The following is a 72089-nucleotide window of genomic DNA, read 5'->3' as shown; positions in this document are numbered from 1 at the left end:
CCCTTGTGCTGGGCGATGGGCGATGCTGCCTTGCTATCGCAAGCACACGCACATGCATGCGTGGTGTTGCTACCTTGCCATCGTAGGCGCACGCACATGCATGCGTGGTGCAGCTGCCTTGCTGTCGCAGGCACACGCACATGTATGCGAGGCTATCGTATAGCCAGCACAGCCAGGCCAGCATACGCATGGCCCCCGGCCCGCGAGCACCACTCGCCCATGCTTGCACAACTACGCGCATCCAGGCCAGCACGCACTAGCGCTGTGCTTGGTGCGTGGCCTGCGATGGTGCCTAGCACACACGTAAGGCCAGCGCGGCCTGCCAGCTAGCTGTGCTTGGTGTGTGGCCTGCGGTGGTGCCTAGCACACACGCAAGGCCAGTGCAACCTGCCAGCTTGCTGTGATATGGTGCACACGCACACGCACACACGCATGAGCCTAGCACAGCGATGGTGTTGTGCGTAGTGCTAGGGGGCTGCGATGGTGCTCACACTTATGCACACACACATGGGTGTTGTGCTTGGTGCGATAGGGCTGCGATGGTTCCTAGCATCATGCTAGGGCTGCAATAGCGCCTAGGCATGATGCTAGGGCTGCGATAGTGCCTAGCACACCATGGTGCGCCTAGCACACACATGGTGCGCCTAGGCTTGCGATGAGCTAGCCTAGCCTAGCTACGGCTACGCTCATACTTGTTGCTTGTGATTTTGCGACGCTCGGTCTCGACGCCCTAGGCTCGATTTTCGACGTGTGTATTTGTAAAACACTTCTGACTCATTAAATCCTTTCGGATTAATTCGTCGTCTCAGATCGGTGATTCGATTGGGTTCGACCCGAAGGGTTCAGTTAAGATTAAGATGTAACATCAATTGTACATTGATATTACTGATCGGAAGCGACCTCCACCTAGGCATTCCGATCACTTGACCTTACTGAAGAATTAGCTCTGTAATAATTTTGAACCCTCTATCGGAAGAATACACTTGTTGGAAGGACACCATTCCTTTCACAGCTAGCCAGGCAGGCGCTTCAGCTGGAGCGGGACGAGGCGGTTGCAAATGCCTCTCAATGAAAGGAGGGCTTTGAAGACTCCGAGAAATTGAAGAATGAGTTGACCTCGTCCCAAGAAGCTCTTCAGACGGCCCTGGATCAAGTAGACTCCCTCAAACTTGAGGTTGAGCTCTTGAACAAGTTCATTGCAGACTTGTGCGAGCAGTTAAGGCCCCTCGGGCGATAGATCCCATGGAGGTCATCCGTATAGAGCATAGGGCCGAGGAAAAGGTGAAGAGCCGCTTCTACGAGGCCTTCTCCCTGATGGTCGAGGAGGGCACGGCGGCCTACTATGAGGAGCGCTTCACTAAGCGCCTAAACTACGTCTGCCTCAGGGAGGAGGCCGAGGCTGTCGGGCAACCCCCTCCCGTTCTTAATGAGACCTCCTCTGACTCTAAAGTCGAGGATAATGATGATGAGGAGGAGTACGAGCCAACTGGTGAGGAGGAGCCGGCCGAAGAGAAGCCCTCTGATGCTACATCCGGCGATGAGAAGCCGATCGAGGAGGAGCCTGCCAAAGATGATAAGTCATATGAGTGAAGAGCTCAGGTCCTCCAGCAGCTGTTTTGAAGCTTTCTGAACTTCAATTTTATTTTCTTGTTTTTAAACAATCTTATTTCCGGCCGCCTGTTTTGAGCGGTCTTGTAATATACTCACTTTTTATTTTTGCCGTCTGTTTGAACGGCTTTAATTTATGAAACTTTCTTATTTCATTCATACTTGACATTTTTTGAGCAATTTTTCATGCCTTATATTTCTACTTTTGCGTACGAATGCTTTTACTGGGGGTATACCCCTTTATTCGGCATTTCGCCAAGTCCATACTCAAGAAGGTTTGATTAATTTAGTATATTTTATACCTTAAAGGGTATGATGACTAGTAAGTTTATCAAATCATAATAATGATTGCCCTAGGACTAGGTGAATGCCGAATTAATTTCAGTTAGTAGGCCGCTTTATTGGCTTGTACTAGGCTGTCCTTTGATACTATCTCTCGGACGCACTCAGGAATTTTCAAGTATTATCTCAACTTAATTATTTCTAAGTATTTATTAGGCTCGGACGCCTAGGTGTGCCCTGGCTTTTGGGTAAAAGTACCTTAGGCAATTTTCCGGTTACCTTATGTTTCATCCGTCCGACCGTTCTAGGGCCGGATGGAGTGATTGGCCATTTTTGCTTTTATATCCGAGTTACGTAATTGGGATGCTTGCGAGGCATTTTTCTCAGCCATCTGATCATGCCCTTTCATTGGTCGAGCTGCTATATTGTAAGCAGCTTCGATTCTCTTTTCAGGCGGCTTATATTGTTGCTATATTACTTATTCAGCGTTGCCCTCTTCATGGGCCGAGCTGCTATCTTGCAAGCCACCCTTGTTTTTGTTTTTAGTCGACATCTCTGTTTAAAAATAAGTAAACGTACAACGTAAACGGCAAAAATAACAATGTTTGATATTTTCATTAATATTGTCAAAATTACATTGTCTTTGGCTCTATGGCTTGAATTACATTGCTCAGCCATTTAGGCCTAGTTGTATATACAACTTTTGGCTAAGTACAAAAATTTATACATAATATTTTTTCAGATTGTTCGTATACCACGTACGAGGAATAGGACAGTTATCCAAGGCTTCGAGACGGTATGTACCATCTCAGACTTCTTCCCTGATCCGGTAAGGCCCTTCCCAGTTTGGGGTTAACTTTCCATCCTCATTCGCCCGGCCTACCGCTTCCATCTTTCTTAAGACCAAGTCACCAATCTTAAGCGGCTTCATTGACACTTTACGATTATATGCCTCGTCATCCTTAGACAATAAATTTCGTGTCTAAGCACCGCATTGCCCCTAGCTTCTTGAAGGAAGTCTAGGGAGGTCTTCATGGCCTTCTAATTGGCCGATTCATCATATAGCATTACTCGGAGAGTGGGCTCATACATCTCAATTGGGAGCACGACCTCAGCGCAATAGACTAGAAAAAATTGGGACTCCCCTGTTGAACTTTTTGTTGTCGTACGAATGGACCATAACACATTGACCAATTCATCAGCCTATAGGCCGCATTCTTTATCAAGCTTGCGCTTGATTCCATTGGAGATCAACTTGTTTTATGCTTCAACTCTAGATGAAGGCAGATACATCTCTCTAATTGATCCCTCGGACGGCCTCAGCTTCGACCCACTTTGTGAAGTAGTCAACAGCTACTAACACATACCGCCTTTGTCCGGATGCTGGAGTATACGGCCCCAAGATGTCCATGCCCCATTTTGCAAAGAGAAGTGGACTACTTATGGCCGACAAGCTATTTGCCAGGCGATGAATGAGGGTTGCAAATATTTGGCACTTTTCACATTTTTTCACCATTGTCGTGGCAGCTCAATTCATACCCGGCCAGTAATACCCCAGATGCGTAACTTCTTTAGCTAAAGCTCGTTCGCCTATGTGTGATCCGCAATGCCCCTGGTGAATGTCGTCCAACACCTCATGCCCCGTCTCGGGCGTAATACATTTCAAGTAGGGCTTCACAAAGGCTTTTTTGAACAAGTCCTCCCCCTTCATCATAAACCATGCCGCCTTTTTCTTCATCAGCCATCTCTCTTTAGGGTCATCCGGAAGAACTCCGTCCTTGAGATAGGAGATAATTCCGTCCATCCATGTGGAGCTTCTGTCAATGATTTGCACAAGCTCGGCATCGATACTCCTATTTTCCTTGACTTGCCAAAACACATATCTTGGAGTACCACATGATGCCGAGGAAGGTAGCTTGGAAAGGGCGTCTGCCAGATGATTCTCGGACCGGGGAACTTATTGCAGCGTGAAGTGCTCTAACCTCTCAGCCTCATCCTTCACCATCTGAAAATACCTCATCATGGCCAGCTCCCTGGCCTCATAGTCACCATACACTTGGCTAACTATCAGCTAAGAGTCCGAGCTAGCATCAATTTTTTATTTCTCGGCCGCCTTACAAATTCTAAGGCTGGTCAGGAGGGCTTCATACTCGGCCTCGTTATTAGAGGCTTGAAACTGAAATCTCAACGCTTATCCAAACTTGTCTCCTTCCGGAGTTGACATATGATACCAGCGACACACCCGGTCGATGTTGCACTTTCTTCCACAAAAACTTTCTAGATCTGATCGCATGCCGGCTGTAAATATGGCCGTGTCATTTTGGCTAAGAAATCTGCAAAGGCTAAGCCCTTAATTGCTTTTTTAGGTTCGAATGTGATATCAAATCCTCTCAATTCTAAGGCCCATTTAAGCATTCGGTCACTGGCCTCCAATGTTGTGAACGACATCTTCAACTGTTGGTCCGTGTAGACCACAATCGAGTGAGCAAGAAAGTAGGGCCTTAGCTTCTTTGATTCCATGAACAATGCCAAGCCGAACTTTTCAATGGGTGGATACCTAAGCTCGGTATTGTGCACAACGTGGCTGATGATATACACAGGGATCTGATGGTCGCCCTTTTCAGCAAGTAGGATGTCACTTAAGGAATGATCTGTAATTGCAAGATACATATATAGCTTCTCGTCTTTGAGTAGACTGACGAGCCGAGGAAAGGTATGCAAATGAATTTTCAACTGTACAAAGGCTTCCTCAGCCTCCTCTGTCCACTCGAATATTGCTTTCTTCTTGATAGTCTAGAAAAAATAATGGCACTTATCCCCTGATCTTGATAGAAATCGTCCGAGTGCAGCTAAACAGTCGGTCAGCCTTTGAACTTCATTTATGGTTCTGGGCGATTTCATGTTTAAGACCGCCTGGATCTTCTCAGGGTTAGCCTCAATGCCGCGCTGATCGATTAAAAATCCGGGAAATTTGCTGAACTCAACACCAAATACACACTTCTTTGAATTTAAGATCATCTTATGCTACCTGAGTTCGGTAAATGTTTCTCAGAGGTCCTTCAGATAGTCGGTCGGCCTCTTTGATTTAACAATCATATCATCAATATCGTCTTTGAGGGCATTCCTCGTTGAGGTCGGTGTAGTCTACGCACATTCTCGAAGTTCTATTCGGCTCTAAACAACAACTACATTTACTACCCAATCAGGATAGTGACATTGCCGAATGAAACCGGCGTCCAGCAGCTCTTTAACTTCAGTTGCGACCGCTTGATTCCTTTCTTCACCATTGTTTCTCTTTTTCTATCGAATAGGCTTTACAGCCGATTCACAACCAGCTTGTGAATAGCTAAGTCTAGGATGATACCTGGCATCTCATGAAGTCTAGGATGATACATTGCCGATTCACACCAAGTCATCTCCAAGTAAGCCCATGGCCATAGTGCCTACTTTGACCGTCTGATTAAGCTGGTAGGGTCAAGCACTATATCCGTATGATCGCCGGTCGGCTTGACCTTAACTCTTCTAGCCAGCCGACGGTCATTAGTTGCTATGCTTGCTCTTTCTTGATCGACTTGCGCTTCTGGCCGACCTGGTATGCTTGGTGTGACCCTTCTTCGGAATTTCGCTCGGATGCTTTCCCATGTTCGTGCGTTGTTGGCTTCACGACCAGGTGATTGCATTCTTTTTCCATTGTCTGATTTCCCTGAATGGAACCTATCTTTCCGTTCGACCGGTAAAACTTCATCATCATTAAATGAGGGACAATTACTGCCTTAACTGATGTCAAAGTTGGGCGGCCGATGATAACATTATAGCCCGTAAGCTCTTTAACAACTAGGAAGCGGACGACCATGTCCCTTCCCTCTTTCTTTTCCCCAAATCGGACGAGCAGGTCTATCCGTCCGACCAGATGAATGATACTCCCATCGAACCCAACCAACGGGTGGAAGATATCTTTCAGGGCGTCCTCTTAAAAATTCAAATTCTTCAGACAAGCTAAACTAATTATGTCGAACGAGCTGCCTGTGTCTATTAGCACTCGTCCAGCCTTCACATTGGCGACTTTTAAGATGAACACTATAGGGTCATTGTGAAGGGCTTTGATGTTGCCTCAGTCCGTCTCGCAGATCGTTACTTCTCGAAAGGGCTCGGCCTTTACCCCCTTAGTGTGCATTACATTTTTAAAATTCCAAGCATCCTGCTTGATTCCCTTCATGGTAGGGCTGCCTACAGCAAAGCCGCCTGATATGACGACCACAAACCCTGAGTCTGTGCTGTTTCCATCATCTTCTTTTTCTTTGTTTTTCTTCGTCTCGAATTTGTTGTCTGTCCGAGAGTAGGTGAACTTGGACTTTAGAACGTACGAGTTGAGCATGCCCTTCTCGGCCAATTTATCCAACAAACTCTTGAAATTGTTGCAGTCGTACGTGTCATGCCCCACATCTTTGTGGTAATGACAATACTTGTTCTTGTTTTTGTACGGGTCCGCGCCTCTCAAAGGCTGAGGCTTCTCGAATTCAATCTTGTCTTTGATCTCTATCAATATTGAATAGCAATCCTTATTGTACTCATACTGGGGCTCGTACGTCTTGGCTTTCTTTGATTTCGTTTGTTGGCAGTTGGCCACCCAGACTTCTTTCCTCCTCCTTCTTTTTGCCGGCCGAGTCTTGCCGAGAAGGTTGTTTCTTCTCAGCCCCCTTGGCCGGCTCTTTTGATTTCGTAAGAGAACAAAAATCAGCTGCCACTATATATGATTCGGTCTCCCGCAAAACACTTGCGTATGTCCTAATCTTTTTCCTAACGAATTCAAACTTGAAAGCATTATGCCTTAAACCTTGAAGGAACTCCGAGTAGGCCATCTCATCTAGCAGATTCTGAATTTGAGCTTTCTCGTGATTGAACCTCTAGACGTACGAGCGCAACCCCTCTTTCTTTCCCTGGACGATGGTCGCCAAGTTAAGACTAGTCTTCCGGGTTTAGAATATTATAGGAGAAGTTTCCAACAAATAATGGACTGAGAGTTGTAAAACAGTTGATGCACCCGGCCGGCAGGCTGTTGAACCAGTCTTGTGCCACACCCTTGAGGGTCGCCGTAAAGCATTTGCACCAAGTGGCATCATCCATACTTTGCAGGTACATCAGGTTACTATACGAGGTGACGTGCTCTTCTGGGTTGCCCGTACCATCATATGCACCCACAAGTACACTCTTCACTTTTTCTGGTTGGGGGGAGTTTTCTTGAGAAAATGGAGGCGGCTTGTCACCAAAATTCAACAAGTGCATTTGCCAATCAATGGCCTGAGGTTGTGAGGCAGGTCTACCCAGGTAAGCTGCCTGGTCATACGGCTGGCCATATTGCCCAAACTGTCCGAAGACAAGGGAAGTAGGCAGCAGAATTGTACCATAGTTCTGGGGCACCTGGTATTGGAGTGGTTGAGTTAGAGGAACTGGAGTTGGAGTACGATGAGCTTGACTTTTGCTGGTCCTGGCCGAGATGGTATGCGTGGAGAGGGTGTGGTTTGAGAAACCATCCAGCATGGTAGGAGTGGAGGCAGTGTCCGAGTAGTTTGCCCGCTCCTGCCGCTTATACCAAAGATAATCCCTCGCATCCTTCCAGCGTTGGGACGGCTCGGTTAGCTGCCTTAGAGGCTGCCTGATCTGCACCCCAACCGACTGCATTTTATCAAGGATCCTAGACAAGTTCGTCCGGGGCACCCTTGGTGACCTTACACGTCGGAATGGGGTATTCCCAGCATCTTCAGCATTGACCGCCTTGCTTTGAGTTTTCGTTTGAGCACCTTCTCTTTCCCTTTAGACTACCTAGAAGAAGAAGGGATCTTACATTCAAGCTCCCTTCGGAGCTTGCTCAAAGCGGCCTTCACGGAACCAGCAGCCATCGGAGGATCCTCGGCCCCATGGAACGAAGCGGTCAGAGGATTGTTGGTGTTGATTGTAGCAATGAGATTATGTATATGTCCGACCTCACCAGGACCGGGTTCTTGACCATCTTTAGCCATTTCAAACGAGTATCCCCACAGATAGCGCCAAATGTTTCAAGGTTTTTTGGAATCCCTCGGGATATTGGTCTTGAACACGGCCGGATGGACGCGGACACCTGAAAAATAACGAATATTCCGTTAGACTGAATATTCGCCTCCGACGTTCAAGTTAGTGACCAGAAACGGAATAAATGTAGAGAGAGAAAGTAGAGAGAAGTTCGAGCTTTTAGTGCTCTTAGAATGATATGTCTTAATCCACCCTCCCATCATAAATGATTGGGGTATTTATAGGGGTGGGAAAGTGTGCCCTATAGGGTTTGATAACTTAGGATGGCGTGCTCTGATTGGCGGCGCAATCATGTGAAGGTACATGTCCATATGGGGCGCTGTTTTACGGCTTTCTCTGGATTTGGACCTCCTGATGTAAGGAGGCCCTTTTCTCTCATTAAAGGTGCTCTTTATGCTTGACACGTGTCATCTTCCTATAGGGACACGTGTCGCCCTTTAATTGGGCCACGTGTCTGTTGGGTTTCGTGATGTCCAACATCACGCGGAAGGAAACCCGCCCAAAATCCACATACAAATTAGAGTAACAAAGCGTGTATTAAAAGCATAATCTCATAATTAACAAGAAGAGAAAGAAAGAATCATTACCTTTGACGCATGCTTTACTCTCACTAGAGCTCGGGCTTAAAAGTGTAGAGTCCCGCAAATGCATGAACCTCTGACGGCTTACACCCTCGCTCCCCGAACCGACCCGGCCCATACCATGAAGCTTAGTCGGGGCTAGGCCAAAAATAACTTAGAGTATTAGAACAAAGGTTTTCTCTTCTTGGAGATCCCTTCAAGTTCACAACTCAAATGCTCCTTCCCAATGCCAAATGATTGGTATTCTTAGGGAAATGAGCCCTTAAAATCTCATCTCCCATTAATGTGGGAGAGTTGGAAAAAATGCAAAATGGAATTTAATTTAATTCTAAAATAAATTAAATATCCAAATGGATCACCAAATGAAAAGTGGCAAGGGAAGAGCAAGTGGTTAGGTGAGGACCACATGGGGGGACCATCCACCCCTTTCTCCTTAAGCAATCCTCACAACCGGTCCTCACACACGCAATGCACCACTCATGGTGCACCAGCTAGGTGTGGCCTGCCTTGGGCACCAACGTTGCCTCCCTGGCGGCTTGGCCCCCTTGGCTGGGCCTGCCAGCTGGTCGCGTGTGCTGGCAGCCCAGCAAGCACACCACGCATGCATGCGGGCTACTACTGGGCATGCTGACGCTGCTATCGCAAGCTCTTGCGAGCTTGCTGCTGCGCTGCTAATGCTAGCATTGCCTGGCTAGCTGCTGCTATCACTCGCAAGGCCCAGCTAGCATATGCGTATTGCTGGCCTTGTTTGCAATGGTGCGGCTGGTGCTAGAACGCTAGCATGCGCGCCAGCAATGCTGCCCATGCTGCGCCAGCTAGCTTCAGGCGTATCAACCAAGTCCTAGACTTGATTTTCAAACATGGAGTCCATCTCGGATTTCATGGCTTCTTGCCATTTTGCAGAGTCGGGGCTTGTCATAGCTTTTTTGTATGTCGCTGGCTCATCTCCATCCACAACTAAGATGTCTTGATCTTTGGTTAAGACAACACCGAGGTATATGTCTAGTTGAGATCTTGGCCTTTATGACCTACCCAGGGTAATAGGTTGAGCATTTGCATTGTCATTTTGAATTTGCACATTGTCGATTTGACTCTGACCAATGTCAACAGCTGCTTCTAAAGCACTTTGATTGTCAGTTTTGTCAGGTTGACTTTGTTGCTCATCCTCTCGGATTTCATCAAGTTCGATTTTCCTCCCACTTGTCATTTTGGAAAGATACTCCTTTTTCTAAAAAGACACCGTCGCGAGAAACAAATATCTTGTTCTCAGACTGGTTGTAGAAGTAATACCCCTTGGTTTCTTTTGGATAGCCCACAAAGAAACACTTGTCAGATTTTGGGTGAAGTTTGTTGGAAATTAATCTTTTGACGTATGCTTCGCAACCCTAAATCTTAAGTTTCTTCGTCCATAATTCATATGGAGTCTTTTCGACAGCTTTTGACGGAGCGCGGTTCAGAGTGAGTGCCGCGGTTAAAAGTGCGTGTCCCTAGAAAGAGATAGGAAGATTGCTAAGGCCCATCATTGATCGAACCATGTCAACAAAGTTTGATTTCTCCTTTCGGACACTACATTCCATTATGGAGTTCCAGGAGGTGTCAATTCTGAGAGAATTCCATGTTCTTTCAGATCATCGTCGAATTCATAGTTGAAATACTCGCCACCTCGATCCGATCGAAGTACTTTGATTTTCTTGCCTAGCTGATTTTCCACTTAACTTTGAAACTCTTTAAATTTCTCAAAAGATTCAGATTTGTGCGACATAAGGTAGAAATAGCCATAGCTACTAAATTCGTTCGTGAAAGTGATAAAATAGAGATAACCATTTCTTGCGGTTGTTCCCATTGGTCCTCATACATCCGTGTGTATAAGACCCAATAAGTCACTAGCCCTTTCTCTCAATTTGGAGAATGGTTGCTTTATCATCTTGCCTAGTAAGCATCCTTCGCTGTTTTCAAACGACTCTAAGTCGAATGAATCAAGAATCCCTTCATGAAGAAGTTTCTTGATGCGTTTGATGTTAATGTGGCCAAGGCGACAATGCCACAAGAAGGTTTGATTCCACTCAATGGTCTTAGCTCTTTTTGTTGGTATAATTAACATTTGTCTAGTCACATATAGAAGGTGTGATCTTATAAAACATATAAGCAAGACATTCAAAAACAACCATTGTTATAGTCTTGTGATCAAATAACCCGGCGTCCAACGCCATAGATCAAAATATGTTCAAAACATAATAAAACGAGAATTAGTTCTATTACAAGCCAAAGACAAATGATGTGCCTACAAGCATGACGGAAAGACCATCTTCATTGTCTGCTCAAGGTTGCACATCCACTTGTGAAGCCCTCTCACTTGGTCCCTGAAATTGGGAGCATAAAGTGAGTCATACATGGTATCCAATACCTATGAATAGCTTATACACAAGTGTTGATGAAGATACCTGAGGTAGATGAAACATTCCTTTTCTCCTCATCCTTTTGGAAGATCTTGCATTCCCTCTTGTAGTGGCCTTGCCCACCACAATAAAAGCATCGCATCTTCGGTTTGTTCTTGAACTCCTTCTTATTTGCTCTCAAGGGCATTTTGGTTGCTCCATAGGAGTTGGCCTTGCGAAGTAGCTGCACCACATCTCTCAATGAGTGTGACTCCTTTTCCGCAGCCATATGCATCTTGAGTGCACCATAGCCTGAGTAAAGTGAGGCAAGCAAGATATGACCCGCCATCTCATCCTCTAATGGGATTCTGAGAAGCTCAATGTTCTTGAAGAGCCTAGTCATTCTAAGCACATAAGGTTTGAGGGGCATATTGAGTCTCAATTTGGTATTGTAGACCTTCGATCAAAGCTGGTACCTCTCCTTAGCAAGGCAACCCTCTTCCGGTGGCTTTATCTTCATGTTTGAGAGTGACCTAGTCACATCAAACACAAGTCCATCATAGTTGCCATTGAGATTCTTAGTGACTCTAACATTGACAATGTCCTCAAGTGCTTTGAGGAACATGTCCGGAAATAGGAGGAGAACTTTTCCTTCTATTCTTCCGGGATGGAATTAGCCATTAGTTGTGAGACTTTCTTGCAATTAGAAGACCATGCATCATGAGCTTCATCACTCATGATTCCCTTCGAGAGGAAGCTTGGAATAGGAGTATCAAGAATGTACTCCATGGAACAATTCCGAAGACGTTTCCGGAGTTTCACTTCCCATTCCTTGAAGTTGACCAAGTTTAGGCTAAAAGCCAACTTGTCGGGGAGTTCAGGGCACATTAAGTTGTTGTTGTTATTAGTTGCAGACACTATTCTACAATTGAAAGAATTTGCAATGAAAAACCATTCATAAAACTAATAAGTTTGAAATTTAAAGCATACATGCAAAATTTTTTCAATCTTATTGAGCGTTTTTTCCACACATTTAAAATTGTCCCATTTAGACGAGAATAAAACGATTCCAAAACCCCAAAAATCAAAAAGTGATTAAGCTTGCTTTGGCTTGTCTTAACACTAAATATTTTAAGGTAAGCAATCCAATTGCTAATAGCTCTAAGCTACTCATGGTTCAATAACGTTGCATCTAATGCTTTCTTGACGTCTTATCTCCATTGCCACGACATCTAAGGACTCCTTACTAATATCGTTGAGTCTAACAAAAACTAACGTGTATGCGATGCCTTACTTTGGCAAGCGCACCAACATACCTTACTTTCCTAGGAAAGTAGTAATGATGTACTTTGGCACAACCCATTACTCTTCTTATTAGTTCCGTAAGTGTCATTTTGGAATGGCAAATTTAACTCAATTTTCTTTAGGACATAGGGTTTCTATTAGAGGTGGGCATGGACCGTGTCGAGCCTTCTTCTTGGCGTGTTGTGCCGTGCCGAGCCACCATTTGGCACACCCCAGCCCAGGACACGGCACGGCCCACGTGCCTGGCGTGCCGTGCCGTTCCGGGCAGCAGGTCGCCCACTTTTTTTTTTTTTAATCGATATATTTTAATATTTTATTAATTTATGTTTTTTTATAATTATATTATTATTGTTCTTTTTACTTTTCTTATTTTTATTATTTTAGTTCTTTTAATTATTTATGTTATTTTTATTATTAATATATTATAATTAATTTTAACTTTTTATTATCATACATCTTTATTATTATTTAGCAAAAAACAACAATGCATATAATTTAAAAATGGACTACTGGGATAACACAAGAATTGATAAATAACTTATTTTATTATACGCCGGTACGATAAATCCATAATACAATAATTGATAATGATAAAAATCGTACAATAATTGATGAATAACTTAACTTTATTGCTTATTTTATTATACAGGGTTCGATAATACAAATAATAGCTGTAATTAATAGTATGTAATCTAATTATTCTTCTTGTTCGTCTTCATCTTCTTCTTCTTGTTCAAGTTCATCGGCCAATTGAATTGATTGGTGTTTAGGGTAAAAATTACCGATGACAAATGGACCAATCCGGACCTGCCACGTGTCCACCACGTGGGTCAATCAGCGTCCGCCACTTGTCACCCTAAGAGGTCCAACATGGACTAATCAGGCCACGCCACGTGGCCTCCCATATGCCAAATAGGCAAAATGGCCACCAAGGCCCAAAGTCCGAGAGAAGCCCAATTTGCCCCGGTTAACCTAAACCTAAAATTGGCACGCTTCTCAAGACTATAAATACTTAATTAATCCTCATTAAAGGGGATTCAGCAATTAATGACTCTCACCTAGAGAAAACCAAAACACATTGATCACTCCTCACCTAGAGGAACCAGATCTTCCAACCTTTACTTTTCCGCACTATTCACTCCTCAAGCAAGTACTAACTTGATCGTCGGAGGCGGAGCTCCTACCACAAGGAGTCTCAGTTTGTTTTGCAGGTACAGGCGCACGGATCCAGTCTCGAAATTGTAACTCTCCCGCAGGACATCAGAAAACCCCGAAACATCTTGGCGCCGTCTGTGGGGAGAGTACTTTTGGGATGGAACCACAGTCTGTACCGACTCAAAGTGAGAAGCGTCCCATGGACGACCCTCGGGTCTACACTGACCAAGATACTGACAATGAGGTCGAGGTCGAGACTCACACGGCCTCTGACTGGACCCTAAGGGCCCGACGCACCCGTTCTACCGAAAGGAGGGAACGAGAGGCTGGTCCCGGTCGGCCAGCCGACCCACCGCCTGAGACTCAGCAGGCGGCCGAAGGATCTGCTCCTATTACTAGGACAAAACTCATGACTCTCATGAGTACTTTCAAGGGAAAGATCCAAGAGCTTGTCAATAAAAAGGCGATTTCTCCACCAAAGGAACAGTCGGCCAGATCAAACCACTCCTAGTTGAAGTTACATGCGCCTCGCATGAAACTACTGGGTACAACCGGCAATATACCAGCCTCCGAGCATCCGGCCAGGCGGCCAACTACTGTAGGCGTCATACGGCCGAATGCAAAGAGTCAGACGGTCAAGCTTGTAAGCTATTTATTATTATCATATCATTATTATGATGGTAAAAAAAATAAAAAAAAATAAAGATAAAAGAGGCTGTTAATCACCATCTTTATAATTATTATATGATGCATGTTTTTGTTAGCCGTATAACCACAAAGCATTATTAATATTTCCTTTGCATGCAAGCTACACTAATCTCTTAAGGAGATTAGGCCACGCATGTCTACTCCTATTTTTCCGAGTCTTGGCCAGCTAACTCACTAAAGCTAATTCACTAAAGCATGCAGCTTTACTCAAGTATACATTATACAATATATTTAGTAAATATAATATATTGTTTTGGGAAGAACCGCCATCCCTCTTTTGAAATCACAAGTGAGCTCAATCTGAGAGTATGAAGCTCCATGCAAACAAGCGGCATCATGACTCAATGAGCAGCCAGCACTATACAAGCCCCAAGCAGTCGGCCTTGTGTACTAAGCGCAGGAAAAAGGGGGCTAGTGATGTGTGGGAGTCGTATGTATTTAATCATCATATGCTAATAAACAAAGCTCACCCTAAAACAGCCGGCTTATCATTATGTTACCCAATGCCGATCAAGTAAAGTTTGTTCTTGTTTGATAAATATCATGAGTCTATTGCAATATCGAGGCACAAATGGCATTATCATGCGAGACAAAGGCAGCGTAAGCAAAACGTGTGTGTGTTGATATGCATGGCTGAACGCAAGGTGTAATAGGCGGCCACAAGTGCTCTTCAAGACGGCAGCCGGCCCCATCCCAGTCACAAAAACAGGCAGCCATGTGCGGCACTTAACGCAGCAAGCCACCATCAAAACAGCAGGCACTCGGTTGAAAGAACATAAGCTAATGTGGGTCTTCATGCTTTTGTAATGGGGGCCGAGTATTCTGATCATTTTGGTCTAAATAATGCCCAGCACGATCAGAAAAACATTAATACAAGCGGCAATTATGTGCCAAGCTAACTCTGAAATACACGGCCAAATGCCGAGTTCGAGGCGAAAAGGTTTCAACTCCATGAAAACTGAGCAATCTTCGAATTTTGTTAGACAATGCATAATAAGCAAGTCAACTGGTACTATGTTGATAGCTCAGACGGCCATCTCTATGCATTTGGAGATACATTCGGCTACAAGCCATCACCATGCATTTCACTAAAAGGCTAAAATCGACTGGTATTGTTGATGGCTGCCCCTTGTATGTATCCGAAGCAACACACTTCTCGCTGTTTGCGTTTCGTATTTGGATGGCCAAATGCTTTGATGAAGGAGCAGGCGGCATCTAGATGCAGAGAGCTCGATTTGAGAGTATGCAGCTCCCAGTATACAAGCGGCCATCTATATAAGCGCTAAGCATTCGGCTCTTCGCTGTTAACCCTTGCAAACAAGAGCTTAATGGCTCCTACTTCAGAACGCATACAAGCATCCAAAATCAACACTCGGTTGGTTCAATACAATCGGCTTTAAAATCATTCAACGAAAGCCGAGAGAATTATTGCTTATCTCATACTATCAGCTAGCCTACAAGAAGGATACCGGCCATTAAAACCATTCGCAAAGAACGAAGCGACATTCGCAACCATTGATTATTAAAATCATAGCTAAGCTCAAGTTCTTGTAACCATGAAAGCAGCCGACCTGCTCCTCATGTAAGTTCAGGCTATGAGATTCTTGAATTTCGAAGGGTCCTGGTCGAGTAAATTCAGGCTATGTAAGTTCAGGCTACGAGTTTTGTGCTTGGACTGAGCAGGGGCTTGAGTAGGCGGCCCCAGCCCAGTCCCAACTTGACGCACCAGCTTGCTTAAAACAGCCGGCTACCTGATCATTCGGCCATTTAACGTCGAACTTGGAATTTCTTGTTAAGTCCAAAAGGGATACATCCAACATCCTCATGTATTACAAGCCGATTATGGGAGTGTGTATCAACAAGATGCCCAGCTAGCAACATCATAGCCAGCATGCTCCACATGTAAGCTAAAGATAAGTGCTTCTTGAAATTTCGAAGTATCATGGGCAAACAGCAGTGAATCAAGCGACACCATGTTGGCTCCAAGCATCTAGGCTTGATTGTTTGTAAAAGAAACAGCCGCATGGTTACAGCCAACGATGTCAACTCTCTTAAAACAGCCGGCCACCTAGCAAATTAGCCTGACCATATTGTGTGAAGCTTTGCGCTTTAACCATATGCTGCTGCCCATAATCCAGTTAAACGCATGTGTCACGCTTATCAAACCTCTTAAACAGTCGGCCAACATAACAGGAGGACTTAAGTGGTCGGATGCTCTACATGTTAAGCATTGTTAAAGTCGAGTAATATATGGCTTTGCAAATTGTGTATATGTCGACAAAATTCAGGATAAATTTGCAAGCCATGGAGGGTCGGATCATAGCTACTCGGCTTGGTTATTATTGAACTCCTTATAAGGGCAATATGAACTCACCTCCCTCCTAGCATGTAACAATGTATGACCGTACAAAATAAATGGACGGTTGACTAAAGCTAGTTGTCCGAGTTGCCCTCACTTGAAGCTCCATGTTTCAAATTAAATACGGACAAGATAAGCTGGCCGAATAAAAATGAAAAGCAAACGTCCTCCATGTGCAAAGCTCAAACACCAACAGCAAGCAACTCTAAATGCCGAGTTCGTGTGTATAAAACAGGCGGCATGCCGAATGTCTGGTTCTATGGTTTGCGTGGTTTCATAGCCTTGTTAAAGCTACCTCAATCATTATTATGATTATCCCAGTAGTGTGATCACTTGTCATTCTCATTTAAAGAATATTGCCTAAGTCTATCAAGCAAGAGAGGCGGCATGAATAGTAGTCGGCTCCCTATACGACGAAGTCTCGTAGCTATGAAAGCAGTCGACCCTCATTAATTTCACTAAGGGGCTAAAGACCGGCGGAAAATGTGTGGGCCGAACAGCATGGTCGCAAGCCACATTAAAACAAGTTTAGCATGACCACCTGTCTCCATTTGAAGAAAGTAGAGTCATCAATCCTCCATGGAAGGGAGCTAAGTGATCTATCTACTATAACACTTGAAATTATTTCAGTACTTGATACTAATTCAGAGGGGCATGCCGCCTGTACCTTTATAGTCGGCTACTCTCCATTGAGTATTTCACTCTATGATCAGAGGGGCATGCCGCAGTACCTCTATAGTCGGCTACTCTCTGCTTTGATTATTTTACTCTATCACCATAAGGGCATGCCGTCTGGACATACAATCGGCTACTCTCCATAGAAGACGGCCGACTGGTTCCAAAACAAACGGCCACCCTCCTATACTTAGCTAAAAAATGATCAGGGCCTGGCCGACCCTGTGCCTAAACAGGCGGCTACCCTCCTCTTACTTAGCACCTACGTTCACCAAGAACTATCCAAGGCCACAAGCCGAATGATCAGTCCAGGCGCCAAGCCAACTGATCTAATCTTTAAACTAATACGACCTGTCCCAACATCATAGCAGGCGTCCGACGGCATCCCTCCGGATGAAATTCGTCGCAGAGAGCAGCTCCCTTTTGGGTGGAACATTGCTCTATAAACTAATTACACGTCACCTATACGACTGTCCCCAAGGACAACCACGTAGCCGTTTTTGAGACAAGGATAACTCTATCACTAACCAAACCAGTGGTAGCAGTTGACATCTGAGTCGGATGACCCCCTGTATTACTTGGGATAAATGCAGGGAGTACCTCTTGAGTTAATAGCCAACAAACATTGGCGAATCAAGGGGATCAGCCGGCCTCTGCCGCCTGGTACCTCTACTGCTCAAGATAGAGTGTGACGGAGACTGAGTAAACTCCCACGTTAACTCGTAGTCACTCTCTCAAACTTAGTATGGAGCCTAAAAGGTATGAATCGCCCGCCTGTTTTTAGCAAACAGGGGCTCTCAACCACTACTCCTGCTAGGTTAACAACCTTTGAGTTAATAGCCAAGCAAAACTTGGCGAATCAAGGGGACCATGTATCCGGCTTCCGCCGCCTGGTTTCCCTACTACTTAAACAAAATAGGCAGTGATTGACTAACCTCAAGGTTAACCAGTCGCCCTCCTTAGTACAGGACCTAAAAGGTATGAGAGATCCGCCTGTTTTTTGTCAAACAAGGGCTCTCGACCACTATTCCTACTAGATCTGACAAAAGCTACCGCCCAGGCATAGCTACTCTGGCCAGGCGTCCCGTTCACAAAAACAGACGACCTGTCCCCATCAAACTTGGTGAAATTCACCAAATATTATGAAACTATGCCAAAACATTTTGGCACCACTATTCTTACTAGGTTGGCTATACTTAAAGTTGTCGTCTATAACCTAACAGGTGTAGCTACTTCAGTTGGACGTCCCGTCTGACGCCTGCTTCTATGCAGCCACCAAAGCAAACGACCAGCCATCCCCCAACGAAATAAACTAAGTACCGAACTTAGTATATTGAATCAAAAAAGGCCAATGGCCGAATAATGCTAAACGCTTACCCCTTATGAAATAGTTGACAGTCCACCTGATCAGGGGCTATCTGCATAGTGGGGCAAAGAATCGACATCTGTCTAGTTCGGCGGCAATCATTATTATGATTGATTAACTTTGAAAATGTCATACCGCCCAAGGTATCAAAATTTTCTAAGTTAATCAAGTCCATCTCCCATTAGAACTAGACAAGATGCCTACCTAGTAAAGCTTCGAGGGTCTAACTTTCGAAAGGAGCAATCCCTCTTGGAAAGAGAAATTACTCCTTCCGAGGGGCAAATGTTTAGGGTAAAAATTACCCATGACAAATGGACCAATCCGGACCTGCCACGTGTCCACCACGTGGGCCAATCAGCGTCCACCACTTGTCACCCTAAGAGGTCCAACATGGACTAATCAGGCCACGCCACGTGGCCTCCCATATGCCAAATAGGCAAAATGGCCACCAAGGCCCAAAGTCCGAGAGAAGCCCAATTTGCCCCGGTTAACCTAAACCTAAAATTGGCACGCTTCTCAAGACTATAAATACTTAATTAATCCTCATTAAAGGGGATTCAGCAATTAATGACTCTCACCTAGAGAAAACCAAAACACATTGATCACTCCTCACCTAGAGGAACCAGATCTTCCAACCTTTACTTTTCCGCACTATTCACTCCTCAAGCAAGTACTAACTTGATCGTCAGAGGCGGAGCTCCTATCACAAGGAGTCTCCGTTTGTTTTGCAGGTACAGGCGCACGGATCCAGTCTCGAAATTGTAACTCTCCCGCAGGACATCAGAAAACCCCGAAACAATTGGGAACTAGTAGAACTCGACGTTCCTTCATCATCGTCGTTTTGTGCATAAGTACGATCTTGGGAACGAATTTCGGCATCCAACCAATCCTGGAAACAAACACACATTTCAAGTGTTTTCGGGTTTTAAACTTGTTCTTCTATCGTCTAAAACCCTTCCTAACGTACTAAAAGCTCTTTCGGAGGCAACGGAGGAGACTTAGATACAAAAATATCACGAGCCATTGCCGCCAGAATTGGATGTTTCGTGCTTTGTGATTTCCACCAATCAAGGATGTCGAGGCCGTACTTCTCTTTGTCTCGTCCATGACTTTCATGAAGTCGTAACTTAAGTACATTTGAAACTCTGAAACATCACTTTGTGTTCTCCTAGATGATGATTCGCTACCTGGAAACTTAGACATCATGTTAGTAGCGTGTGAAAATAAACCTTTGGCCTTTTTACTTACATTTTTGGATGATTGAGATGGAGAAAATCGAGACACGGTTCCATATTTACATTCATAAACTCTATATAAGGCAAAAAATTGATTGGTCACATTAGTTTTATAAGATTCAACATCATCTTCAAATTTCATGCATTGAAAATAAATATCAATTAATAAAAATGTGCCATCATACTTTTGCCTTAGATCTAATATAGAAGAAAAAATATTAATCATAGGAAGAGTAGTGTAATATTTACGCCATTTTTCCTCCATTGATGGAAGATATCCATCATAATCGTGATGTGATCGGTGTTCATCAAAAAGTTGTGCAAGTAAACATGCATTGCTAAGAAAAGAATGAGCACAAGGATTATAAAAAGAAGAAAAACAATGTATCATACTATATAATAATTGTAAAAACTGCATATATTTTTCACAGTTAGACCAATCATCATCTAATAAAGCAAATTGTGGAAATTTTTTATTATAAAAAATTGTTAATGGACCCTTGTACTTGATTGCCATACTCAACATTTCATAGGTGGAGTTCCACCTAGTTGCACAATCCATTTTGATTTTAATACCCTTTATCCTTTGTTGCCCGCAAAAAGCTTTCCATTCCAGAAATCTCATGTTAGAGATGTTAATAGACATAATAGCATTTCTAATTTTGTGATAACATGGACCAATTGCTTGTGTTCCATCCTTCACACACAAGTTAAGAACATGACAAATGCATCTAATATGAAGTGCATCTCCATCTAATATTACATCGATCAATTGTGCTTTAACTAAATTTTCACAAAAAATGCCATAGAAGTTGCATTATCAAAAGTCATAGACATGATTTTTGGCCTAAGATTATATGCATCAATAGCTTGCATTAAATGATGAGAAATATTAAGACCGGTGTGGGGGGTATTCAAGCATTTTAAAATGGATAATGCGTTTTGTAATACCAATCAGTATCCAACCAATGACAAGTCACACACAAATAGTGATATCCGTAACCACTATCCCATGCATCAGCATCAAAGAAACTCTACTAGTAAGATTAGTTAATTCATCATATAACTTCAATTTGTACTCTAGAAAAGATTTCATGGCAGCCGAACGGACAATTTTTCTAGAGATTTTTTTGTGTTGGGGTTGTAGTGCTTGGTTAATGTAATTGTTAAAAGGATCATTTTCGGAAAAAAGAAAAGGTTGTTCGGCATGTACTAACATTCTCCCAAGTTCATCTTTATCTCTCTCATAATTGTAAGTGAAGCCATGTGGATGGAATTGAGAAATTTTGGGTTGAGTTGGATCACTAGATGGACCACCACATTGTTTTACATGTCTACTAAGGTGTCCCGTCCCTCCCTTGGTTTCGGCCGAATAAATTTTGTTACATGTCTTACACTTGGCTTTGGTTCCATCTCTACTTAATTGAAAATATGCCCAAACATTACTCTTTCGATTGGTATTGACAAGTTCCTCTTCGGTACACCATTCTAATGTGTTTAGAATATGGGTGCTTGGAATTTGGGTGTTTGGAATTTGGGTGGATTGTTAACTCGACCCGGCGGCATGTGTTTGGCTACCTTGACTAGTAGGATAAGAAAATTCATGTTGTGAGCCGTATAAATGAGGTGAGAATTGGTTTAGTTGAAATCCCGAACAAGACATAGTCCAAGGAGACATATTGTCAAATTGTTCGAATCCTCCCATGGTTTGGGGATGAAAGAAGGGGGTGGAAGTGTTTGGAATGGGCAAGGGAATTGAAGTGTTTGAATGTGGTAATTTCCTATTTGACTTGATTTTCCCAGAGGAGGAAGGGTTCGGGTTTGATGTCATGATTAATAATAATAACAATAATAATACCAACAACAATAATAATAATAATAATACAAATAATAATAACAATAACAATAATAACAACAACAATAATAATAATACAAATAATAATAACAATAACAATAATAATAACAACAATAATAATAACAATAACAATAATAATAGTGACAAGAACAATAATTATAACATTAATAATAATAATAATAATAATAATAATAATAATAATAATAATAATAATAATAATAATAATAATAATAATAATAATAATAATAATAATAATAATAATAATAATAATAATAATAATAATAATAATAATAATAATAACGTTGAGTTAGATCTTACAACGACGCTTCGATTGCTTTACGCTAATTAATTTCCCGAACTTATAATTTATTTTTTTTAATTTTTATAATTGAGAGAATTAGAGAACTAAAGATTATATGAGATTTTTTTTTTTTTTTTTTTGAGAAGTAGAGAATCAGAGAGTAAGAATTAGAGAATAAGAGACTTAGAGAATAAGAGATTTGAGAATACATGAGTTGATGAATTGTGGAAAAAAATGGAGGAAGAAGTGAAGTATTTATAGGAAAATGATGAATTAGCTGTTAGAGTGGTTGTTGGAATATAGCCGTTAATACGGCTGTTACAATATAGTCGTTTATGGCTGTTGGAAGCTGTAGAAAGCCGGAAAGTAGCCGTTATGCACAGGCCGTGCCTGGTGGGCCGCATGTCGTGCTGGGCCGGCCTGTGGGCCGGACAACCGTGCCGCCCACCATGCCTGTGCCGTGCTCGTGCCAATTTATCAAAATTTTGTTCACGGCACGGCCCAATGCTGGGCCACCGTGCCGTGCCGTGCTCGTGCCGCCCGCGGGCTGGCACGGCCCATGCCCACCTCTAGTTTCTATGTTGAATGATTTAAGTGAACTAAACTAATCATCACAACATTCGAAATCCTAAACATGCATCAAACATCGCAATTCTATAAGCAAAATATAAAGCATAATTAAAGATGCATTTGGCAACTAGCATGACCCCTTGAACTTGAGCCTTCAATTCTTCAAGGGCCTTCGATGCATCCTCTTGGCCCGTCTTCTTAGAAACGTCGTCTTCAAGACATGTCCACCAACTGTGCAACTACTAGTAAGACTAGGATTAATCTAAATATTAAGGTACAAAAATACGGAACGGTACGCAGACCGTATTTAGATTTACAAAAATATAAAACGGAACGCATTCCGTATTTACTATCCTAGTCGGGCCCCACTAGTTGCCATTTTGTAAAACCTACATTAGAATATCTATTCCATTCATCCATTCACTAACGTGAATGGCCCATGTATTTTACAATTAATTCAAGCAATAATGCAAAACATGCGCAAACTAGTAACTAACTTAGGTGGTTAATCCAATTAATGCGCCTAATTAAAATAGTCAAAGTTGTTAACCGATTATGTGATTAAACGCAATAAAATTAGCTCAAATAATTAATGAAGCTCCCGCTAAATTTCGCATCCAACTTAATTAAAATTAATCCAATTAATTTAATTAAGCCAGTTTACCCAAATTTTGCCAAAATTTTTTTGCAAGTGTCGGGAAAAACCCGAGGCCTAGTCTCATTTTAAAAATTAAATAAAATAATTAAAACGACAAAAATCACAAAATCGCATAGCCTTCGATCCCCGAGTGCCTAGCACCAAGTAACGAGGCTTGGTTTGCTTGGCCCGAGGCTCGGCTGCCTTGCGTGGCTACTACCCCTGCACAGCCACTTGTTGCGCCAAGCAACTTTCTTGTGGCTGACAGCATCGCACTATGTGCGTCATGCTGGCCTTAGTAGCGCGCTTGCAACGCCAGCAAGCGAGGGCCTCAAAGGCCTGTTGTTGTGCGAGATAGTGTCGGCCCAAGCCACACATCGCAGCCCACGCACGCACCAATGCAGCACCAAGCAGCGCACCAAGATCGCACACGCACTTACGCATCTATCGATGCACCAGCAGCCCGCACAACCTTGGCAGCCACATGCGGGCTACGCAAGCAACCCAGCTGGCCGAGAGATGTGCTCGGGGCTTCGTGCCTCGATTTGCGTGCTTGTGCCTCGGGATTTTATCTCGATTTTTGCGTGATATAAAATTAATTCTACATTATTTTTAGAACCAATATTGAGCAAAATGAAAATAAAACAAGTCCAACTTAAATAAAATTCAAATTTTAGTGCACAAACCAAAATTAATTCAAGAACCATTCTTTAAATATTTTTTTTTTTTTTGGCTCAACTTGATGCTACAAAAATTGAGGGCTATTCTCACAATTAATTTAACCAAACATAGATTAATAATGAGATTTGACAAAATGAAAGGAGATGGAAAAATTAAACACAATCATTCAATGAAAATTTTCCAACTCCTACTTGTGTAAACTTGAAAAATTACATCCTTCCAATATGAAGAGTAATCAAATTTCAATCACAAGTTTGAACTTTTAAGATTTTGATCAATTCAAAAATGATTAAAATCAAAAATTAGTTCAACATGGAATTTAGAAAGTTAAGTTCCAAATTAAAGATTGGATCTTTAACATTTTAGGGGCTTCAAAAATACAAATTCACCATAAACATTCACACTTGAAACAATAAATTTGCAATAATGTCAAATTACAAGTTTATGTGAAAAATGAACTCACCAAATTAAGCACCAATTATGACTTTATAAATATGCTTAATAAGGGTTATTATTGCAGTAGATTAATGGTGTAACCATACACATAATCTAACATTAACATGCCATAATCACTAGTAGAAAAATTGAAAAAGGCACCCCCCTTTTGCCACCGGTTCTTGAAAACCGGTGGGAAAAGTTTTGTTTTATAAAAAAAAAATAGAAAAAAAAAGAGGGAAAATGGATTTGCCACCGGTTCTAACCAAACCGGTGGGAAAAGTATGTTTCTCGCACCGGTTCTAACAAAACCGGTGGGAAAAGTGTTATGAAATAAAAAAAAACCGCTTATATTCTTCTTTCTTTCTTCTTCAATTCCTCAATCTTTCCTCCTCTCTCGTCTGCGCTACCTCTCTCTCCTCTCCCTCTCCTCCATTAAAACGAACCTCTCTGTACTCCTTCCATTCTCTGTACTCCTTCATATCTTTCTCGTCGTACTCCTTCCTCTCTCCCTCGTCCATTTAAGTGTTTCTCGCTGTACTCTTTCCTCCCTCTCTCCTCCATTTAAGCGTACTCGAAATTCTCCATTGAAGGGGCTTTTGAGCTTTCTCTCCTCCATTGAAGCAGTCTCTAAGGTTAGATGCTTATTTTTCTTTAATCATCTAATATTAATTTTGACAATCTAGTGTTAATCATGTATTTAATTGTTAGTATATACTCAATTTAGGGTTATTCGAAGTTGGAAAATTGAACTATTGGTTATACAAAGTCGAAGAATTTAACGTAATTTTTGGAGTCTAGTTTGATAATTGAGTCAATTTTTGTTTCTAATTTGTGAATTTTAGTTTATTTATTTTATTTTATAGGAAAAACACATATTCACAAATTCTGGGGGTGGGGGAATGGTTTCAGGGGTACAGTTTCGAGTCTACGGCGGTTTTGGGTCAGGGAAAGGGGTGGGAGTTTCTGATGGGAAAAGGGATGAGAGTTAGGGTGGTTTCGGGTTAAGGAAATCAAGTTTTGGGCGGTTTCGTTCGTGGGGCTGGGGAGGGGGGTCTATTGCGCTTATGTGGCTTTGGAAGGAGGGTGGTTTTGGTGGTGGTGCAGGGGGAGGGGGTGGCTGTCGGGGCTGGGTTGGGGAGTGGTTGTTGGGCTGAAACGCAGTCAAGAGATAGACAGGAGAATAGGGTTTTGGGAGGGTTGAAGGTGAAGAATGTTGTTAGTGGGGAGGTTAAGGATGTGCAGGTTTCTTATTTTTCGGTGTTTATAGAGACATAAAGAGCAATGATATAAATCGAAATGATGACCGGATTACGGAATTCACATTGTGGATTTGTGGTACAATCGTATAAGTGTTGTGATATGTTTTGTTGATGATGTTATCAAGGAGATGATTTGTGTGTTAGCTGCTACTACATTGACAGTGAGCTCAATGCTTATGCCATATCTTCTGCTCAGGTCAACTGCTTAGCTTGCTTATCTATTTTTATACAACTATTGTACGAATACACAAAGGAAGTACGAAATTATGTTGAGTACGTTTGATAATTCGGTTCCATGGAAAGTCGAAAAACCTTTAAACTGTTGCCATGCTTCGGTGATTGTAAGTTGTAATTGCTCTGTGTAAATGGATCATTTGGTAAAAAAAAAAAAAAAAAAAAAAAAAAAAAAAAGTTGTTTGGATGAACTATTTTAATGTTAATTTGTTTTATGGAATGAGCGTTACCCTTGGCCCTGAATCTCCAAGACGATACAGAAAAAGTGTCAGTGGGATGTCTTTGTGGCTTGACGGCTTTAAGAGAAGTAATGTTGTTTCTGCATCTGGTATACTTGAGTTTGCTTACAGGTTTGCTTTCCGAAATTTATTTAAGTTTTTAGTGACAATGTTAAAATTATTCCGTTGAGACATTAAAAATAAGGAATTGGCAATCCTCTTTATGTGATCATAGGGACAAAACCGAATTGGGTAGTGAAGATGAGAAATCTTATCAGTCCGATTAGTGCCATTTTTATAGATTGATCAATGGATTTTGTAAATGTTGCTAACAAATCAATTATGTTTCATAACTTGATGCTTGAATCTTGGTGTTAGATTTTATTACATATATGCTGCTGTTTTGATTCTTTGTAATTTACGTGAGAATCGTAAAAGGAGGTATTAATTGCTTTCTTATGGTAATAAATAATTGTCGTAGCAGACCTCATTACAGCTTATAATGTCATATTACTGTGTTTAGCTGGTGTCATTGCTTTGCTAAGAATGTATAATTCAAGTATAATTTACATCTTAATATGATTTTTGGTCTCAGTATCTCAAGTGCTCTCTTTCTCCACCCTCTTTGTCAATCTATCCTTGTTGGAGAGTAATTTCTTGTAGATTCAAATCATGGTGAAACTACTGATATGAACAGAACTCTGATTGCACTTTACTTGATGACTATAAGAGTATAAGCTGGCTACTTCTTTTCCAGGGATTTGCAGAAGGCGACTCAGAATTTCACAACATTGGTTGGCCAAGGTGCATATGGTCCTGTGTACAAAGCTCATATGTCAACTGGTGAAATAGTTGCTGTGAAGGTGCTGGCAACTGATTCAAAGCAAGGGGAGCGAGAATTTGAAACAGAGGTAATGCCATATTTTAATCAGTGCAGCTTCTTAGCGGCAATATAATCTATACCAAGGTTCATCCTTAGATGCCTTGTGTGGTAGACAAGTTGTTGTCTCTTTTTATGCTGTATTTATTGTGCTGATTGATTCTTGATCTCACCTTCTTTTATTGCATGCTCTTGTTTCTCAGGTTAAGCTGTTAGGAAGGTTGCATCACAGGAACCTCTTGAATTTTCTTGGATATTGTACAGAGAAGGGAAAAAACATGCTTATATATGCGTATATGAGCAATGGCAACCTAGCTTCCCATTTATACAGTAAGTGAACAAATTATATCTTCAGCATTTATGCGAGCCTAGGTTAATGTATAAATAAGAGTGTTCTATCCCTTCTAGGTGTCATTGCAATGATATGAAATAATCAGATTTAACCAACTTTTTTTCCAGGAAAATTAATTACTGTGCATGTAAATGGATACATTGAGATATGTTGAAAAGTTACGATATTTGATATTCATCTGTGGATTGACTGACGAACATCAATGATTAAACTACCTTGCAAGCCTAGTTTTGTGAACCTTTCTTACGTTGGAGCCTGCAAATTGACAAGTTTCCTCCATTTTCAGCTTAAGTGATCCCATTGCAAGGATAATTGCCATTGGGGCTTCCATGCATGCAACTATGCAAGCTTAATTAGGAAGAGGTTCTTATGAGAAAAGTGGCTCTATAGGAAGTTCTTGTCGCTTGAACTTCTTGTTCAGCATCCCTAATTGGTATCCTCCTGTTCAGACCAGTGACACCAGTCCCATTAACAAAATCTATAGTTGTCTGAATAAGATTTTGTTTCCCTTATCATCTATTAATCAAACTTTGATTTTTCCTTTTCTCATGATCTTCTAGAGCGTAATTTTTATTGCTATTCGCGAGAAGTGATGGAGGGTAGTATCCGAATTGGGTTAAAATTTGTTGTGAAATAGAACTACAGGACTTGAATTACAATCTTGGGTTGATTATTCCAGTTTTAGGTGAGCTGTGATTAGGGGATTTTGCTCCCACCAATCGGAATGCGCCACGTGGGCCAATCAGGTCCTGCCAAGTGTCCCTCAGTTGGAACTGTCAGGGCTTGCCACGTGGCACCCGCTTATTCGTCCACCTTGGACCTATTATGTCATGACACGTGGCATACTCCATGCCTAATCAGCCCAAGGTTAACCTAAACCTAGGATTGGCACGCTTCTCAAAGACTATAAATACTTAATTAATCCTCATTAAAGGGGATTAAGCAATTAAACACTCTCACCTAGAGAGACCCAATCAATTTAATTTCCGCATTAATTACTCCTCAAACAAGTACTAACTTGAACGTTGGAGGCGGAGCTCCCACCACCAGGAGTCTCCGTTGTTTTGCAGGTACAAGCGTCCGGTTCCAGTCTCGGAATTGTAACTCTCCCGCAGTACATCAGAAAACCCCGAAACATTTGGCGCCGTCTGTGGGGAGAGTACTTCTGAGATGGCATCCACGTTTGTACCGACTCCTGAAGAGAGACGTCCCCTGGACGACCCTCTAGTTCAGTCGGACCACGATACTGAGAATGAATTTGAAGTTGAAGCTCACACAGCTTCATACGGGACCCTAAGGGCCCGACGTACCCGTCATACCGAAAGGAGGGAACGGGAACATCTTCATACAGGAAGCGAGCCAGCAGGCGCACCGCCTGTTCGGCAACAACCGACTGCTGGGTCTACTCCCATCACAAGGAGTGAACTCATGACCTTCATGAGGGACTTCAAGGGAGAAATTCAAGAGTTGATCAACAAGAAGCCGCCTGCTCTGGACAAGGAGCAGTCGGCTAAGAAACCCTCCACTTCACAGAAGAGAAAGCCAGTTCAAGGGCGAGAGGCGACTCCTCATCCTAAATCTAGGAAGCGGGAGCCGTTTGCCCTTGATTTCACAAAATACCGTTTTCCTACTCCAGGAACTAGGAAACCTGTTCGTCATATTCAGGCGGACGGGTCTAGGAAAACATTCACAGACGCTCGGCTACTGCTAGAGCAGAAGAAGAGTGACCGATTGTCAGAGTCGTCCTCTACTTCAAACTTCCAAGACTGTCTGCGAAATACCTCGATGAGGCATACTCAGTCGTATCATGAGAGTCAGTCAGGCGGCACCTCCCGTCAGTCCGGCTTTCATAGCGACCAGGCGGTACCAAACTTACCGTTTGTACCGCAACAACAGTATTTTTTACAGCCACCTCCGTTTGGTGGACATGCAGCAAAAAATGTCCAACCTATGGACTGGCAGCTACGGTTGCTTAAACTTGGTGAACAGCCGTCGGCCTTCTCCAAGGAAATTACTGAAGCCGCTCAGCCGGCCAAAGTGAAAAATGTATTAGTAGGCGCCTATGACGGCACTACTAACCCAGAAGACCATCTGATGGCATTCACCAACCTGATGTACCTTCAAGGGTTGGATGATCCCACTTGGTGCAAGTGTTTCCCAGCGACTCTCAAAGGAATCGCACAACAATGGTTCGGCAACCTACCGACTGGTTGTGTAAATAACTTCAGGACTCTTGCTTACTTATTCACCTCCAACTTCGCCATGAACATCCCTGCGAAGAAGACGACCCTTGATTTAGGAACAATTCAGCAGGGCGAGAAGGAGGGGCTTCGTTCTTACATCAGGCGGTTTAACCTGATGAGAATACAGATTCAAGGGTTACCGGATGAAGTAGCCTATACTGACTTTTTCAGAGGTCTCAAAGACGGGTCGACCTTCAAATTTGATTTGGTCCGAAAGAGGGTGGCGACTCTTCAAGAGGCCTTGATTGAAGCGGAAGCCTATATACAGGCGACTGATCTTTGTAGTACGGGAAAACAGTCGGACGGGAAAAGGTTCGACAAAAGAGAAGGACGACAGAAACAGTCGTCAAACAAAGACGAGAAAAGAAAAGAGGTCTAGGCGGCTGATTCCTCTAAACAGCCGGCCCAGAAAAAGAAAAAAGAATTCAAACCATACTCCCCAAAGTATGCGTTTAACAAGGATAGCCAGTTTATCCTAAAGGAAATCAAGGGACGGATCTCTATTGAGAAGCCGGTCCCCATGAAGGGTTCTGCAAACAACCGGAACCAAGAAAAGTTATGTGCTTATCAGGAAGATGTTGGTCATCACACCAATGAATGCATCAGTCTCATGCGGTATCTGGACCGCCTGGCTGAGCAAGGTGATCTTGACACTTATGTCAAGAAATCTACGGGGAACACTTCCTCGAAAAAGCAGTCGGCCAAAAAGAATCAACAGGCCGACAACTCCGATACATATGATGCAGTCGTCTACACCATTGCAGGCGGCTTCTCAGGAGGCGGCCCCACTATTAGGGGCAACAAACACAATATCAGGCGGTTAGATGTAAATTTCGTTCACCAAGAACGGCCCTCCAAATATTCATTTCCTGAGATTGTCATCACTGAAGAAGATCTAGGAGGGGTAAGAGGGCCGCATGACGACCCTATCGTTATTGAATGTAAAGTGGCCAACCAGAGAGTTGGCCGAATCCTCATAGATACCAGAAGCTCCTCAGATCTCATCAGTAGCAAATGTCTGTCAAAACTAAAATATCAGACTGATTGCATACATCCGGCATCCCACCCTTTAGTAGGGTTTGGAGGAGGAGGAGTCCACCCAGTGGGACGAGTGGATTTACCCATCCGCCTGGGCGAAAAAGGGGAAGGATGACACATGGTAGTCCGGTTCCTGGTAGTAAAAGAACTCTTGGCCTACAACATGATTATGGGACGATCAACCCTGAATAATTCCAAGGCTGTTATAATCCCATCTCTTATGTTGCTCAAGTTTGAGAGGGATAATGGAACAGTCGGGTCCCTAAGGGGAGATCAGAGGATGGCCCGAGAGTGCTATCTCTCGGATGTCAAGCCCACTGTTATGGCCACTGGGTCGAGTGGTGGAAAAATAGACCTTGAAAATGTCAAGGAGAGTGCGCCTGTTCAAAAAGCAGGCGGCAAGAAGAGAAAGGCATCCCAGACAGGGGCCGCACGAAAAGACAGAAAATAGCAATCATTGGCAGAGGAGCGGTCGGATGAATTCCGCCCTCAGCCGGCTGGTGAGCATACGGACTTGATCTTAGACGACTCACGTCCTGAGCGAACAGTCAAAGTTTGGACGGCTGCTCTAAGGGACCTGGGTGACGACTTTCACAAACTATTGAAAGAATACAAGGACATCTTTGCATTCGAAGTCCATGAAATGCCAGGCATTAGTCCTGATCTGGCGGTACATAAACTGGCCGTGGATCCAAAAAAGAAGCCGGTACGGCAGAAGAAGCAGAACCATAGCGAAGAAAGAAGTCAGGCGGCAGCCGCCGAAGTTAAAAAATTACTTGATGCAGGGTTCATTCGGCAATGTCACTTCCTAGACTGGGTTGCAAATGTGGTGCTTGTTAAAAAGCCGAATGGCACCTGGCAAATGTGTGTAGACTACAAAGACTTAAATAAGGCGTGCCCCAAAGACAGTTACCCTCTGCCTAAAATTGATAACCTGGTCGATTCAACAGTCGGCCATGCTTTGATGAGCTTTATGGACGCCTACTCTGGTTTCCATCAAATTCCTTTATGGAAGAAAGATCAGGAGAAGACGGCCTTCGTCACTGATCAGGGGTTATACTGTTACACGGTCATGCCGTTTGGTCTTAAGAATGCCCCGACCATTTTCCAGCGAATGATAAACACTGTGTTCTTTGATCAAATTGGGAGAAATGTCGAGGCATATATTGATGATATGATTGTCAAGTCTAAACTTCAGAAAGATCATTTGTCGGACCTCCGAGAAACTTTCGCCACACTCAGGAGGCACCATGTCATGCTCAATCCCAAGAAATGTGTCTTTGGAGTTGAGTCTGGGAAATTTCTCGGATTCCTTATCAATCAGAGAGGAATAGAGGCAAACCCTGAGAAGGTGCAGGCGGTCATTGACATGCAGTCGCCTCGTACCATCCGAGAGGTTCAGAAGTTAACAGGTTGTCTGGCGGCCTAGGGAAGATTTCTAAGCCGATCAGGCGACAAATGCCTATACTTTTTCCAGGCAATTAAGAAAAAGGCAAGGTTTGAATGGGGGCCGGATGCTGAGGCCGCCTTCCAGAAATTGAAAGTTCACTTGCATTCCTTGCCGAGGCTGGTCAGCCCTTTTCCCAAAGAAGTACTCTACATGTACCTGGCCGTCTCTAATCATGCGTTAAGCGCTGTTATCCTTGCTGAAAGAGACGGCTGTCAGCTCCCGGTCTACTTTGTCAGTCATGTACTGAAAAATGCCGAGTTGAGGTATCCCTTAGTGGAGAAATTTGGTCTTGCACTCTTCATGGCTGTTAAAAAATTGAAGCCCTACTTTTTGGCACATGCAGTCGTCGTGTATACAGACAAACCTATCAAGCAGCCACTGACCATCATGGAGTCGTCAGGCCGAATGATCAAATGGGCCATAGAAATTCAGAGCCTCGAAGTTACTTTCGAGCCTAGAAAAGCAGTGAAGGGGCAAGCCTTTGCTGACTTTATTGTTGAGATGACTCGTCCTCCGGACTCTCAAGTTGCAGACCAAGTCTGGAAGGTATATGTGGACGGAAGCTCTACTTCAAATGGTTGTGGAGCAGGCGTCATATGTCAGTCGCCAGAGGGCGACAGGTACAAGTATGCTCTACGCTTCAGTTTTCAGGTCTCAAACAATGAGGCAGAATATGAAGCTTTACTAGCCGAAATCTGCATGTGCAAGGCGGCAGGGGCAAGAAAAATAGATGCTTGTTCCGATTCACAATTGATAGTGAGTCAGTACAATGGCAAATACGAAGCAACCCATCGGGCCATGATCAAGTATTTACAGGCGGTCCGACAAGCAGTCGGCTCCCTTGAGGATTTCCATCTGACCCAAGTGCCGCGATCAGAAAACAACCAGGCGGATGCACTGTCAAAATTAGCATCATCCGCCTCCTCTGATACTCCTCGAACTGTTTTTTGGGAAGTAATGGAGAGGAGAAGCATTGAGGAATAACCTATTGGAATCTTAGACAGAAGCTCAACCTGGATGGATCCAATCAGGGCATATCTGACAAACGGTACCCTGCCGGATGATCATCAACAGGCGGCAGCACTGAAAAAACGAGCCACCAGTTTTGAAATAATAAAGGGAGAACTTCACAAAAGGGGGTACCTTCAACCCTTCTTAAAGTGTGTTACTCCAGAAAAGGGGCGAGAGATACTGGACGATCTTCACTCTGGTTACTGTGCTTCCCATATAGGCGGTAGGAAGCTTGCTCAACGGGCAAGGCGGCAGGGCTACTTTTGGCCTACTTTAGAAGCGGATGCAATGGAGATGGTGAAAAAATGTGACAAGTGCCAAAGGTTTGGCAAGCTAATTCACCGTCCGGCTACTAACCTCACTACCATTCATAGCCCACTACCGTTTGCTAAGTGGGGCATGGATATTCTGGGTCCATATGCGCCTCCTACAGGCGGAAGGAGGTACATACTTGTTGCCGTCGACTACTTCACTAAATGGGTAGAGGCGGAGGCTGTAAAGGGAATCAAGACGAAGGATGTAATTTCATTCATTTGGAAAAATGTCATCACTCGGTTCGGGGTTCCCATGTCTATGGTTTTTGATAATGGTCCCCAATTTGAGACGCTTGTTCTCAAAAGCTGGTTGGGTGACCAAGGAATTGCACACTACTTTGCATCTGTTGGCCGTCCACAAGCAAACGGCCAGGTAGAAGCCTTTAATAAAATCATCTCAGACGGTCTCAAGAAAAAGATTGAACGAGCAGGCGGCCTATGGGCGGATGAATTACCACATGTACTCTAGGCCATTAGGACGACTGAAAAAGGGGCGACTGGAGAAACTCCATTCCTCCTAACTTATGGTGCGGAAGCTGTTCTTCCAATAGAACACTACGAGCCGACTCTTCGAGTAATGCTATATGACGAAGAGGCAAACTAGGAAGCCATGCGCCTGGCATTAGACTCACTTCCTGAAAGGAGGGGCAATGCTGTCTTGCGCCATGAAATTTACCGCCTGAGAATGACTAGATCATACAACAAAAAAGTACACAGGCGTCCACTCAAAGTGGGGGACTTTGTACTTAGAAAAATGGAAGCAGTTGGTAGGGCTAATGAGTCTGGCAAACTAACTCCCAACTGATAAGGACCCTACCGAATCTGTGAAGAGGTCAGGGACGGTACCTACCGTCTGGGAACACCAGACGGACAACCGTTGCCTCGAACTTGGAATGTGGATAATCTTAAGAAATATTTCTTTTGAATGATGTAAATAGTCAAGGGCTACTTAATAAAAGTTTGCATACTTAATATTCAATTTTGTACTAAGAAGGGCACGCCTACTAACAAACAGTCGGCTACTCTCCACACTTAGTTTTTATTCTTACTTAAGAGGGGCATGCCGCCTATACATTTACAGTCGGCTACTCTCCATTGAGTATTTTACTCTATCTTCAGAGGGGCATGCCGTCTGTACCTTTACAGTCGGCTACTCTTCATTGAGTATTTTACTCTATCTTCAGAGGGGCATGCCGCCTGTACCTTTACAGTCGGCTACTCTCCATTGAGTATTTTACTCTATCTTCATAGGGGCATGTCGACTGTACCTTTACAGTCGGCTACTCTCCATTGAGTATTTTACTCTATCTTCAGAGGGGCATGCCGTCTGTACCTTTACAGTCGGCTACTCTCCATTGAGTATTTTACTCTATCTTCAGAGGGGCACGCCGGCTGTACCTTTACAGTCGGCTACTCTCCATTGAGTATTTTACTCTATCTTAAGAGGGGCATGCCGTCTGTACCTTTACAGTCGGCTACTCTCCATTGAGTATTTTACTCTATCACCATAGGGGCATGTCGTCTGGACATATAGTCGGCTACTCTCCATAGAAGAGGGCCGACTGGTTCCAAACACACAGCCACCCCCCTTATACTTAACTAAAAATGATCAGGGCCTGGCCGACCCTGTGCCTAAACAAGCGGCTACCCTCCTTTTAATTAGCACCTACGTTCACCAAGAACTAACCAAGGCCACAGGCCGAATGATCAGACCAGGCGCCAAGCCAACTGATCAAATCTTCAAAACTAATACGACCTGTCCCAACATCATAGAAGGCGTCCGGCGGCATCCCTCCGGATGAAATTCATCGCAGAGAGCAGCTCCCTTTTGGGTGGAACATTGCTCTATAAACTAATTACACGGAACCTATACGACTGTCCCCAAGGGCAACCACGTAGCCGTTTTTGAGACAAGGATAACTCTATCACTAACCAAACCAGTGGTAGCAGTTGACATCTGAGTCAGATGACCGTCTGTATTACTCGGGATAAATGCAGGGGGTACCTCTTGAGTTAATAGCCAACAAACATTGGCGAATCAAAAGGTTCAGTCGGCCTCCGCCGCCTGGTACCTTTACTACTCAAGCAGGAGTGACGGCGACTGAGTAACACCAAAGTTACCTCATAGTCACTCTCTCAAACTTAGTATGGAGCCTAAAAGGTATGAGTCGTCCGCCTGTTTTTAGAAAACAGGGGCTCTCAACCACTACTCCTGCTAGGTTAACAACCTATGAGTTAAAAGCCAACAAACATTGGCGAATAAAGGGGAACAACCGGTACCCACCGCTTGATACCTCTACTACTCAGATACTTGGCGACTAGGTAACAATCATGTTTACTTGGTCAAACCATTTTCCTACTTGGTTAATTTTAAAAATGACAGGACAGCCTGCCTAAAGGGGATCCAGTCTTTAAAATGGTTCGAATACCGATTGGATAAATGGCCGACTGATCGTCTAGCGTGGAAACAGACAACCAGTCGTCCAGGGGCATAGGCGGCGTGACTAACTATTCGTACCTGTCTGCAACTATTGGCCATGTAAAACAGTCGGTATAGTGTACAATTGGATATCAGAATATTCAATACTTGAACAAATTTGAAGCAAAACAAAAAATTCATTAAAAAGAAGCCGGTCATCAAAGACCGGCAAAATATTCAGAGCCCCGGCCCCCTGGCCGGGTAAATACAAAACAAACGGCACGCAGGCCGTGACAAGAAGACATAAAGCTTAAGAAGGGGGCAGATCTTCAATATTAGCAGCTGCCGCCTGGTCAGCACTCTTCTTGCTAGACTCGGCTTCAGCTGCATCCTTCTTTGATGCATTACCCCCAAACGGCACAAGCGCCACTACCGGCTGCTCCTCCTCCTCCAACGCTTCCTCCAACGCCTCTTCCTCAGCAGCCGCCAGGATCTCTTGATTATATGTTTCAGAACACTGGCGGTACGTTTTTTCCCATGAGGCAAAGTCGGCATTAGGGAAGAGGCGGCCCCAAGTCATGCGCTGGATTTGAGCAGAGTCTTCCATCATCTCCCGGACCAGCTCTTTCTTTTCTTGCTCGACCTTTTCCGAGAGCTCCTGAGTAAGATTCTTCTCCTGGGTCACCAGGCGTACCTTTACGCTCGCCAAGGATTTCTCCAAGGTTTCGTATGAGGACATCTTTTGGCGAAGAGGTCTCAGCTCGGTCTTGAGGTTGTTGATGGTCGCCTCCAGCTCGCTATTCCTCTTCTGGGCCGCCTCTAACTGAGCCCGGATAGCGGCGGTAGCCTGCGCCTGATAATAAAGAATATCAATGGTCAGAACTTCATTTTGGGCAATTTGAAACATTGTCTTATCACAGTCAGAGGCGGTTATAGCTTTTGCAGCCTTTACCTCTTTGTTCTTCCGGTCAAGCGGCTTGCGAAGGCGGTTCACTCGGAGCAGGGCCTAAGTAAAAAGGGGAACAGGCGTTTGTTTCCAAACAAAAAAGAAAACAGGCGTCCTGGAATTCAAATACTCAAAAATATGCTAAGTATACCTCAGCAAGGACCCCTGCAATCCCGTCTAGGTCAAGGGTGCCGACACCCTGACCGTTTCTCTTTCAGCTGGAGGAACTACCTTGATCATAGACTTGTCCACCTCGACCAAGTCAGGCTCCTAAGGGCCGGCTGCATCAAGCATAAACAAACGGATTAGACCTAGTAAAAAAGGGAGCAAGTCTAAAATTTACAAGGACAACTTCATACTTCTAGGCGGCCCAGCTGGAGTTTTAGAAGAAGTGGCCGGCTGTTTCTCAGCCGCCGCATGTTTCCTGGCAGAACCAGGAGAGCTCGCAACAGTCGTCCTCCGGGCCTTGAGGTCCGGCTGTTGGGAAGAAGAAGCTCTTGGAGCGCCCGTCTAAAAAAGAAGAAGTCAGTATATGCATAAACACAACTCCAAAAAGAGGGTGAAAGGTTCGAAGCCCACCAAGGGTGCCCCCTTGTTGGGGGAGTCGGTTGAAGAATGTTGCATGATCGAGGCCCGCAACATGGCCGCCGTAGTCTTGGAGGCGGTAATTTTGCTCATAGCGTCCGCTGCAAAAACAAATAGCAAAGTTAATAAGTCATAACAAGAAATGCATGGAACAACAGAGTATTCGACAGGCCGGCTACCTCTTGAGCACCGACTGCTGAGGCCACACGCGGCCAAAAAGTACTCGTCGTAGAGCCATTTGAAGTTCGGGACGCAGTGCAGGGGTACTTGCTCTCGTACCCCTGAAGTAGAGTTCACCTTCGCCTCCACTTTGAAGAGTCCTTTATCTAGGATCTCTTTCTTAGCCTTGGGGGGAACAGGCGACATGCTGCGGCCGCCTGCAAGAAGGGGCGGATTCCTGTTCCACCTGTTGAAGCGCTTGTTCAGCTCTGTGTCTGAACTCTCAATGATGAGGAAGGTGCTCCGCCAGTCCTTCCATTTGTTTGCTTTACCTCTCGCCATGAGGTAGCCCCTGTGGCTCGTCATTTGATACCAGCCGGTACCGCCTGCCTTAGGGGTCCGGCTGAGGTAGTTCATGTGGGCGAAAGCCTCAAAGCTCGGCTCCACCCCGTGCAATTCGCACCCGGCCACATAGCCGAGTACGTTGACCCAGGAGTTCGGGGCTAACTGTCATAACCCCAACTCATACCCATCCAAGATCCGCTGAACAGCCGGATGTAGTGGGAAGCGCAGCCCAGCCTTGATGGCCGCCTCGTAGCAGCCAAGGCAGGCTCTATCATAACTTGTACCAGCCGGCCAGACGACTGTGTCTTTTGGATCCGGCACAAACACTAAAAAGTCGGGGCCCATTGTGTGGTTTGCGATAAAGCTCTCAACTTTCTCTTGCATGGTCGTGATCCGGCCCCGAGGTACCGTGCAGTAGTAGGGGGTATTTTGCTCTCGGTAAGAGGCGGATGGCTCCGCCCAATCGTCCCCCTTCTCAACTGCGTGAGAAAGCCTCGCCTCTTGCAGGCGACTGTTTTTCTCTTCTGTGTCCAGAGAAGCATGGCCAGAAGAGCTAGACTCGGAATCGTCCTCTAACGAGTCCGAAGAGGACGACTCCTCCCCTCTCCCGGAGGGGCCCGCCTCCTCTCCTTTAAAAGGAGCAGGAGAGAATGTATAATTGTCAACTATAAAATGGGAAGGGGTCACTTTGACTCCTCCCTCAGAACTGCCGGCTTTCAAGCCGCTTTGTTTCACTTCCACATCTGGCGCCTGGTCAGATGTTTCACTAATCGGCACCCTGTGGGAGGAGCCGTCTGAGTTTGAGATCCTGGCAGTCTTTTTTGTTCTGGCCATCATGCTCTGCATAGACACAGATACAGTCCGACTTTGTATAAAGGGCAAAGATGGGTCCGGAAAAGGGCAGGCGGCACTCCTAGTTCTAGATTCAGTCGTCCCCGGTGACCGGCTGATCACTAACCTAGGTCGTGTCGTGTGCTTCCGTGGTGCCATTTCAAAAAAGAATAAAAAGAAAATTAAGAGTAAGAGGTCTGAAAATCCTTTGCAATCGGCTTGTCAGAGCAGGCGGTAGGCAGAAAGGGTCCAAAATGTCAGAGCAAGTTCAGGGGTCCGAATGTTCTCTCAAAAAGTTCTCAAGTGTGAAAATGACTGAAGTCAACACTCCCTTATATAGGCGAAGTGAGAAGGCGAAGGGTCACTTCCAGAATTCATAATTTGGGCGGGAGAATCTCTCGGCCTTTCGCCGAGTGACACTTGTAGCAGGCCGTCACCTGTTACAGTGCGACACCTGTCACAGGTAACACGTGACAAGTCACGTGCCACCTGTGAGGGGCAAATGATTAGGGGATTTTGCTCCCACCAATCGGAATGCGCCTCGTGGGCCAATCAGGTCCTGCCAAGTGTCCCTCAGTTGGAACTGTCAGGGCTTGCCACGTGGCACCCGCTTATTCGTCCACCTTGGACTTATTATGTCATGAAACGTGGCATACTCCATGCCTAATGGAGAAACCGGCCACCCAGGCCCAACTTTCGAGGAAAGCCCAATCAGCCCAAGGTTAACCTAAACCTAGGATTGGCACGCTTCTCAAAGACTATAAATACTTAATTAATCCTCATTAAAGGGGATTAAGCAATTAAACACTCTCACCTAGAGAGACCCAATCACTTTAATTTCCGCATTAATTATTCCTCAAACAAGTACTAACTTGATCGTTGGAGGCGGAGCTCCCACCACCAGGAGTCTCCGTTGTTTTGCAGGTACAGGCATCCGGTTCCAATCTCGGAATTGTAACTCTCCCGCAGGACATCAGAAAACCCCGAAACAAGCTGTATCTTAGAATTTTACTACAATAAAATAGATTCTATGAATGCTCATTTGGACCCTTTTCTTTTGATTTTAGCATGGTGGCATTTTGAGGTATTTGGGGAACTAAATTCTCTGCTTTGCAACTTATATACTGTTATAGTTGGACGATAAACTGAATGAATTGTAGTAGCTTAATAATAAGTTTGGGGAATGCTTTGGGTCTGATATTCCTGTTTGTCTGTCATATGGTTGGTTCCTTTTGGCAATAGGACATTAATAAAAAACCTCTATTTTGGCATTAAATCATCAAAAATACATATAAGTAGGCATTCATGTTGATTTATAATAGGTTGATGAATAATATATGTTTCCAGGTTCTCCTTCAGGAATTTGAGTGCATTAAATTTTAACCTGCCTGACCTGACTCGTGCTTCTACTATATATATATGTAGTATGAAATTTGGTGTTATGCTCCCTTAATCTTTCTGATGGAATTTCTTAAAACACATGTTGCACAGTGTTTATATAGATTAGATTAATGTTGTGCAGATAAGATCCACGCTTTCTTTCTTACATTGTCATAAGGTAACCAATAATATACAGGGTTCATGATATTCATTTTCTTTCTCCAGATGAAAAGATGGAACCATTGAGCTGGACACGAAGGGTTCATATAGCATTGGATGTCGCAAGAGGCTTGGAGTATCTTCATGACGGGGTAATTTATTTATTCTATCTATTGAGTGGGGTTTAGATAAGCGAAAACCTACTTATTTTTTTTGTTGTTTTCAATCTGATTTCTTCCTTCTGCTTTCAGGCAGTTCCTCCTGTGATACATCGTGACATTAAATCTTCCAACATTTTGTTGGATCAGTCAATGAAAGCTAGGGTATGTACATTGTTATCACTTCCCAACAGCTTTGACATTTTATTTTGCTTGTGATGTCCTTAGGATTTAAGGGCTTGGGAGTTGGGACTTGATGCTTCCTTTTGATTAAAGGATTTGATATTGGGGTTCCATGTGTTTATGGCTAATTATATGCATTTATTTTTCCAGATTTAGTTATCCCTGGATCATTTTGGCATTAGTTATAGTCGGACCAATTTTGTTGCAAAACTCTGAATAGAAGTTAAGTTGTATTGTGCACAAAAGTTGAATCAAGTGTTATAAGCTCATCCTCAAGAACAAGAACTAGGAATTAAGTGTAAGTGTTCTATAGGACTACTAATATATCAGAGTAATCGCATAGACCTCTGAATACTGCGCTTTTAAAAAGGATCATTTAAGATGCATGAGTTTTTTTTCTTTTCATTTCTTAAGCAATTAGTTAGAGAGTTTATTAATAATGCATAACTGAAAATTTCAACAAAATTTCATTCACAATAACATCAAAAGTTATAGCATTTACCATGAAATTTGCGCTATTATTATGAAGACATAACTGCTATATTGACTCAGTATATCATGTAATATACAGCTTTGATTGCGAGCTTTTCTTCCAGTTCAATATTACTGTTGTCTTCAACTCAGCATCAAAACCAGTAAAATAATCCCAAGAGCCAACACTTTTAAAGGACAGGTACTTGATTCTTTCAGGATGATTCCTTCAGGATGGTGTGCAGATTCACCTTTTTCTAACACACACCAGGATCTCTTTTCTTGCTTTAAATTGTTGGCATTACAAGTAGTAGGATCCTGTGACCACTATTCTGTCTGGCATGTATGCTCAGCTCTAGTGTTGATGGGTGTTCCTATTAAGGGTCACATTTCAGCTCTAATATTTGTATCTTGCCTGAATCGTTATATACTACTAGCATCAATGTATGGTATTATTCAGGATTGTTGAGTCTAGAGGCCTGTAATAGTTAACATTGAGCACTCACAAGTCACAAACCAGCCCGTATCTACTAGAGTTAGAAATGAGTTTCAGATATTTACAAGATTTGGTAGCTAATGGCTCAATTTATAAAAATAGAGAATTTTTAGATTCTTTTGATTTATGCCTGATGTTTATTTGTATTGATACAGGTAAATGTGCACTAACGGAATTATCATGCTGCAGTTAACTCTAGAGTTAGCTTGAATCCTTCCCCTACAATGGATATCAATGCTGCCATTGGCAATGAGGACACCAGCTTGGGTGGGGAAATGGCATTTGATACTACAAAGACAAACACCATTGCCACCAATGTCACTGTGCTCTGCTTTGCATCAGTTTTGCATTCTTGCCGCCCTTGAAGTCCTGAGTTCTATTAGTTTTTGTATACTATCAGACAACATATGTTAGTGTTTATATGTCCAAAAATATATATGTTAGTGTTTATATGTCCATTTTTTTTTAGTTTTTTAAAGTGTAATATTACAAGTTATTGAGGCAAATATATGTGTTTTATGTATATTATGATTATATATAAGTATTTGGTACAATTTAAGTGAAAAAAATGCAAAAAAAAAAAAAAAACAAAAAAAAAATTTAATTTTTTGGGGCACTTTTGCCACCGAGTCAGTGTGAAAACCGGTGGGAAATGTTATGGTTTTGCCACCGGTTCACTTGAAAACCGGTGGGAAAAGTCCTCCAGCTATAAGATAAATCACATGTTTTTGCCACCGGTTCACTCCAAAACCAGTGGGAAAAGTGGTTTTTGCCACCGGTTTTGAACCGGTGGGAAATCTTTGGGGATTTAGCACCCCCCAAATCAAGAACGGTTCAAAACCGGTGGGGAATGTGTGGTTTGAACCGGTGGGGATTGGGGTTTTTCGCCTAGTGAATTAATCAAGGTTTAAAGATTTAAAATTTTTCGTCAAAAACTAAAAACCCCTCAAAAAACATGTTTCCGGGTGGATTTTGGCTCCTGGAGCAATCACAACGTGGAACGAAACCGAATTAGAACATCGATTCCACCAAAAATTCACTAGTTTTGGGTAAAAATCTTGGTTCTTTAGCCAAAATAAGTATAAATACGAGATTAAAACTAATAATAGCGAGCTTCTAATCCAATTAGAAAGAAAAACCAGAAATTCAAATCCATTTAAATCACCTTAATTAATTATTAGTTACAATAATTAAATGCACGCGGCTCCGATACCGCTGTTGGGTTTCGTGATGTCCAACATCACGCGGAAGGAAACCCGCCCAAAATCCGCACACAAATTAAAGTAACTAAGCATGTATTAAAAGCATAATCACATAATTAACAAGAAGAGAGAGAAAGAATCATTACCTTTGACATGTGCTTCGCTCTCAGTAGAGCTCGGACTTGAAAGCGTAGAGTCCCGCAAATGCATGAACCTCCGACTAATAAGTGCCATTTATGGCACTCATTTGATGAGTTTTTAGGTTGTTTTTACCTTCTTTTCATGGCTTTATTTCTTAATAAATGCTTGGTTTTATTCATTTTCTCTTCAGTTTCCTTATTCTTTCTTATTTTGTGCTTTTCTCCAGTTTTGTGGATATTCTAGTGTTTTCTCCTTTATTTGTTTTCTTTTCGTGGTTGTAGGTATTGTATAAGGTTCGAGTCTTGATATTGGTTGCTTGCTAAGTTGGAAGATTCCCTTGGAGCAAGCTTATAGCATTGGGAAAGCTCAAGAAGTAAGAAAGTGGCATGCTCCAAGTTCTAGCTCTTGGGCTCTCAAGCTGCGCTCTCATGAAACCATGGTGTTGAACCCACCGTCAAGTCCATTTGAATCTGCCATGCTTAGTGACTATCATGTAGACATTGCGTGCGCACATGAGGAACTATTTGCAAGCACATGAAGCTACGAGGAACTCGAAGAAACCCAGAAGAGCGCGAGCTCGCAACCCGTGCGCGGGCGCGTCTCCCTGGTTTCTGGATTTTCTCGATTTTGTTTTCCCGCCTCTTATAAATATCTATTTTGACCGATTTTTAGGAGAGTTTTTTGGAGACATTAATTTCCTCATAATTTTAGCTGAGTTGAGAGTTTCTCTTTCTAGTTTTAAGGTTAGTTTTAGGAGTAGATTTAGAGAGAGAAAGTGAGAGATTTCAATGGTGATTTGAGAGATTGATGATGTAAGGGTGACAATTGTATTGAAGATATTCTCAATTATCAATGAGCATTTCTAACTCTATCTCATCTTATTGCTTTGTTTGATTTCATGTTTGTTTGATTGGGTTTTGATGATTGAATCTTGATTGGTGTAGTTGTTCTTCATATTTTGTTGATTCTTGATTTCATTACTTGCTTGTTGATTAGATGATGATTCTTGAGTAGTTGTTTTGCTAGGGTTTGGGTGAAACTTGTATGAGTGATTGGTTGTGATGGATTTGGGAATTATTTTGATTGATTGTTGAGATTAAAGTGATTAATGTAAGTTTGCATGTGTGTAGTTTAATTAGGCCTTGAGAACTATGCTAGATTGCATTGTGATTCCTAATGACATGACCACTTGATTTAGGACTTGCAATTATTGATTGCTTTTGATTGTGATTCTCTTAGTTTGTAATTCATAGAGGAAACCTAGGTTAACGATTAGGAGTAGCTCTTTGATTCCAATTTATAGCTCTTATCATTAGTCTTCACAACCATTGATTAGCTTAACCTTCCCAAGTTGTTGCAATTGTCGTGATTATTTGTTAATCCCCATTCCCTAGTGTTTCATTTTTTTGCTTATTTTATTTGGTAGTTGATTAGTATTAGTTACTCTATTCTTCACCCTTGACTTCGATCTAGCTTAGGCGCATATTGGGAACACTTGAACATAACCGTTCCTAGTGGTTCGACCCTTGACTTACCTCTATACTTGTATTTAGGCCTGTTAAGTGATTATAAATTTTGTTTGGCTCTAGGGAGGATTAGTCAACGAACTAGTTCACCCTAGGTTACCGACGGCTAACACCCTCGCTCCCTTAACCTGCCCGACCCTTACCTCGAAGCTTAGTCGGGGCTAGGCCAAAAATAACTTAAAGTATTAGAACGAAGGTTTTCTCTTCTTGGAGATCCCTTCAAGTTCACAACTCAAGTGCTCCTTCCCAATGCCAAATGATTGGTATTTATAAGGAAAGGAGCCGTTGAAATCTCATCTCCCATCAATGTGGGAGAGTCGGAAAAAATGAGAAATGGAATATAATTTAATTCTAAATTAAATTAAATATCCAAATGAATCACCAAACGACAAGTGCAAGGGGACAGCAAGTGGTTAGGTGAGGACCACATGGGGAGGACCATCCACCCCTTGCTCCCCAAGCAATCCACACAACCGGTCCTCACACACACAATGCACCACTCATGGCGCACCAGCTAGGCGTGGCTTGCCTTGGGCGCCAAGGCTACCTTGCTGGCGGCCTGGCCTCCTTCGCTGGGCTTGCCAACTGGTCGCGAATGCTGGCAGCCCAGCAAGCACACCACGCATGCATGCGGGCTGCTGCTGGGCATGCTAGTGCTGCTACCGCAAGCTCTTGCGAGCTGCTGCTGCTATCACTCGCAAGGCCTAGCTAGCATATGCGTGCTACTGGCCTTGCTTGCAATGGTGCGGCTGGTGCTAGCACGCTAGCATGCGCGCCAACAATGCTGCCCATGCTGTGCCAACTAACTAGCGATACTAGCATGCTATCTAGCTCGGCATTTCGCACCCTTGCTAGCCATATTGCTCTATCAATGGCTTGTTGTTTGGTCAATTTCTTAATTCGACTCGACTTACGACGCTTGGTTTCGACGCTCTAAGCTCGAAATCCAACGTCTTTGTTCTTAAATACTCTATTTACTCATATAATCCTTCAGATTAATTTGTCGTTTTGGTTCGATTCCACGATTGGGTGTGACCCGAAGGGTTCAGTCAAGATTAAACTGTAGTATTAATTATGCATTAATATTACTAATCGGAAGCGGCCTCCAGGTAGGCATTCCGATCACTTGACCTCACTAAATAATTAGCTTTCTAATTAATTCCGAACCCTCTATCGAAATAATACACTTGTTCAAAGGACGTCATTATGTTCAGTGTCTCTATGGGATTGAGCCACATGTTGGGGTTATTTTTACCCTAAACACCATGTGAGTGTTATATATAAGAAAAATATCGCAAATAATATTTGTTTCGGGGTTTTTTGAAGTCCTTCGGGAGAGTTACAATTCCAAGACTGACTTCTGGACTCCTGTACCTGCAAAACAACGACGACTCCGATGGGTGGGAGCTCCGCCTCCGACGATCAAGTTAGAACGTGTATGAGGGGTAAAGTGCGGAAAGTAAAGGGTCGCTCTCGGATTCCAAGAGAGAATCTGTTAATGTGAATTGAATATTTTCTTGAATAGATGTTCCTTAGAGGGAAACATCTCCCTTTTATAGGGCATTGGAAAACGTGCCCATTACTAGGTTTTCAGCAAACATAGGGCTAATTGGGCTTTGCCTGGAACTTAGGGCCGTAGGAGGCCACTTGCTCAGTTGGAAATTCTGCCTGCCACGTGTCGAGGCCTGATTGGTCCACATGGATGACACGTGGCAATATATCATTAGTCCACGTGGCGGGGAAAAACCCCCTAATCATTTGCCCTTCACAATGGTGACGTGGCATGCCACGACGTGGCGCCTGTGACAGGTGTCACACCATGATTGGAGAACGGTTTTTACCGTTTTTTTTTTTACCCTTGAAATTCCCCCCCTATAGATAGGGGGTGTCCAAATCATTTGGACATTCTAGAAACTTTTAAGACAGGACTTTGGACGACTGCTCTAACTCTTTGGACGACTGTCGCTTGTTTTTGCTGACCGCCTGCTTCTTCAGCTGCTTAATTTTTCAAGGGTTCCAAGACTTCTCTTCTCAAAGGTAACCGCCTGTTACCTTTTTCACTTTCTCTTTGTGTTTTCAGTTTTCAAAAATGGTAGCCTAAAAGCACCCTGCACAACCTAGGTTAGTGATCAGCCGGTCACCGGGGATGGCTGAATCCACTAGGCAAAAAACCTCAATCCCCACCGGTTCAAACCGCACATTCCCCACCGGTTTTGAACCGTTCTTAATTTGGGGGGTGCTAAATCCTCAAAGATTTCCCACCGGTTTAAAACCGGTGGCAAAAACAACTTTTCCCACCGATTTTGGAGTGAACCGGTGACAAAAACACGTGATTGAGGTAATAGATGGCAGACTTTTCCCACCGGTTTTGGGGTGAACCGGTGGCAAAACCATGACATTTCCCACCGGTTTACACATTGAACCGGTGGCAAAAGTTTGCCCGCCAATTTTGGAAAATATTTTGGGCACCGGTTCAATGTGTAAACCGGTGGGAAAAACCTGTTTTTTTTTTTAAAAAAAAAAATTATAATTAAAAATAATTAAATACCTGCAGATCCTTATTAATTCCGCCATTAATATATATTATAATAACATTAATAATAATAATAATAATTATTACCCGTATTATTATTATTATAATATTATTATTAAAAATACTAATAATATAATAATTTTTACATTGGAATAATAACAACAATACATAAATATTAATTAATAACCGTAAATGCGATACAATGAAATGTCATATAGCTTTTACAACTCATTAATTAAAAGGTGTAATATTTACAAACTATACTAATAATTAATGTATAAGTTAACAAGTTCAAATTAAATTATATGTGATGAAAGACGCTAACATGTCTCGAACTTCATTCAGCTCTTTGCTCGTCAATGGACCTCCTTTCTGTACCTTGTAAAACATGGTTAAACAAAATGATGTTAGCTAGAATTAATTACTTAGGTTATGTATGTAAAAATACATTTACAATTTAAGTTAGGCAAAAATTTAATACATAAGCCTATATGACTACTACTTCACCTATTTTCCACATTTATTGCCAAATTAGTTCATTCTTCCTCTTAAGATGTCATTATTACCTAGTTAGAGGCGGCTAAGGCTTGAAATCACATTAAAAGAGCATTTTAAGTGTTTTAAGACGCAATTTCATTCAAAATGGCCGAAATAAGGCCTATATCACTACTTGTATGCCTATTTTCTATATTTTTAATCAAATTAGCTCATTCTTCCTCTTAACATGTCATTATTACCTAGTTAGAGGCAGATAAGGATTGAAATCACATTAAAAGGGCATTTCAAGGGTTTTAAGACGCAATTTCATTCAAAATGGCCGAAATAAGGCCTATATCACTACTTGTATGCCTATTTTCTATATTTTTAATCAAATTAGCTCATTCTTCCTCTTAACATGTCATTATTACCTAGTTAGAAGCGGCTAAGACTTGAAATCACATTAAAAGAGCATTTCAAGTGTTTTAAGACGCGATTTCATTCAAAATGGCCGAAATAAGGCCTATATCACTACTTGTATGCATATTTTCTATATTTTTAATCAAATTAGCTCATTCTTCCTCTTAACATGTCATTATTACCTAGTTAGAGGCGGCTAAGGCTTGAAATCACATTAAAAGAGCATTTCAAGTGTTTTAAGACGTAGTTCAAGGGTTTTCTCTTATCAAAACACACCACAAAAGCAAATTAACTAAGTCAATGGCATACCTCATCAAGCTGTTGTAAGTCTGTACAATGATTCATTATGTCCAACATGAATCTCATCACGTATAGTCCGCAACCAACTTCGTTATCTTGTTGTGCACACTAGCATAGGAACACAGTAAATGAATCAAACATGCATAACAAATTAGCAATATCTTACGCATTGTTTATTATAAAAATCACATTATCATGTAGCATTACCATCGGTGATTTCTATGTAGGACCTTGAGGAGCTCGGCAATTTATCTTCTTCATAGCACTATAGAAAAGTAAGTTCAAACTTGATTAGTATGACTAATATAATAAATGAGTTAAGTAAGGATAATCAACACTAGATAGCTATATTTACTTTCGCAGTATAGACTTCACGAGGAGCTTTTTCGGATGAGGCAATCGAGCTGAATCTAAAAGGAAGATGGTGTTACTGGGAACACAAATCACCAGCAGGGTCCAATGTGCACTATAGAAATGGACAATACACAAACAAGTCAATAATTAGCCGTGTACAACATATAATTAGGGGAAACAAATGAATTTGACATGGTCAAACGTACTCCTCAAAACATGGGGCGAATATGAACTTGACCCGCACGCAATGATTCCTTGATACCCCGTTCAACATAGTACAACACGTCAGGGTAGTTGCCTAAGATTCTAGTAGTGGAGATTTGCTCGGGGCATAACCACCCGACTTGACACGGAGAATCAATCTCAAGTAAGTGCTCTTGTAGTGCTCTACATGCATGGTAACAAAATATTAATGGGAAATTAAATGACAAGCAATCACCACTAATCTTAATAACATAATAGTGTCTGGCATTAAATTACCTCATGAATGTTTGAACGAGGGAGATGTTAAGCATTGAACCACTTAGAAATTCTTTCACATCTTCTTTGCTAAGCCATGCAACTGCATCCTCATCAAAGTGGAACATTGCCTTAGGTAGTGGAACTTGAATGGGAGTGTCACTAGGCAACATACTAACACGGTTGTGTAGAAATGTTAAATCTTTAGACAGCGTTTGAAGGACCGTGTCAGAAACAAGTGGAGTAGCTTGCAAAGCTTAACCTCTCGAAGAGTTCTTCTTTGACCCTTTTTCACTCTCCGACCTTTGTTCACTCCTCTTCTTTGGCACCGGTTGATCAACGCTTATTGGTTGTTCCACTTTCCTCTTTGAAGTTTGTATTTTTTGCGAAATCTAATACAACAAATCACGCAATTGGTTAGAAAAGACAAATCCATCTAACTCTTGTGAAAACAACCGAGCATAAAGTACCGAACGAACCCAAAATCTTAATTACCTGGTTCATCAACCTTACCCAAGCACATGGCCACTGCACAAAGCTACCTTTTGCCGCCCAAAGTGTAGTGAACTCCTCTTCCTCTATGGGCACCGGTATTAGGATGTCCTCGAACCCGGTAATAACAGAATTGATCCCAACCGAGTAATGTTGTGGCCTAAGCGGTCGCAAATGGACCGTACCTTGTTCGGCCGGTTGTGCACTACCATATGCAACCACATGCAAAGCTCCAGATTCGTCCGGGTGTAGAAGTGCACAACGGGTCTCTTCCTACACCAATTTGAAAGATCAGTTATTAGAACCAAACATATCACAAGGGGTCGTTTCCTACACAATTGATAATGTGCCCATATTCACTAAGATTGATAATGTGCCCATATTCACTAAGATAGAACTAAACAAAATCACCTGTAAATCTGGAAAATGATGAGGTGTTGGATTATCGAGCTCCCTCGAGTCCGCATGTGTAGGCGTACCACCCTGCAACAAGAAAGTAATGACTGCCACCTTAGATCCTACATAACTCAATATGCCAAAACTAAAAGTTTTAAAACTACCTCATTTGCATCATCGTCTCCATGTATATCATCTTCCCCTTGTCCTTTTGGGTGACTACATGAGTCGACGGGTGTATTCGAGGGGAAAGGCAAGCTCGGTAGGTTCATTTGCTTCGCCCAAGCGTTAAATTCACTTACGAGCTCGTTGTGGACTTGTTCCTTAATCGATGCCACTGTGGAAACTAAGTCATGAGGTGAGTTCACACTTGCTCGGGATCTTCCTGATTTGGTATACTCTGGACCCATCACCTTTTCCCACCCTAGCAATGACCCTCCTACACCTACTACCCGTCCTGGATGGTGTAGGGATTTCCCAAAGCCAAGGTGAAAGGGTCTTTTTCTACACTTGGGACGAGCTTGCCTTCAACCAGTTCTTCAGTGTGTTCAATCTGTAGCAAAAAAAAAACAGAAACCAATAGCATCCATAAGTGATATTTATGCAAAATATTCATAGAGTTCTCAAGTTCGTAGTTACTTACGAGCTTATCAGCCATTTCTTTGGTTTCCGGAGCCTTGATGGCCCATTTTCCGGTCTCCTTGTCACGTGCATGCAGTGAACAGAAGAAATCACCAGCATGACTCACCAGCGTAGTGATCGTGGAAGAAGAGGGTCCTTTGGACGACCCTAGTAGCGAAGTGGGGTATACTCCTTCGTTGACCCACGTTTCCCTCCATTCACCAAATGTCTTACACCTCATACGTTGGGTGTATTGCTTCATCTTTGCATTTTTGGAATTTTGCTCCCTCAGTTCCTACGTAATTAGAATTGTTAGTATTATTACTTCAAAAAGAGATAATATATTATACAATTGTAATCAAATTTACTTAAACTTACAATTGCTTCCTTTGTACTTTGTTGAATAACAAAAGCTTCCCAATCATCCTTCGATATGTTTGGCCATTTTTGCCATGGGAGTAGCTCTTCATTGATGACTTCATCATCATTGCCTTTCTTCTTCTTTGGTTTTTTCTTCCTCTTTGTAATCCAACAACGAACTAATTCGCTCTTGAAGCCTCTGAATATTTCCGCTAGCAAAGATTCAAACACCCTTCGCTTGGCGGCATCATTAGAAATATTAAACAGACTCTGCAAACACAAATAAAGTCGATTATTAGTTTCCCCTTTTACATAACATTAAAGTAAAGGTATTTATAATTGTATAAATATGCAAATAAAACACTTGCCCTTGTATCATTCCAAAATGTGTCAATCAATCCTGGAGGTACTTCCCGCATTTGAAGTGTAATCGAGATTTTACGCGCACAAATGCCAACGTGAATAGCATATGGACGACGGAATTTTCCTACAGGTTGGCCCGCCTTGTCGTACTCCAGGACCATGGGACCGACGGGTTTCTTGAAACTTGTCGTCGGACCCCTCACCTTTTTCTTAGCCGGTGCCCTCACCCCTCCTCCACTTTGTCCTTGGCTTTGATTGTGGGAAGTAGCGTTCTCACCAACCGTCTCAGAAACTGCATTTTCAATAGGAGGCGCTTGTTCAGCCTCCATTTCAAATGCATCCAGCCTACGCTCCAACTTATCCTGAACCTGATCTTCTGCCTCACCCAAATCAGGCTCCTTGTTCACATCATACAACTCATCACCATCCCCAGAGAAGTCATCATCATCATCCTCTACATCCTCGACACAAACACGGTCCTGATCGTCCGCCATGAGATGTAATCACCTGCCATAACAATCATAACACGTTAGTAGTTGTATTATAAATACATTTGTAAGGTACAGTTATAAAATCAAATATAAATTTCCTAATTATAATACTTATGACAATTAATTAATTCATTTTCGGCTAACCTATCATTTTATAATATTTTCAACAACTAAAATTGCAAAATTGCTGAAAAATAGTACCTCATTCTAATATTCCTTCGTTGTGGTCTAATCGCACATAATTGGTTTGGTCGTCTATGTCATTTGGTACAACAGGTCTAGGAACAGTGAAAGGTGCCGAGTCATCAAACGCATCATATTCTTCCTCATCCTCGACATCTCCAATGCCTAGAATTCTTCTTTTGCCGGCTAGCACAATAGACCATTTCATATCTGCTGGGTCAGTTACGTAAAACACTTGCTTAGCTTGAGATGCAAGGATGAATGGTTCCGCACTGTCATTTAGGTGGCTAAGATCTACAAGAGTAAAGTCATCATATTTGACGTTACGCCTAATATTATCAACCCATTTACACCGGAAAAGAGCAATCGTGAAGCTACAATAATCAAGCTCCCATATCTCTTGAATTCGGCCATAGTATGATAACTCTGCATCAACGTGTGATTTATCCTTAGCACTTGCAAACTCTCTTGACGATGCCACAAGCGTTACACCACTGTTTTGGGTCGAGGAAGATTTCAAATCCTGACGCTCAGTCCAAAAAGTGTACCCATTTATGTCATATCCCTCAAATGAGCGAACATCATCTCTAGGACCATAAGCAAGCCACCTTAATGTATCAGTGACACTCTCATCCATTCTACCCATCACTCGATCACAAAACCAACTCACAAACCTCTTATTATGCATCTGCATCAATGCCCTTTCACCTTTCGATGGAAATTCATCACGCAAACTAGCCATGTGCTCATCTAAGTATGGGTGAACATCTACAACATGGTGCAACACATATATGTGTGCTTGTAAAAACTTATCTCGGTCAGGTGACATTCGTTTTGACCCGATTGTGCCGTGACCATCAAGTCTCCCTTCATGTCGAGAAGTAGGAAGACCAATAGGTTCAGTAACAGCTATATAGTCGGCCATAAAATTACCAATCTACTCACCCACGATCCCTTGAATCATACTTCCTTCCGGGTGAGCCCGATTCCTTACCTTGTTTTGCAATGTACCCATGTGTCTTTCAAAAGGATAGCACCACCTCATGAACACTGGACCGCACAACTTAATTTCACGCACCAAATGAAGAATAAGATTCACCATTATGTCAAAGAATGAGGGTAGGAAGTACATCTCAAATTTTCACAAAGTCACAACCACATCCGCCTGCAAAGCATCAAGTGCACAAGAATCAAGCACTTTGCTGCATATTGTATTGAAAAAAGAATAGAGGCTTGTAATAGCTTCCCTCACGTGTTTCGGTAAAATACCACGTATTGCAATTGGTAGGAATACTTGCATAAGAACATGACAATCATGGGATTTCATACTTGTAAGCTTCAATTCTCCATTTAAGGATACAAATCTTTTCATGTTAGATCCATACCCTGATGGAACCTTAATGCCGTATAGACATGCACAAAACATCCGTTTTTCTACCCTTGACAATGTGTAGCAAGCCGGAGGTAAATAAGCCTTGGCTTCCTTTGCTTTTCCATCATAATTCTTCTTTAACCCATCTGTGGACTTTCCTTTTCCCTTGCTCTTCCCCTTTCCTTTTTTCGAACTCGTTTCATCTCTCTTTTCCTGTTCCTTTCCTTTTCTAACCTTTTCCTCAGCCCACAATTCTGGACGAACCCCCATCTTTTCCAAATCTAACCGTGCACCCTTTCCATCCTTTGTTTTGCTTTGAATATTCATTAGCGTTCCCACAAGAGCATCACACACTTTCTTCTCTATATGCATTACATCAAGACAGTGCCTAACATCATGTTCTTTCCAATATGGAAGCTTCCAAAAGATTGATTCTTTTTTAAAGAGAGCAGTTGAGTCCGCAGCTTTTTCTGTTTTCCCAAACACTGTTCGTATACCCTTAACTCAATCATAAACCTCCTCACAAGTCAATGGCCTAGGCGCAGTCCCCTCTTCCGCTTTCCCATCGGAAGCCTTTTTCTGCCTACGGTACGGGTGATCGCGCCTTAGCAACCTTCGAGTAAGCATATACACCTCTTTGTGACAATTGTCAAGGTGTATGCTTGGAGTGTCATCAATACAAATGGGACATGCTTTTTTCCTTTGTTCTTGTACCCAGACAAGTTGCCATATGCAGGAAAATCATTAACGGTCCACATAAGAGCTGCACGCAAGGTGAACATCTCATTCTTATGAGCATCAAACACGGAAACCCCTTCTTCCCACATCTTTCTCAAATCGTCAACAAGTGGCGCAAGATAAACATCTATGTCGTTTCCAGGTTGCCTTGGCCCAGTTATTAGTAGTGAAAGCATTACATACTTACGTTTCATGCACAACCAAGGAGGCAAAATGTAGATCACTAAAAGTACCGGCCATGTGATGTGCTAGGTACTAAGAGTGCCAAAAGGATTCATCCCGTCCATGCACAACCCAAGCCTTAAATTTCTGACTTCATCACCAAATTCACCAAACTTCATATCAATGTTCTTCCATTGCGGGGAGTCGGCTGGATGCTTCAGCATTCTATTTTTCTTTCTTCCCTCTACATGCCACCTCAAGTTTTTTGCGTCTTTTGGTGTTGAAAAAAGACGCTTAAACCTTAGAATGATGGAAAGATACCACAACACCTTTGCAGGAGGTCCGTTCATACCAGCATTGTAACTCATGCGCTTGTAGCGCGACTTCTTGCATCGTGGGCACTCCTCCAATTTTTCATATTCATTTCGATAAAGAATACAATAATTAGGACATGCATGTATCTTCTTATACTCCAAACCAAATGGACACATGAGCTTCTTTGCATAATAGTATGACTTAGGAATTTCATTCCCGTCAGGCAACATCTCACGTAACACGGTCAACAAAGACGTAAAATTGTTGTCCGTCCACCCATGCTTCGACTTAATGTTAAACAGTGTTAGCACAGCTGATAGTTTGGAGTATTTTTTGCAACCAGGATACAAAGGCTTTTTAGAAGCCTCCGATAACGACTCAAACACGTCACCTTCAACACCACGCATCATTTCATTCACCCCTTCATCCTCCACCTCATCCACCTGATCATCATCAAATCCATCCTCATCACCATTATCAGCAATAAATTCATCATTCTTGTATTCCTCGTCCACACGAATATCATTGCTTCTATCATCATGCACATCATTCCCAATAACATCCCCACTGTACTCTCCTTCTTCACCGTGCCAAATCCACACATGGTATTGAAGCCTAAACCCACGACAAACTACATGATCTCTAATGATATCAACACTATTAACCACCTTCACATTATTACAATCAACACAAGGACAATAGAGGCAATCGAAACCCATTCTGCGCTGATAAGATGAAGCCCTCTCACAAAACTCTTGAACCCCATCAAAGAATTCCAATGTATCACGTCTACCATACATCCAGCCACGATCCTTCTCCATTAAGTAAATTGCCTCTAAACATGGCAACATATTACGAATAATGTATAATTGCTACATCTATTATATATGTAAATCAAATTCAAACACACACCATGCATATAACATTCATATAGATACAATAATGCATATATGCTTAAAAAGGGTCCTTATCACTCCAACCTAACCCATCCTTGAACGTTTACTCTCACTAGTGAATGTATGTCGACTTTCCAATTTTAAGGAAAATCCGGCAGCATTTCCCCCTAGTTCTCCAAGTACACGATGTATGTAATAACTTACCCACATATGTACCCAGAGAACATGGTGATCGAGGAAATGCTAAGCCAAGATGTTCCTTAAAATCGAAAAAAGAAGACATACATTCACCACCTAAGTGAGAGTAAACGTTCAAGAACAATCCCAACCGGGGACTATTCAAGACTTTCTCCTAATGAGAAAGCCTTGAACGGGTATCTAGGCATATGATGATGCAAGCATTTATATATTGTTGTATTAATTTGTCATTAAACAATACACAAGTTGTAAAAGCATGAGAAAACTTTCATCATGAATCAAGAAAAAGAAACATAGACTAAGTTTATAATTCATACCACAATTGAGCTAAATTTGTAGTCTTCAAGCTAAACTTGTGCTTCAATTCACATATGAATCTATAAAAAAAATTAAAAAGAAAAAACAAAAGTTAGTAAGTAATTAATACCTACATACATTGCTAAAGAATAACGCATCATTAATCAAACTAACAGATGCACAGGGAAGCCTCAATAGCCGTTACAGTCATTTACCTTGGCGACCTGAAAGAGAGACACTTTCCGCAACATACAAGCTTCAGCAATGAATGGGGTCTTCGTGCCCGAATCTTTAAGCTTGATAACTGCAGACATTAATGAAATGGTAATCTATTAGTATAGTCAGAAACAATTCTAAAAACATCCTAGTTTAGGAAACTGAACAAGGAGTGTAACACACCAATCATATAATGTTCCATTAATTATGGATACTTTTTTCACAAACAGAGGTATCACTCTGAACAATTGTAAACAATCGAACTACATTTAACTAAGTCCATCTAATTTTAATAAGAAGTGAGTCCATGAATTTAGTAGCTAATAATACATATACTTGTATATAAATTGTAAATCAAAATTCAAACAAGGCCCACACAGCCATGCAAACCCAGACCACAACAAAAAACAGGCCCACACAGGTCGAAGTAGTAGAAACTAGATCGTGAAATCCTTGTTCAACATTTAAATCTGAAAGAAGGAAACAAAGGGTGACCCAATTCTCTGTAAAGAAACTCTAGAAAGAACCTTTTGAAAGGAGGTTTCGGTTGTTTGAGATGATAGGCCTTGGCGTGGTACCGTCGATAATTATTATGCTCTAGGAGGGGATTTGATCCTTTAGCAAAGTGGCCTATCAACAAGCCTTTTGCTTTTAACCCACTGTAAGAAAAAGTCACGGCGGGAATGGTACTTATTTCTATTAGGTGTTGGTTTTTTGTGGGTTGGAAGTAATGATGGTTTCGGTTTGATGCTTGCAGAAGTTGATATTGATTTGAGGGTTGTTTTCCTCTTCTTAGAGGAAATTAGGGGAAGAGAATTACTGGGGGGTTGCGGCCCTCTGAAGGACAGCAGCAGGTAGGGTGGTTGCGGGGTAGTTTGCTCCATGCCAATGTGAGCAGCAGCAGGCCGCAGGCAGGCTGCGACAACACTTACCTAGCCGCGGGCAGCTTGCGGCGTGGGCTGTTTCCCCCTCCCATCCCAAGTGTAGTAACTAATCAACTTCAATTTCATGATATAAGTGTAGGCTACATGACTTTGTTAGCAAATGGAACAAGAAGCAGGAAAGAAATATTAGATCATAGAATTAAACTAGCTAGCCATATATCAGAACGAAAAAATGGACCTAAATTCTAGCATTATCAAATAGGACAACTTTTAATAATTACATATTGAAATACAAAGACCAACACAAGTTCCTTGAAGTTAGGTAAGGTATGTCATCACTAAGCTGAGGACATTTAGAGAAACAAATTCAACTTCAAAATAATGTTTACCCTGCAATCAATAACACCTAATTATAGGCATAAATCAGCTCCAAGGCAATAATTATCTAAAGATTAAGTTATATATACAACAAATGAACAAAAGTAAGAAGAATTATGAACATAAGCACATAATATGTACTTAGATACCATGCATTAAACAATTTCAGGGACTCAAAACACCTAAAATTGGGAACTCAAAGCAATAGTATAACAACTTCGGATTACCCATATGAACTAACAACACTTGTTTCATAGCTACTACAAGAAATAGTGAACTCTATTACAACGTAGTTATATAAAACAGCTAGAACTGTTATATACCAGTAATACAAAAAAAACAACCCCTGAATCAACGACTATCCCTAGATTGCGAAGCTATTCAATAGATAAAATTAGGAAGACCACGAAATTTACCTACCTCAAAGCTGCTACAATGGAGTTGGAAAGCTCGGAATGCGCTTCAATGGAGGTCATAATGCGCTTCAATGGAGGAGAGCTGTATATGGAGAAAAAGAGAGGAGTTGCGCTGCGCGGCAATGGAGGTGAGAAAGCCCACAATGCGCTTCAATGGAGGTCAGAATGCGCTTCAATGGAGGTCGGAATGCGCTTCAATGGAGGTCAGAATGCGCTTCAATGGAGGTCAGAATGAATGGGAGAGAAAGAGAGGAGTTGCGCTGCGCGGCAATGGAGGTGAGAAAGCCCACAATGCGCTTCAATGGAGGTGAGAAAATTCGGACCTATGCGTGAAGGAGAGCAATGGTTAGGGTATTCATGAACGAGAGAATTGAAGGAAGGTTAATTGAAGGGGAAAGCAGGGGAATGACGAAAAGGAAGAAGAAGAATTTTTCACGAAATAACTAAAGGCGGGTTTTTTTTTTTAATTTGGGCACCGGTTCGAACCGCTTGGAAATACACTTTTGCCAGCGGTTTGGGTTGAACCGGTGGCAAATCCATATTCCCTCCCTTTTTTTTTATAAAACAAAACTTTTTCCACCGGTTTTCAAGAACCGGTGGCAAAAGGGGGGTGCCTTTTTCAATTTTTCTACTAGTGATCTAGAACTAGGAGTGTCGCTTGCCCCATGCTGGACCACCCTTTACGAACTGCCCAGAGTCCGACTGTCTGTGTGTCTGTGCAGGACACCATGGCCAAAACAAATAGAACGGCTAGGATAACAAATTCAGACGGCTCCTCATTTTACGCGCCCATAAGCAAGATCTCGGACGTGTCACTGGGCGTCCCTAGCACTCCAAGTGATTCTATTTTGGCAGAATCAGGGGAGGAGGTTCAAAATGAACCTCTCATCATTGATCTGTCCGGGCAGGCGACTGCTTTGCCCGAGAGCTCGAGCGACGACTCTGAGCCCAGCATCTCCAGTCAGCACTCTAGCGACTTAGAGGAGAAGCACTCTATGCTAAATACAGCGAGAGATAGCCATAAGGTGGAGAAAGGGAAGAGATGGGCAGAGCCGGCTTCCACCCAAAGGGAAATGTACACTCCCTATTTTTTTCCATGTTCCCAAAGGCAGGCGCAAGGCCATGTCTGAAAAAATAGGGAGTTTTAGGGCTGACCATGTGATGGGTCATGGTTACATTTGAATAGTGCCGGATGCCGAGGATACGGTAGTCTAGCCAGAGTCATCCAGCTACAGGGACGAGTATTTTGGCTGCTATGAGGCGGCCATTAAAGCTGGTTTAAGATTTCCTCTACATCCGGCTGTAGAGAGGATTTTGGATGGGTACCAGCTAGGTGTCTGACAACTGGCCCAAAACTCATGGTTCAACATCTTGGGCTATGTTGCCGGCTGCGAGATGTATGGGGTAGAGCTAAGCTTTGAAGCTTTTTCTCATATGAACTACCTCAGCCGGACCCCAAAAACAAGCGGTACCGGCTGGTATCAGCTGTCTAGCCATAAAGGCTATATGATGACCATGGGAAAGGAGAACAAGTGGAAGGATTGGAGGAACACCTTCTACATAGTCTCCCACCTTGATAAGGTCAAGAACAAAAAGTAAAACAGGTGGAACAGGGATCCACCTTACCTAACAGGCGGATCTGACCTGCTGCATGTTCCTTAACAAGCAAAGGAAGAGATCCTGGATAGAGGGCTCTTCAAAGTGTACATCCCTCAAAATTACATCCCAAAGTATAAGTGGTTATACGATGGGAAGTACCTGGCCGCCTGCGGCCTTAGGGAGGAGATACCGAGTGGTAGAGGATCGCCTGTTTAGTGTGTCTTGATAGACTTGACTAATTTTTCTGTCTAACCATTTGATTCATCTTTTGCAGATAAAGCTATGAAAAAGATCTCGCCCTCCAAGAAAGTAGCTGCCCAACTCCGCGCAGCCATTCTTGGCAAGCGGTCCACCGAGGAGTCACCTGCCAGATAGGCGCCTAGGGTGAGCTACTTCACCTTAGCACAATTTCCCTTCTTTTTAATTATAATATGTTGGTCTCCTGTTTTTGATTCATTGACTTGTTGCAGAGCGACACTGTCAAACCCTCCTCCTCAACTTAGCTGGACCCCAAACATCAAAAACAGATGACTAGGGAAATGCCGACTCTTGGCAATGCCATGAGATAGACGGCCGCGAGGCAAGGAAGGACTCCCCAAAGTGGGGCAAGGACTCCGGCCACCCCTAGGAGCAGTCGGCCCCCAAGGGAAAAGGAGGCCGCCACAGGTATAACTTGCTCGAATCTTCGAAGTTTAATCAAACAACCGACTCCTCTGATTTCAGGCGGCTGTCTTTCTATTTTAATACCGCGCACTAATCAGTTCTCTTTGCAGATGCCCCTCAAGAGTCGGATCTAGTCCAGATGGCCAAGGCCATGCTGAAAGCCATCCTTTCTGAGGACAGGGACTCTGTTAAGGGAGTCGGCACCCTTAACCTTGAAGCCATCCTGGCTCACCTTGCCGAGGAATACTTAGTAGAAAATTCTCTTTTTCATTTAAACATTTGCGTGGTCACTTGTAACTGACGACTGTTTTTGGTCGGCTGCAGTCTATGCTGCGAGTGTATGGTCTCCGCAAACCCATCACCGAGAAGAACAAAAAGGTAAAAGCTGCGAAGGCCATGGTTGCCTCTGATTCTGATAAAGCTATGTTCCAGATAGCTCAAAACGAGATTCTAACCACTGACATACTGTATTACCAGGCGTCCGCCACTTTGCAGGTCAAGCAGGACTTAGAGGCGGCCAGGAAAAAGATCTTGGAGCTGGAGAAGTCTGTAAAGGACCTCAAGGCTGAGCTCAGGCCTCTAAAGGAGGCGGACAAGGAGGCCGAGGGACTTCGCGCTCGGGTGAACAAGCTCAAGGGCCGCCTGCAAAATCAAGAGGCTGACCTCACCTAGAAACTTAACGAAAAAGTCGATGAAGAGAAGATGGCCATTGTTCAGGACATGATGGAGGACATCAACGCCATCATGAAGATGACCTGGGCGGCCCTCTTCCCTGATACTAGCTATGAAAAATGGGGGAGCCAGTTCGCCGTCTATACTGATCAATTCAACAAGAAGATCATGGGGCAGGCAGATGGAGAGGAGGAGGCGGATGAGGAGGCGTCCGACTCCACTTCCGGGGAGTCGGACCAAGAAGAGGAGGACAAGCAGGAGGCGGACGGTGATGAGGAACCGCCGCAAGAGGAGGCGGATGCCGATAAGGAACAGGCGCTGGTTGACCAACCAAATCAAGTGGCTGTCAACCCTGCAGGTCCTGCTTAAATTCCAATTTTTATGTCAACTTTCTTCGGCCTGCGTGCCCTTTGTTCTGTATCTTTACCCGACCAAGGGGTCGGGGTTTATATACAATTTTTAATTTCCACATTTCCAGTCGGTCATCTGACCGACTGTTTATATTAATCATTCTGCTATTTTTGCCGTTTTTCTTCAAATTTCCAGTATGTAGTTTGCTTCTTGTTTTCATGAATGCCTTTTATACCGATTATTCTTGCCCCTGGGCCCTGGCACCTGGTTTTCAAAGGTGAGTTGATTGACTTAGAATTTTTGATACTTTTTCAGTATTATTAATTCTAGGTCAATCAATCACCATGGTGATTGCCCCAAACCAGGCGGACAGTCGGCCATTGCCCAGGCGAACACCTAGCATAACTCGGCTCTCGGCCTCAATATAGTTCTTGACGAACCTAAGTTTCGTACTTAGTTTATTTTATTGATTATAAATAGTCCGTCTATTTGGTGCTTGTATAGAATAGGCACCAATCTAGACGTTTTTAATCAAGGTAGCTTCATGGTGCTAGTAAAAATAGGAATAGTGGCCGAAGGCCGTCTGTTTGCCAAAAATAGGCGGTTTCATTCGTACCTTTTAGATTCCAAATGTAGATTGCTGAGTGACTATGAACTTTTTAGGTTGATCAATCTCCGTCACTTGTACTTGAGTGATCAAAAGAAATAGTCGACTGTGGCCGTCTGTTGTGTTTGCAACTTAGAGGAATAGTGGCTGAATACCGTCTGTTTGCCAAAAAACAGGCGGCTTGGTTCGCACCGTTTAGGTTCCATCTTAAGTTTTCCAGAGTGACCATGAGTTAACCCTTGAGGTTTATCAATCTGCCACTTTGATTTGAGTGCATAGAAGAAACAGGCGGCTTTCGCCGCGTGGTTCCTCATATGAACTGCAATGTACTAAGTTTGGTACTTAGTTTATTTTGTTGGATGTTAGCTGGTCGTCTGCTATGGTGGCTGCATAGAAGCAGGCGTCAAACGGAATGTCCAACCGAAGTAGCTACGCCTGTTGGGTTGCAGGCGGTAGCTTTAGTATAGTTAATCTAGTAAGAATAGTGGTCGAGTACCTCTGTTTGCTAAAAAACAGGCGACTTTCTCATATCTTTTAGGTTTCGTACTAGGTTGTTTGACTGACTATGAGTTAACCTTGGGGTTAATCAGTCTCCGTCACTTTTGTTTGAGTAGTAGAAGAATCAGGCGGCTTAGGCCACATGACCTCCTTTATTCGCCAAGTTTTTCTTAGCTATTTACTCAAATTGCACCGTCTGCAATTATCCCAAGTAATGACAGGCGGCTTCTGACTCGGATTTTAATTGTCTACCGCTTGTTCGGGGAGCGGTACGTTTATCTTTGTCTCATATCAAACAATTGCGAGGTTGTCCTTGGGGACACTTGGTAGGGCCGTTTGTTTTAGGTTTATAGATCAATGTGCAACCCAAATTGGGAGATGCTCTCTGCGACGAATTCACCCTGATGGATGTCGCCGGACGCCTGCTCAAGTTTTAGGACAGACATAGTAGTTTAATTTTAAAAAGATCATTCGGCCATGGAACTTAGGTTGATCATCCGGCCTGTGGCCTCATTAGATTGTTCAGAAAAGAACAGATTGCTAAGTATTTAAAAGAAATAAGGCCGACTGTGTTCTGCACAGGCGGCTTGCCCCACTGAGGAGACTTTGCATAATAATTGAAATAAATTGCAAACTTTATTGATATGTTTACAAATAATTTACAAATCTTAGAAGTAGTACTTTTTTAAGTTATCTACACTCCAAGTTCTGGCTTACTGCCTGCCGTCTGGTGTTTCTAGTCAGTAGGTGCCGCCTCTAACTTCCTCAAAAATTCAGTAGGGGCCATCCCAGTTAGGAGTCAGTTTTCCCTGCTCATTGGCCCTATCGACTACTTCCATCTTTCGTAACACAAAGTCCCCTACTTTTAGGGGCCGCTTGTGCACTCTTTTGTTGTAAGCTCTCGTCATTCTCAGACGATAGATCTCATGGTGCAAGGCTGCATTGCCCCTACGTTCTGGAAGTGAATCTAATGCTAGCCGCATGGCTTCCCAGTTAGCCTCTTTGTCATAAAGCATGACTCGAAGAGTCGGCTCATAGTGCTCAATAGGAAGAACAGCCTCTGCCCCATAGACCATGAGAAATGGAGTTTTACCAGTCGCCCCTTTTTCAGTCGTCTTGATGGCCCACAGAACATGCGGTAGCTCGTCAGCCCATAGGCCGCCGGCTCTTTCAATTTTCTTTTTGAAGCCATCAGAGATTAACTTGTTGAATGCTTCAACCTGGCCGTTTGCTTGGGGGAGGCCGACTGATGCAAAACAATGAGAGATCCCTTGGTCTCCCAACTAGTTCTTGAGAGCAGGCGTCTCGAATTGAGGTCCATTGTCAAAAACCATAGACATGGGTACCTTATACCGAGTGATGACATTTCTTCAAATGAAGGAGATGAGATCTTTGGTTTTGATGCCTTTGACTACCTCTGCTTCTACCCACTTGGTGAAGTAGTCGACTGCTACCAAAATATATCTCCGTCCGCCTGTAGCAGGCGTATAGAGACCCAGAATGTCCATGCCCCATTTGGCAAATGGTACTGGGCTATGGATAGCCGTCAGGTCAGTGGGCGGACGATGGATGAGCTTGCCAAACCTTTGGCACTTGTCACATTTTTTAACCATCTCCATGGCGTCCGCTTCTAGGGTAGGCCAGAAGTAGCCTTGCCGCCTGGCTCTCTTTGCTAGGGTCCTACCACCTATATGGGAGGCACAGAACCCTGAATGCAAATCTTCTAGGACCTCTCGGCCCTTCTTTGGGGTAACATACTTCAAAAGAGGTTGTAGATAACCTTTCTTGAAAAGTTCCCCTTTGTGAATCTCAAAGTTAGACGCACGCTTTTTCATTACAATCATCTCTGGGTAAGTATTCGACAATGTGCCGTCTGTAAAGTATGCCAGGATGCCATCCATCCAGGTTGAGCTTCAATCAAGGACTCCAATAGGTTCCTCCTCAATGCTCCTTTTTCCATCACTTCCCAGAAAACAAATCTTGGTGTGTCACAGGAGGTGGATGATGCCAATTTGGAGAGGGCATCCGCCTGGTTATTCTCGGACCTGGGCACTTGACTTAGATGGAACTCCTCAAGTGTCCCGACCTCTTCTTTGACCGCCTGTAGATACTTGATCATAACCGGATGTGTGGCCTCAAAGTCACCATGATATTGGCTAATAATCAGTTGTGAATCAGAACAGGCGTCCACTTTCCTTGCTTGGGCCGCCTTGCACATACGGATGCAGGCTAGTAGGGCTTCATATTCTGCCTCATTGTTTGAGGCTTGGAACTTGAAACGTAGTGCATACTCATACTTGCCTCCCTCAGGAGACTGACATATGACGCCTGCACCACAACCATTCATTGTGGAACCCCCGTCCACATATACCTTCTAGACTTGGTCAGGATTTTCTGGATCAGCTAGCCTAGTCATTTCAACAATGAAGTCGGCAAGTGCCTGCCCCTTCACTGCTTTCCTTGGCTCAAAAGTAATTTCTAGGCTTTGCATTTCAATCGCCCACTTAATCATTCGGCCGAATGATTCCATGGTTGTCGGCGGCCGCTTGATTGGTTGGTCAGTATAGACCACGACCGGATGTGCCAAGAAGTAAGGCTTCAGCTTCTTAACTGCCATGAAGAGGGCCGAGCCAAATTTTTCAACCATGGGGTACCGTAACTCAGTATTCTTTAGGACATGGCTGATGAAATAAACGGGGAGTTAGCAGCCGTTTCTTTCAGCAAGGAGAACGGCACTGAGAGCATGATCAAAGACGACCAAGTACATGTATAACACTTCCTTTGACAGAGGGCTGACGAGCCTTGGCAAAGAGTGCAAGTGTTCTTTTAACTTTTAAAAGGCCGCCTCTACATCCGTCCCCCGTTCAAACACAGTCTTCTTCTTGATTGCTTGGAAGAAATAGAGGCACTTGTCGCCTGACCGACTGAGGAATCTCCCCAATGCCGCCAGACAACCTGATTTTTGAACTTCTTTTACAGTGTGGGGCGACTACATGTCTATGACCCGCCTGTATTTTCTCTGGATTGGCCTCTATCCCCCTTTGATCAATTAGAAAACCGAGGAACTTCCCAGACTCAACACCAAAAACACATTTCTTAGGATTTAGCATACCTGGTGCCGCTTGAGTGTGGCGAATGTTTCTCGGATATCTGCAAGATGGTCCGTCTAGAGTTTGGATTTAACAATCATATCATCAATATATGCCTCCACATTTCTTCCTATTTGATTAATGAAGACTGTAATAATCATTCTCTAGAAGGTAGAAGGCGCATTCTTCAAACCAAACGGCATCACAATATAGCAAAATAACCCTTGATCAGTGACGAATGCCGTCTTTTCTTGATCTTTCTTCCACAAGGGTATCTGGTGAAAGCCTGAATAGGCGTCCATGAAACTCATCAAGGCATTGTTGGCTGTAGAGTCGCCCAGACTGTCGATCTTTGGGAGAGGATAACTATCCTTTGGACATGCCTTGTTCAAGTCTGTGTAGTCTACACACATGCACCAGGTTCCATTCTGCTTCTTTACTAGGACAACATTGGCAACCCAATCAGGGAAGTAGCATTGCCGAATGAAACTAGCATCTAACAACTTTTTCACCTCGGTGGCTGCCGCCTGGCTTCTTTCTTCACCATGGTTCCTCTTCTTTTGCCTTACCAGCTTCTTTTTAGGATCCACAACAAGTTTGTGGACGGCTAGATCCGGGATGATGCCTGGCATCTCGTCCACTTCAAAGGCAAAGATGTCTTTGAATTCCTTCAACAAGCGGTGCAAGTCTGCACCAAGTTCAGCAAAAGCAGTCGTCCCGACCTTCACAGTTCGGTCGGGACGAGAGTCATCTAGGACGATGTCCATGTGTTCACCAGCTGGCTGGGGATGGAGTTCATCCGGCCTTTGACCGGTCAGTGATTGTTATTGCCTGTCTTTTTTCTCGGCCATCATTTGGTTGGCCTTTCTCTTCTTGTCGGCTGCTGTTGCAGCAGGCGCGGCTTCCTTGACTTGGTCAAGGTTAGTAGTTTCTCCACTGGGGCCGGCTGCGACCACAGTGGGCTTGACATTAGAGAGGTAGCACTCCCTGACCATCTTCAGGTCTCCCCGTAGGGAGGTGACTGTTCCATCATCCCTCTCAAACTTGAGAAGCATAAGAGAAGGGATGATAATAGCTTTGGATTCATTCAGGGTAGGGCGCCCTAAAATCATGTTGTAGGTCGTTAGTTCTTCAACAGCTAAGAACTGGACCACCATGTGGCGTCCCTCCCCCTTCTCGCCCAAACGAATGGGTAAGTCTATTCGTCCTACCGGATGTACCACACCACCCCCAAATCCTACTAAGGGATGAGAGACCTGGTGCATACTCTCGGGCTTGTACCTGAGCTTGGCCAGATACTTGTGACTGATGAGATCAGACGAGCTCCCAGTGTCAATGAGGATCCGGCCAACTCTTTTGTTGGCTACTTTGCATTCGATGATAAGAGAATCATCATGCGGCCTCTTGATTTTGCCCTTGTCCTCCTCAGTAATAACGACTTCGGGGAAGTAGTCCTTGGATGCCTCTCCCTCATCGACTGAGTTAACATCGAGGCGCCTAACATAGTCTTTATTGCCCCGAATGGTAGGGCCGCCTCCAGCGAAGTCGCCTGCTATTGTATAGATCGGAGCTATTAGCAGAGTGGGGCTTCTTCTTGGACGACTGTCCAGGGTTAGTTTGCAAGGTAACCTTGGACCTCAAGATGTAATACTTGAGGACTCCTTTATCAGCCATACGATCCAACAGCCGCTTGAGGCTATAGCATTCGTTAGTGTCGTGGACAATATCCTCATGGTAGTGGCAGTATTTGTTTTTGTTCCGATTTTTGGCGGAACCCTTCATAGGAGCCGGCTTGTCAATAGAGACCCGGTCTTTAATCTCCATGGGGATGGAGTAACAGTCTTTATTGAACTTGTACTTTGGGGAGTACGTCTTTGCTTCTCTCTTTTTCTTCTGGGACAGCTGTTCAGAGGATTCAGCCACCCAAACTTGTTTTCTTTTCTTTTCTTCTTTCTTAGCCGGCCTTGATGGCCGACTCTCTTTTCTGTCAGACCTCTTTGAGTCCAACTGCTTACTGATGTTGCAGAGTTTGGTTGCCTGTATATAGGCGTCCGCCTCCATCAGTGCCTCTTGGAGAGTAGCCACCCTCTTTCTGACAAGTCGAACTTGAAGGCCAACCCTTCCTTCAGACCTTTGAAAAAGTTTGTGTAGGCTACCTCATCAGACAGCCCTTGAATCTGAATTTTCATCAGATTGAAGCGCCTGATATATGAGCGCAGCCCCTCCTTCTCTCCCTGCTGTATGGCACCCAAGTCAAGACTTGTCTTCTTTGCATGGATATTCATTGAGAAGTTTGACGCGAACAGGTATGCCAGCGTCTTAAAGTTATTGATGCATCCTGTTTCGGGGGTTTTTTGATGTCCTGCGGGAGAGTTACAATTCCAAGAATGCCCTTCGACCGCCTGTACCTGCAAAACCACGAAGACTCCGGTTGGGTGGAGCTCCACCTCCGACGATCAAGTCAGTGATGTACGGCAGGAAGAAAGTGCGTAATAGAGTAATTACTTCTCGCGTAATGGGAGAATTCCGCAATTTAGATTGCTCCGGTTTGGTGTAAATGTATTTATGATTGTATTGAATGCCCCATTAATGTAGATTCTCCCACTATTTATAGTAGGGAGCATTGGTTCCCCATTTAGGGTTCCTAGGACACGTGTCAGTAAGGGATTGGAGCCCTGCTGGCCAATGGCAAGGTGCCACGTGTCGCTCAACCATTGGGCCATGTGGCTGGGTAATTTTACCCCAAACATTTGCCCCTCCCAGGTGCTGACGTGGCAAGGTGCCACGTGGCACCTGAGAAGAGAGCTGACGGAGAATATATATATATATATATATTTTTTTTTTCTTTTTTTTTTTTGAAACCCCTTCAAATTCTAACTGAAGGAAGAGGGAAAAGCAGAAGGGGAAAGGTCGCGCCCCTTCGCCTTCCGGAACAAACCCTATAAATAGGGGAGGAAGCACACGAAGCCTCATTTACAAACTTCGTGTTTCTTGAATTTTGAGAGCATCCGGCATTTCAGAGCATCCGGTACTTGAAATTCAGAGCACACAAAGACTTCATAGTTTTAAGAGCAGCCGGTTTTTAGACCGCCTATGCAGTAGCAAGCAAGCAAAAGATTCTTGAGAGGGTACCTCAGAGAACCCAGCCGGTATTCAAACCGCCTGTGTCTTCGCAAGCATCCCCAAGAAATTTCTTGTTTTCAACACTTTACTCTAGGTACCGTCTCTATTCTGTCTTGCTTTTCCATGTATTTCCGTTTGCGTCTTTTGCTTGCATTTTTGTTTATAAGTCCCCTAGGTAGATGGACCCTTTATACCCATACCCGGACCATAGTTGTGAACTCAGCCGGTCAATTAGTACGGCTGAGTCTAGAACTGGATTTGCCGCCTCTGATCTTTGGAATTTCCCCTTTTCAATGCCTGTATCGACCGACTCCATGTCTATGCAGGACACCATGGCCAGAATTAGGGGAACAGCTATGGACCCCAATTACAGAGGCGGGGACTCGAACGAGTTATCGCCTGAAACTCGAGGCCCAGACGGGGAGGTTAGAGAACCATCCGGCGGTACCCCCGCCACCCCAAGCGATAGCATTCTAGGCTCCTATGACGAGGAGACCTCTCCGGCTGAGGAGGCTGAGCAGCCAGAAGCTGCCAATGATGCTCCCAACTCCCCAGCCGGCTCCGATGACGGTCGGGTTTAAAGCAGTAGCTCCAGCTACTTAACCGTATCAGAAGATAGCGAGGAGGCGGAGAGGCCTTCGTGGCAGAGCCAAAACGACCCTCTCATGATCGTCGTCTCCTTGAAGGACCGCGCCCTCATGCGGTCTTCTCTTCAAGACTTTATCACCAAGCGGCCGCTTGGTGAAGGATACAAGATGACCGTACCGGGGGAGTTCGGGACGGTTTTATGGGAAGATGACCAACCCAACGCTAACAGTTGGTTTGGATGCTACGAGGCGGCTTTCCTAGCCGGTGTCCGCTTCCCCCTTCACAACACAATCAGGGCCATACTTAGGGGGTATGGCCTTGGCGATTGGCAGCTCACCCCAAATTCTTAGGTGAATATTCTAGGGTACATCGCGCCTACGAGATGCAAGGTCTCAACCCGAGCTGGGAGGCGTTTGCCCATATGCACTACCTGAGCCGGAGCCCAGGCGGCTGGAGGGCCTGGTACACCCTGACCACTCACCCCCAATACATGATGACCTTTGACAAGCCGTCTAAATGGTCGGACTGGAAGAACCGGTTCTACCTGGTCAAGGCCCCGTCTGAGGAGGAAAACAAGGAGTACCGGACCTACAAACGGAAACCAGAGCTTATGGGGCAGAAGTGCCGGCTGCCCCCAGTTCCTAATAATGATAGGAGGGCCATTCTGGACTCCGGATTTTTTGAATTGACCTCTACCTCTCTCTCAATCGGGGAGATAATAAGGGTACCCAAGAACTGGGTGCCCAAACATGAATTTTTCAAAGACGAGTGCTTCTTGTCCGCCTGTGGGCTTAGCAGCATGTGGAAGACCAAAAGTTACGAGCCCTAACTGGTTAATTTGTTGCCGGCTGACCTTTTTATCTTGATTGCAATGTAAGATTCATATATCTGACCGGATGTACTTTCGTTTTGCAGAAGAAGCTAAGAAGATGCTGCCCACCGCCAAGACACCCGCAAAAAAGGCTTCAGATATCCGAAAGGAGAATCTGGAGAAGAAACTTGCCGCTCAGACGGCTAAGAAGGTTAGCCCGCCTGACCTTCTCTATGTGCTTGGCTTTGATATTGTTTTAGCTGTTTTATTCATCTAACCGTTTGCGGTCTTATTTCAGGATGGGGGTGTTATTCCCCGTTCCTTGCAAAAACAGATCCGGCAAAGGTCGTCTGTTGAGGAACCGGCACTCAAGGTGCCAAGAACTGCTTCTACCGACCGGGCTACAACCGGCGGTAAAACAATAAAGACCCCAGGTGGGTCTAACTCTGAGAAGGCCTTAGAGGCCACTCCAATAAGGACCGCAACCGATCCATCTGCTTCTGGAAGCCAAAAGGCTTCCCAAAAAGGTACAAACCCTTTCGATCTCACATTGCTCGACATACCCATGCGAGTGAAATCGTACTCCTCTTCGCAGCCGGGAGATTCTCCGATCAGCCGGCTGTCCGTTGGTGGAGCGTACGCAGCATTCTCACCGTCTATTTCTGGTGCAGTTAACTCACCACGCTGGCCGGACGCTGCTCAATGCGCTCGGGCCATGCTGAAGGCCGTCCCCCGGGACGAGAAGGAGGCGATTCCTGGAATCAATACCTTCAATGCCGACCGGGTGATGGTCGACCTGGCCGATGTAAGTAACTGAGTACCCACCCGGCATATAATTTGTAATATACCTATTCGGTCTTTCAACTAATACCGGTTGTGCTGTTGTTGCAGGCACTACTCCGCGTGGAGGGGCTTAAGAAGGCCTACATCCGCAAACAGGAAGAGGTAAGAAGAGACAAACGTTCTGCGGATGATGCACATAGCGTTGCTCACTATTCCATGATTGTGCATGACTTAGAAACTAAAGCTATAATTATGCAACAGGCGGATCAGGTCAAGTCCCTCCAACGGGCCCTCTCGGAGCAAAAGCTCAAAATGGACAACCTCTAGGCGGCCCTAGATAACGCTGAGGACGAGCTGAAAAAGCATGAAGAGCCCCTCAAGCGGTTCGACCAGGCGGAAAAGGACAGCAAACGGCTGCAATTAGAGAATGACCGCCTGGTCAAGGAGGCTGCCGCTGCTCAGCGTAATTTCCAGTCCACCCTAGAGGCTGATTAGAGCCGGCTCATCGAGAAGAATGAACAGGACTGCCAAAATAGAATGAAGAGGGCGTTCTCCATCATCCACCCGGATGCAGACTACCACGTCTGGGAGCTCGCCTACAAGTACGCAAACCTGGCCATTCTGGCTGAAGAGGAGGGCCAGCCGGGGCCCGGACCGTATGAGAAATGGGTGGAAGCCGAGTTCCAGCGAATGCAGGCGGAAGCGGCTGCTTTGGAGACGACAGTCGAGGATGAGGTTGCTCCCGGCTCCGTCCCCAACACCAACCAAGCTCATCCGGAAGGGAGCCAAGCTCAGGGCGACCGGGTTACAGTGAATGTAGAATAGCAACGACCTCCCGGCCTGCGCGCCGTGCATTATCTTGTAATAGCGCCGGAAGGGTCGGATTACTCTGCTATTGTTTTTTATTTTGAGCACTGATATTTTCACCGGCTGTGCCAGTTCATCTTGTAAACAATTTTAACATTTTCACCGGCTATGCCGGTTATTTCTGCTATATTTCAACCGGTTGGTTCGGTTTTGGATGAATTTGCTTCTTTTCCTTTTTGCTGTTTTGAATGTCGCATCTTTCTTGCTTTCATAATTTTGCGGGGATAGCCAAGAAAGCCCAGGCGGGGTCACCGCCGTCTGTGTCTTCGCAAGCTAGTCAAAGAAATTTGAGGGTAGGCAAAGAAATTTGCGAGGGTAGACAAGAGAACCCAGCCGGTATCACTACCGTCTGGGTCTTCGCAAGCTAGGCAAAGAAATTTGAGAGGGTAGGCAAAGAAATTTGCGAGGGTAATCAAGAGAACCCAGCCGGTATCTCTGCCATCTGGGTCTTCGCAAGCAATTCTATTTTTCGCCTTGTGTAAACGCAACCATAAGTATTGGTTTTTTTTTTTTTTTTCAAAAAGTCAAACAATGAATGTTTTTCCGCATGACTTGTTGGGGTTAGGGTAGGTAATTGCCCCTGGATAGGAGACTGGTATAGACAAAATGGTGCCAGGCAGCTATCCATATGCTATAGCGCAAATGCTAAGGTTTTTGCTAAGTGCTAAGTGCCAACCGTTTTTAACGATTTGTCGGTTGGGTCTTTGCAAGAACACCCTTCATAGATTATTGGCCTATCCCAAATGTTTGCCTGCCTGCCTTCTCTTTAGTTGATTAAGCGGGACATTAGGTACCGGCTGTCGTTTGAGATCAGCCTTAAATGGTACTCTATCCAAAGAGGGGGCCGGATGCATGTTTGGGAATGCTAACCCGCAATTCTTTGGTGCTATGGATCAATCAGGTGGTTAGGGCCGCCTGAT

At 43.6% G+C, this 72089-nt stretch overlaps 1 protein-coding gene and 1 long non-coding RNA gene across 4 annotated transcripts; one reads left to right on the top strand and one right to left on the bottom strand.

The window, feature by feature from the left end:
- Positions 1-25091: 25091 nt before the first annotated feature.
- On the top strand, positions 25092-41538 carry LOC110734050 (calcium/calmodulin-regulated receptor-like kinase 1). The gene is made up of 6 exons (XM_021914110.1): positions 25092-26040; positions 26666-26819; positions 26992-27118; positions 40087-40172; positions 40272-40343; positions 41518-41538. The coding sequence occupies exons 1-6, from the start codon at positions 25877-25879 to the stop codon at positions 41536-41538; spliced, it is 624 nt and encodes a 207-aa protein (XP_021769802.1). The 5' UTR covers positions 25092-25876.
- Positions 41539-46945: 5407 nt separating this feature from the next.
- Positions 46946-57612, bottom strand: LOC110734049. Of its 3 annotated transcripts, none has more exons than XR_002513752.1 (13): positions 57523-57612; positions 55645-55928; positions 50628-51479; positions 50272-50544; positions 49793-50181; positions 49644-49715; positions 49236-49505; positions 48762-49132; positions 48488-48668; positions 48283-48393; positions 48135-48192; positions 47937-48035; positions 46946-47108 (listed from the first exon to the last, which is right to left on the bottom strand). It is a non-coding gene; the product is annotated as an uncharacterized LOC110734049 (long non-coding RNA). The 3 variants fall into 3 exon arrangements; XR_002513753.1 differs by lacking the exon at positions 57523-57612 and having other exon boundaries at positions 55645-55704; positions 55840-55924; XR_002513754.1 differs by lacking the exons at positions 55645-55928; positions 57523-57612 and adding an exon at positions 51665-51932.
- Positions 57613-72089: the final 14477 nt, after the last annotated feature.

The sequence above is a fragment of the Chenopodium quinoa genome, unplaced genomic scaffold (genome assembly GCF_001683475.1).
Source record: "Chenopodium quinoa cultivar QQ74 unplaced genomic scaffold, ASM168347v1, whole genome shotgun sequence".
In the NCBI taxonomy this organism is placed as follows: domain Eukaryota; kingdom Viridiplantae; phylum Streptophyta; class Magnoliopsida; order Caryophyllales; family Amaranthaceae; genus Chenopodium; species Chenopodium quinoa.
The sequence above is the reverse complement of the archived record's forward strand: the minus strand, read 5'-3'. Positions and strand labels throughout refer to the sequence as shown.

Excerpts from the sequence above, each read along its gene's own strand:
- LOC110734050 (XM_021914110.1), top strand. The coding sequence starts at position 25,877 with ATGAACTATTTTAATGTTAATTTGTTTTATGGAATGAGCGTTACCCTT. Across the intron at positions 27,119-40,086 it reads CCTAGCTTCCCATTTATACA|ATGAAAAGATGGAACCATTG; the intron begins GTAAGTGAACAA and ends TTCTTTCTCCAG. Across the intron at positions 40,173-40,271 it reads TGGAGTATCTTCATGACGGG|GCAGTTCCTCCTGTGATACA; the intron begins GTAATTTATTTA and ends TTCTGCTTTCAG.